Source organism: Ambystoma mexicanum, chromosome 10 (assembly GCF_040938575.1).
Source record: "Ambystoma mexicanum isolate Mex_15411 chromosome 10, UKY_AmexF1_1, whole genome shotgun sequence".
Lineage (NCBI taxonomy): Eukaryota > Metazoa > Chordata > Amphibia > Caudata > Ambystomatidae > Ambystoma > Ambystoma mexicanum.
The window spans coordinates 583,743,170-583,815,258 of record NC_090932.1 but is presented as its reverse complement, the minus strand read 5'-3'; positions in this window follow the sequence as shown (position 1 = coordinate 583,815,258).

The window sequence follows — 72,089 nt, the reverse complement described above, 5'->3', positions numbered from 1 at the left end:
CACCCATGACCACACTTGATTTTGTGCAGCTCAATGATGTTTCTGTGCCTATTCATCCTACTGTTGCCACACCCATGACCACACTTGATTTTGTGCAGCTCAATGATGTTTCTGTGCCTATTCATCCTACTGTTGCCACACCCATGACCACACTTGATTTTGTGCAGCTCAATGATGTTTCTGTGCCTATTCATCCTACTGTTGCCACACCCATGACCACACTTGATTTTGTGCAGCTCAATGATGTTTCTGTGCCTATTCATCCTACTGTTGCCACACCCTCGACCACACCACCTAGTACTTCTGACACTCCATCCTCACCCACCAGCCCACCTATCCCCACGCCTCCCCATGCCTACATGCTAAGCTGCGCCCTGCTTAATGCCCGCTCCATACCAGCTCACGCCCTTGACATCAACGACCTGCTCATAAACAACAAGCTCGACCTCCTCATCCTTACTGAAACCTGGCTGAATGAAAGCTCAGGCCCAGTCTTATCACTTGCCATCCCACCTGGATATTCCATTTTTAGGAAAGACCGCACCTCTCAGAGAGGTGGAGGCGTTGCCCTCATCGCGAGGGACACCCTTACCATCAGAGAAGTTGAAGGCATCCTTGATAGCAATAGTGACTACCTCCCGCTGAAAATCAATGTCTCGCCCAACTGCACCATATCCATGCACATTGTATACAGACCCCCTGGCCCATGTACGGACTTCCATGACACCCTTATCCCTGCATTGTCTCACAACATCAAAAAGACCTCTCAGGTTCTACTCCTTGGTGACCTCAACCTAGGGCTGAATGACCCTAAAGACTCCCCAGCGAAACACCTCAAGAAGGCACTCTCCAACATCAGCTTTGTGCACTCCATTTCTGACACCACGCACATCAAAGGGCGCACCCTTGACTGGATCAGTCATCACAACTGCTCCCTTCTCATCACGGCCAATACCCCTATCCCCTGGTCTGACCATCACTACATCCAATTCAACCTCGGAACCAGAAAAGTGGCTCTCTCTCCGCCATCACCATGCCTCGCCACCTACGCCAGGAGCTCACGCCTCCTCACAGTCGAGAACCTAGCACCCTACCTCCTTAACCCAGCCCTTCAGGCACCTTCATCTAATAACCCTGACACCTTAGCTGACACCTTCAAGGATGTCATCACGTCAGCCGTGGACGCCATTGCTCCCCTGACTCTCAAAAAAGCTAAGAAAGCCAAACATGCTAACTCATGGTTCTCTAAAGAACTCCTTGACCAACGTGCGCAAAAGAGGATTGCACTATCCTCCTGGAAAGCAAACCCCTCTGAAGCCACTAAACAGAAGTTCAAAGCCATTTCCAAATCCTACAAGACTAACATCACACTGGCAAAGGCTGCCTCCTTCAACGCCAGGATCTCCGACGCCAAGTCAGGATCTAAGGAACTATTCACAATCTTCAGGGAACTTGAAAAACCATCTGCCCCCCCCTCCTCAGTTATCAAAGATGACAAGTGGTGCAACAGCATTCAATCTGCCATGCTAGAGAAGCTCAACACCCTCCAAACAAAAATTTGTGGCCACCAAAAAACCCTTTCCCATATCATAGCGAACATCCACGCCAAGCCACCCATCAAGTCCACGTCATCCCCGATGTTCGAATTCAAAGACATCACTGAGCAAGAGGTCATCATCCTCCTCAACTATATTAAACCCTCCAATTGTAAAGGCGATGCCTGCCCAGCCAGCCTCATCAAAGACTCCGCACATACTCTCGCCCCCTTCCTTACAGCCTTTATCAACTCCTCCTTCCAATCAGGCCATGTCCCATCAGGACTCAAGGAAGCGTGGGTACGCCCACTCCTCAAGAAACCCTCACTCGACCCAACCGTCCCGGGGAATTACAGGCCCATCACAACTGTACCATTCCTGCTCAAAATCTTGGCCAAAGCAGCCTACCTGCAGGTCCAAAAGTTCTTAGAGGACAACCGTCTCCTCGGCCTGCGGCAATCTGGGTTCCGCCCCCGACATGGCACTGAAACGGCCCTCCTAGATCTAAAGAACCAAATGGATGACCTCAGAGATGCAGGCAAACCTGCCCTCCTACTGCTCCTGGATCTATCCGCAGCGTTCGATCTGGTTGACCACAACACCTTGTGTCACCACCTAGCCACCCAAGCCAACTTCTCCCCGAAAGCCTGCCAGTGGATCACCTCCTTTCTCCAAGAAAGGGCCATGAAAGTCTTTTCTGAAGCTGCCGCCGCCACCCCTAGCCTCCTCACCTGCGGTGTCCCTCAGGGATCCTGTATCGCCCCAACACTCTATAACCTCTTTACAAGGCCCCTGTTTAGCATCTTGGATTCCCTTGGTATTTCATATACCAACTATGCTGATGATACGCAGGTACTGATCCGACTCACGAGCGACTACCTAGCAGATTCCAACACCCTCACCTCTATCTACACTACCATCCAATCCTGGATGGCGGAGAATTGGCTGTGCCTCAACAGCGAAAAGACCGAACTCCTCCTCATTGGGTCACCCTTCACTCTGGGTAACCTCAGAGATCAGTACGCCTCCTTCTCACTTGATAACATTCCAATCAAGGTCTCGAACCATGTTAAGACACTCGGAGTCTACCTTGACTCCGACCTGTCCATGGATAAACAGGTCAATGCTATCGCTGCATCCTCAGCCTACTACTCCAAAGTCCTCAATGCAGCCAGGCCCTTCTTGGCCCGTCAAAATTGCCTCACGATTGCCAGGGCAATTATCGGGTCAAGACTTGACTACTGTAATGCCCTTCTCATGGGGACATCCAGCAAAAACCTGGCCAAATTGCAGCTAGCCCAGAACAATGCGCTAAGGGCAGCCACCGGTACCTCAAGAAGAAACCATATCTCCGAAATCAGAAGGCAAGCACACTGGCTCCCTGTCAAAGAGAGAATTGTCTTTAAAACTCTTGCTCTCACACACAAATGCCTTCACGAACTTGCCCCTCCTTACCTGACCAACAGAATTACTAGGCACACCGCCACGAGACCTCTCAGGTCCCCTTATGCCAACACAATTGTCACGCCTACTACTGGGAAAGTGCGCGCTGGTGGCTCCAGCTTCCCCACCCTAGCAGCCACGCACTGGAACGCTCTGCCACCTCACCTAAGACTCATTCAATCCCACCTAGCCTTCCGTAAGGCTATCAAAACCAGACTCTTTGTTTAACCTGAACCTGTATCGTCCACTGCATATATGCCTACCAATCTGTAACTAAGAGCCCTCCTGGCACCTGTCTGTAATCCTAAGTTTGCGTATCCTCTGTAACAGCGCCTCGATGCCTTACGGGCTGCAAGCGCGCTTAACAAATGCAAATAAATAAAAAAGAAAAGAAAATATCTCAATGCTTCTAATACCAAACCTGAGACCCGTCCTAAAACATGAGATGTGAGATCCAAATCCTTCCCCTTCCAAACCTGAGACCCTTCCTATAGCTTGAGATGTGATATCAAACTCCTTCCCATTCCAATCCTGAGATAGCTTGAGATGTGATATCCAACTCCTTCCCATTCCAATCCTGAGACCCTTCCGATAGCATGAGATGTGATATCTCAATGCTTCTAATATCAAAACTGAGACCCTCCCTATAGCATGAGATGTGATATCTAAGTCCTTCCCATTCCTATCCTGAGACCCTTCCGATAGCAGAGATGTGATATCTCAATGCTTATACCAAATCTGAGACCCTTCCTATAGCATGAGATGTGATATCTCAATGCTTCTATCAAACCTGAGACCCTTCCTTTAGCATGAGATGTGATATCCAACTCCTTCCCATTCCAATCCTGAGACCCTTCCTATAGCATGAGCTGTAATATCTCAATGCTTCTATCAAACCTGAGACCCTTCCTTTACCATGAGTTGTGATATCCAACTCCTTCCCCTTCCAAACCTGAGACCCTTCCTTTAGCATGAGATGTGATATCCAAATCCTTCCCATTCCAATCCTGAAACCCTTCCTATAGCATGAGATGTGATATCTCAATGTTTCTAATAAAAAATTGAGACCCTTCCTATAGCAAGAGATGTGATATCCAAATCCTTCCCATTCCAATCCTGAGACCCTACCTATAACATGAGATGTGATATCCAACTCCTTCCCATTCCAACCTGAGACCCTTCCTATAGCATGAGAAGGGATATCCAACTCCTTCCCAATCCAATCCTGAGACCCTTCCGATAGCAGAGATGTGATATCTCAATGCTTATACCAAACCTGAGACCCTTACTATGGCATGAGATGTGATATCCAAATCCTTCCCATTCCAATCCTGAGACCCTTCCTATAGCATGAGATGTGATATCTCAATGCTTCTGCCAAACCCGAGACCCTTCCTTTAGCATGAGATGTGATATCCAAATCCTTCACATTCCAATCCTGAGACCCTTCATATAGCATGAGATATGATATCTCAATGCCTCTAATACCAAACCTGAGATCCTTCCTATAACATGAGATGTGATATCCAACTCCTTCCCATTCCAAACCTGAGACCTTTCCGATAGCATGAGATGTGATATCTCAATGCTTCTAAAACCAAACATGAGAACCATCCTATAACATGAGATGTGCTATCCAAATCCTTCCCTTCCCAAACCTGAGACCCTTCCTATAGCTTGAGATGTGATATCAAACTCCTTCCCATTCCAATCCTGAGACCCTTATTATACCATGAGATGTGATATCTCAATGCTTCTAATACCAAACCTGAGACCCGTCCTAAAACATGAGATGTGAGATCCAAATCCTTCCCCTTCCAAACCTGAGACCCTTCATATAGCTTGAGATGTGATATCAAACTCCTTCCCATTCCAATCCTGAGATAGCTTGAGATGTGATATCCAACTCCTTCCCATTCCAATCCTGAGACCTTTCCGATAGCATGAGATGTGATATCTCAATGCTTCTAATATCAAAACTGAGACCCTCCCTATAGCATGAGATGTGATATCCAAGTCCTTCCCATTCCTATCCTGAGACCCTTCCGATAGCAGAGATGTGATATCTCAATGCTTATACCAAACCTGAGACCCTTCCTATAGCATGAGATGTGATATCTCAATGTTTCTATCAAACCTGAGACCCTTCCTTTAGCATGAGATGTGATATCCAACTCCTTCCCATTCCAATCCTGAGACCCTTCCTATAGCATGAGCTGTAATATTTCAATGCTTCTATCAAACCTGAGACCCTTCCTTTAGCATGAGATGTGATATCCAACTCCTTCCCCTTCCAAACCTGAGACCCTTCCTTTAGCATGAGATGTGATATCCAAATCCTTCCCATTCCAATCCTGAAACCCTTCCTATACCATGAGATGTGAAATTTCTGTTTCTAATAAAAAACATGAGACCCTTCCTATAGCAAGAGATATGATATCCAAATCCTTCCCATTCCAATCCCGAGACCCTTCCTATAACATGAGATGTGATATCCAACTCCTTCCCATTCTAACCTGAGACCCTTCCTATACCATGAGAAGGGATATCCAACTCCTTCCCATTCCAATCCTGAGACCCTTCCTATACCATGAGATGTGATATCTCAGTGCTTCTAATACCAAACCTGGGACCCGTCCTATAACATGAGATATGATATCCAAATCCTTCCCATTCGAATCCTGAAACCCTTCCTTTAGCATGAGATGTGATATCTCAATGTGTCTAATAAAAAACCTGAGACCCTTCCTATAGCAAGAGATGTGATATCCAAATCCTTCGCATTCCAATCCTGAGACCCTTCCTATAACATGGATGTGATATCCAACTCCTTCCCATTCCAATTTTGAGACCCTTCCTATACCATGAGAATTGATATCTCAATGCTTCTAATACCAAACCTGAGACCCTTCCTATAGCATGAGATGTGATATCCTACTCCTTCCCATTCCAATCCTGAGACCCTTCCTATAGCACGAGATGTGATATCTCAATGCTTCTAATACCAAACCTGACACCCTTCATATAGCATGAGATGGGATATCCAACTCCTTCCCAATCCAATCCTGAGACCCTTCCGATAGCATGAGATGTCATTTCTCAATGCTTCTACCAAAACTGAGACCCTTCCTATGGCATGAGATGTGATATCAAACTCCTTCCCATTCCAATCCTGAGACCCTTCCTATAGCTTGAGATGTGATATCCAACTCCTTCCCATTCCAATCCTGAGACCCTTCCTATACCATGAGATGTGATATCTCAATGCTTGTAGTACCAAACCTGAGACCCGTCCTACAACATGAGATGTGATATCCAAATCCTTCCCCTTCCAAGCCTGAGACCCTTCCTTTAGCATGAGATGTGATATCCAACTCCTTCCCATTCCAATCCTGAGACCCTTCCGATTGCATGAGATGTGATATCTCAATGCTTCTAATATCAAACCTGAGACCCTCCCTATAGCATGAGATGTGATATCCAAGTCCTTCCCATTCCAATCCTGAGATCCTTCCTATAGCATGAGATGTGATATCTCAATACTTCTAATACCAAACATGATATCCTTCCTATAACATGAGATGTGATATATAAACTCCTTACCATTCCAATCCCGAGACCCTTCCGATAGCAGAGATGTGATATCTCAATGCTTATACCAAACCTGAGACCCTTCCTATGGCATGAGATGTCATATACTACTGCTTCCCATTCCAATCCTGAGACCCTTCCTATAGCATGAGATGTGATATCTCAATGCTTCTACCAAACTTGAGACCCTTCCTATAGCATGAGATGTGATATCCAACTCCTTCCCATTCCAATCCTGAGACCCTTCCTATAGCATGAGATGTGATATCTCAATGCTTCTACCAAACTTGAGACCCTTCCTATAACATGAGATGTGATATCCAACTCCTTTCCATTCCAATACTGAGATCCTTCTTATACCATGAGATGTGATATCTCAATGTTTCTCATACCAAACCTGAGGCCCTTCCTATAGCAAGAGATGTGATATCCAAGTCCTTCCCATTCCAATCCTGAGATCCTTCCTATAGCATGAGATGTGATATCTCAATGCTTCTAATACCAAACATGATATCCTTCCTATAACATGAGATGTGATATATAAACTCCTTACCATTCCAATCCCGAGACCCTTCCGATAGCAGAGATGTAATATCTCAATGCTTATACCAAACCTGAGACCCTTCCTATGGCATGAGATGTCATATACTACTGCTTCCCATTCCAATCCTGAGACCCTTCCTATAGCATGAGATGTGATATCTCAATGCTTCTACCAAACTTGAGACCCTTCCTATAGCATGAGATGTGATATCCAACTCCTTCCCATTCCAATCCTGAGACCCTTCCTATAGCATGAGATGTGATATCTCAATGCTTCTACCAAACTTGAGACCCTTCCTATAACATGAGATGTGATATCCAACTCCTTTCCATTCCAATACTGAGATCCTTCTTATACCATGAGATGTGATATCTCAATGTTTCTCATACCAAACCTGAGGCCCTTCCTATAGCAAGAGATGTGATATACAAATCTTTCCCAATCCAATCCTGAGACCCTTCCTATAGCATGAGATGTAATATCACAATGCTTGTAATACCAAACCTGAGACCATTCCTATAGAATGAGATGTGATATCCAACTCCTTCCCATTCCAATCCTGAGACCCTTCCTATAGCATGAGATGTGATATCTCAATGCTTCTAATACCAAAACTGAGACCTTTCTTAAAGCATGAGATGTGATATCCAACTACTTCCCGTTCCAAACCTGAGACCCTTCCTATAGCATATGTGACATCCAACTCCTTCCCATTCCAAACCTGAGACCCTTCATATAGCAAGAATGTAATATCCAACTCCTTCCCATTCCAATCCTGAGACCATTCCTATAGCATGAGAAGTGATATCTCAATGCTTCTAATAGCAAACCTGAGATCCTTCCTATGACATGAGATGTGATATCCAATTCCTTCCCATTCCAAACCTGAGACCCTTCCTACAGCATGCGATGTGATATCTCAATCCTTCTAATACCACACCTGAGACCCGTCCTATAACATGAGATGAGATATCCAAGTCCTTCCCATCCCAATCCTGAGACCTTTCCTATAGCATGAGATGTGATATCTCAATGCTTCTAAAACCAAACATGAGAACCATCCTATAACATGAGATGTGCTATCCAAATCCTTCACTTCCCAAACCTGAGACCCTTCCTATAGCTTGAGATGTGATATCAAACTCCTTCCCATTCCAATCCTGAGACCCTTATTATACCATGAGATGTGATATCTCAATGCTTCTAATACCAAACCTGAGACCCGTCCTAAAACATGAGATGTGAGATCCAAATCCTTCCCCTTCCAAACCTGAGACCCTTCCTATAGCTTGAGATGTGATATCAAACTCCTTCCCATTCCAATCCTGAGATAGCTTGAGATGTGATATCCAACTCCTTCCCATTCCAATCCTGAGACCCTTCCGATAGCATGAGATGTGATATCTCAATGCTTCTAATATCAAAACTGAGACCCTCCCTATAGCATGAGATGTGATATCTAAGTCCTTCCCATTCCTATCCTGAGACCCTTCCGATAGCAGAGATGTGATATCTCAATGCTTATACCAAACCTGAGACCCTTCCTATAGCATGAGATGTGATATCTCAATGCTTCTATCAAACCTGAGACCCTTCCTTTAGCATGAGATGTGATATCCAACTCCTTCCCATTCCAATCCTGAGACCCTTCCTATAGCATGAGCTGTAATATTTCAATGCTTCTATCAAACCTGAGACCCTTCCTTTAGCATGAGATGTGATATCCTACTCCTTCCCCTTCCAAACCTGAGACCCTTCCTTTAGCATGAGATGTGATATCCAAATCCTTCCCATTCCAATCCTGAAACCCTTCCTATACCATGAGATGTGATATTTCTGTTTCTAATAAAAAACATGAGACCCTTCCTATAGCAAGAGATATGATATCCAAATCCTTCCCATTCCAATCCAGAGACCCTTCCTATAACATGAGATGTGATATCCAACTCCTTCCCATTCCAACCTGAGACCCTTCCTATAGCATGAGAAGGGATATCCAACTCCTTCCCATTCCAATCCTGAGACCCTTCCTATACCATGAGATGTGATATCTCAGTGCTTCTAATACCAAACCTGGGACCCGTCCTATAACATGAGATATGATATCCAAATCCTTCCCATTCGAATCCTGAAATCCTTCCTTTAGCATGAGATGTGATATCTCAATGTGTCTAATAAAAAACCTGAGACCCTTCCTATAGCAAGAGATGTGATATCCAAATCCTTCGCATTCCAATCCTGAGACCCTTCCTATAACATGGATGTGATATCCAACTCCTTCCCATTCCAATTCTGAGACCCTTCCTATACCATGAGAATTGATATCTCAATGCTTCTAATACCAAACCTGAGACCCTTCCTATAGCATGAGATGTGATATCCTACTCCTTCCCATTCCAATCCTGAGACCCTTCCTATAGCACGAGATGTGATATCTCAATGCTTCTAATACCAAACCTGACACCCTTCATATAGCATGAGATGGGATATCCAACTCCTTCCCAATCCAATCCTGAGACCCTTCCGATAGCATGAGATGTCATTTCTCAATGCTTCTACCAAAACTGAGACCCTTCCTATGGCATGAGATGTGATATCAAACTCCTTCCCATTCCAATCCTGAGACCCTTCCTATAGCTTGAGATGTGATATCCAACTCCTTCCCATTCCAATCCTGAGACCCTTCCTATACCATGAGATGTGATATCTCAATGCTTGTAGTACCAAACCTGAGACCCGTCCTACAACATGAGATGTGATATCCAAATCCTTCCCCTTCCAAGCCTGAGACCCTTCCTTTAGCATGAGATGTGATATCCAACTCCTTCCCATTCCAATCCTGAGACCCTTCCGATAGCATGAGATGTGATATCTCAATGCTTCTAATATCAAACCTGAGACCCTCCCTATAGCATGAGATGTGATATCCAAGTCCTTCCCATTCCAATCCTGAGATCCTTCCTATAGCATGAGATGTGATATCTCAATGCTTCTAATACCAAACATGATATCCTTCCTATAACATGAGATGTGATATATAAACTCCTTACCATTCCAATCCCGAGACCCTTCCGATAGCAGAGATGTGATATCTCAATGCTTATACCAAACCTGAGACCCTTCCTATGGCATGAGATGTCATATACTACTGCTTCCCATTCCAATCCTGGGACCCTTCCTATAGCATGAGTTGTGATATCTCAATGCTTCTACCAAACTTGAGACCCTTCCTATAGCATGAGATGTGATATCCAACGCCTTCCCATTCCAATCCTGAGACCCTTCCTATAGCATGAGATGTGATGTCTCAATGCTTCTAATACCAAACCTGATATCCTTCCTATAACATGAGATGTGATATCCAACTCCTTTCCATTCCAATACTGAGATCCTTCCTATACCATGAGATGTGATATCTCAATGTTTCTCATACCAAACCTGAGGCCCTTCCTATAGCAAGAGATGTGATATACAAATCCTTCCCATTCCAAACCTGAGACCCTTCCTATAGCATGAGATGTGATATCCGACTCTTTCCCAATCCAATCCTGAGACCCTTCCTATAGCATGAGATGTAATATCACAATGCTTGTAATACCAAACCTGAGACCATTCCTATAGCATGAGATGTGATATCCAACTCCTTCCCATTCCAATCCTGAGACCCTTCCTATAGCATGAGATGTGATATCTCAATGCTTTTAATACCAAAACTGAGACCCTTCTTAAAGCATGAGATGTGATATCCAACTACTTCCCGTTCCAAACCTGAGACCCTTCCTATAGCATATGTGACATCCAACTCCTTCCCATTCCAAACCTGAGACCCTTCATATAGCAAGAATGTAATATCCAACTCCTTCCCATTCCAATCCTGAGACCATTCCTATAGCATGAGAAGTGATATCTCAATGCTTCTAATAGCAAACCTGAGATCCTTCCTATGACATGAGATGTGATATCCAATTCCTTCCCATTCCAAACCTGAGACCCTTCCTACAGCATGCGATGTGATATCTCAATCCTTCTAATACCACACCTGAGACCCGTCCTATAACATGAGATGAGATATCCAAGTCCTTCCCATCCCAATCCTGAGACCTTTCCTATAGCATGAGATGTGATATCTCAATGCTTCTAATACCAAACCTGAGACCCTTCCTATAACATGAGATGGGATATCCAACTCCTTCCCATTCCAATCCTGAGACCCTTCCGATAGCAGAGATGTGATATCTCAATGCTTATACCAAACCTGAGACCCTTCCTATGGCATGAGATGTAATATACAACTACTACCCATTCCAATCCGGAGACCCTTCCTATAGCATGAGATGTGATATCTCAATGCTTCTACCAAACCTGAGACCCTTCCTATAGCATGAGATGTGATATCCAACTCCTTCCCACTCCAAACCTGAGACCCTTCCTATGGCATGAGATGTGATATCACAATGCTTCTAATACCAGACCTGAGATCCTTCCTATAACATGAGATGTGATATCCAATTCCTTCCCATTCCAAACCTGAGACCCTTCCTGTAGCATGAGATGTGATATCCAACTCCTTCCCATTCCAATACTGAGACCCTTCCGATAGCAGAGATGTGATATCTCAATGCTTGTACCAAACCTGAGACCCTTCCTATGGCATGAGAGGTCATATACTACTCCTTCCCATTCCAATCCTGAGACCCTTCCTATAGCATGAGATGTGATATCTCAATGCTTCTACCAAACCTGAGACCCTTCCTATAGCATGAGATGTGATATCTCAATGCTTCTAATACCAAACTTGATATCCTTCCTATAACACGAGATGTGATATCCAACTCCTTCACATTCCAATCCTGAGATCCTTCCTATACCATGAGATGTGATATTTCAATGTTTCTCATACCAAACCTGAGGCCCTTCCTATAGCAAGAGATTTGATGTACAAATCCTTCCCATTCCAAACCTGAGACCTTTCCTATAGCATCAGATGTGATATCCAACTCCTTCCCAATCCAATCCTGAGACCCTTCCTATAGCATGAGATGTAATATCACAATGCTTGTAATACCAAACCTGAGACCCTTCCTATAGCATGTGTGATATCCAACTCCTTCCCATTCCAATCCTTAGACCCTTCCTATAGCATGAGATGTGATATCTCAATGCTTCTAATACCAAACCTGAGACCCTTCTTAAAGCATGAGATGGGATATCCAACTCCTTCCTATTCCAATCCTGAGACCCTTACGATAGCATGAGATGTGATATCTCAATGCTTTTAATACCAAAACTGAGACCCTTCTTAAAGCATGAGATGTGATATCCAACTACTTCCCGTTCCAAACCTGAGACCCTTCCTATAGCATATGTGACATCCAACTCCTTCCCATTCCAAACCTGAGACCCTTCATATAGCAAGAATGTAATATCCAACTCCTTCCCATTCCAATCCTGAGACCATTCCTATAGCATGAGAAGTGATATCTCAATGCTTCTAATAGCAAACCTGAGATCCTTCCTATGACATGAGATGTGATATCCAATTCCTTCCCATTCCAAACCTGAGACCCTTCCTACAGCATGCGATGTGATATCTCAATCCTTCTAATACCACACCTGAGACCCGTCCTATAACATGAGATGAGATATCCAAGTCCTTCCCATCCCAATCCTGAGACCTTTCCTATAGCATGAGATGTGATATCTCAATGCTTCTAATACCAAACCTGAGACCCTTCCTATAACATGAGATGGGATATCCAACTCCTTCCCATTCCAATCCTGAGACCCTTCCGATAGCAGAGATGTGATATCTCAATGCTTATACCAAACCTGAGACCCTTCCTATGGCATGAGATGTAATATACAACTACTACCCATTCCAATCCGGAGACCCTTCCTATAGCATGAGATGTGATATCTCAATGCTTCTACCAAACCTGAGACCCTTCCTATAGCATGAGATGTGATATCCAACTCCTTCCCACTCCAAACCTGAGACCCTTCCTATGGCATGAGATGTGATATCACAATGCTTCTAATACCAGACCTGAGATCCTTCCTATAACATGAGATGTGATATCCAATTCCTTCCCATTCCAAACCTGAGACCCTTCCTGTAGCATGAGATGTGATATCCAACTCCTTCCCATTCCAATACTGAGACCCTTCCTATAGCATGAGATGTGATATCTCAATGCTTCTAATACCAAACCTGAGAACCTTCCTATAGCATGAGACGTGATATCCAACTCCTTCCCTTTCCAAACCTGAGACCCTTCCGATAGCAGAGATGTGATATCTCAATGCTTGTACCAAACCTGAGACCCTTCCTATGGCATGAGAGGTCATATACTACTCCTTCCCATTCCAATCCTGAGACCCTTCCTATAGCATGAGATGTGATATCTCAATGCTTCTACCAAACCTGAGACCCTTCCTATAGCATGAGATGTGATATCTCAATGCTTCTAATACCAAACTTGATATCCTTCCTATAACACGAGATGTGATATCCAACTCCTTCACATTCCAATCCTGAGATCCTTCCTATACCATGAGATGTGATATTTCAATGTTTCTCATACCAAACCTGAGGCCCTTCCTATAGCAAGAGATTTGATGTACAAATCCTTCCCATTCCAAACCTGAGACCTTTCCTATAGCATCAGATGTGATATCCAACTCCTTCCCAATCCAATCCTGAGACCCTTCCTATAGCATGAGATGTAATATCACAATGCTTGTAATACCAAACCTGAGACCCTTCCTATAGCATGTGTGATATCCAACTCCTTCCCATTCCAATCCTTAGACCCTTCCTATAGCATGAGATGTGATATCTCAATGCTTCTAATACCAAACCTGAGACCCTTCTTAAAGCATGAGATGGGATATCCAACTCCTTCCTATTCCAATCCTGAGACCCTTACGATAGCATGAGATGTGATATCCAACTCCTTCCCATTTCAATCCTGAGACCCTTCCTATAGCATGAGATGTGTTATCTCAATGTTTCTAATACCAAACCTGAGATCCTTCCTATAACATGAGATGTGATATCCAACTCCTTCCCATTCCAAACCGGAGACCCTTCCTTTAGCATGAGATGTGATATCAAACTCCTTCCCATGCCAATCCTGAGACCCTTACTATAGCATGAGATGTGATATCTCAATGCTTCTAATACCAAACCTGAGAGCCTTCATATAACATGATATGTGATATCCAACTCCTTCTCATTCCAAACCTGAGATCCTTCCTATAGCCTGAGATGTGATATCCAACTCCTTCCCATTCCAAACCTGAGACCCTTCCTATAGCATGAGATGTGATATCTCAATGCTTCTGATACCAAACCTGAGACCCTTGTTATAGTATGAGATGTGATATCCAACTCCTTCCCATCCCAAACCAGAGACCCTTCCTATAGTATGAAATGTGATATCTCAAAGCTTCTAATACCAAACCTGAGACCCTTCATATAGCATGAGATGTTATCTCCAACTCCTTCCCATCCCAAAACAGAGACCCTTCCTATAGCATGAGATGTGATATCTCAATGCTTCTAATACCAAACCTGATATCCTTCCTATAACATGAGATGTGATATCCAACTCCTTCCCATTCCAATCCTGAGATCCTTCCTATACCATGAGATGTGATATCTCAATGTTTCTCATACCAAACCTGAGGCCCTTCGTATAGCAAGAGATTTGATGTACAAATCCTTCCCATTCCAAACCTGAGACCTTTCCTATAGCATCAGATGTGATATCCAACTCCTTCCCATTCCAATCCTGAGACCCTTCCTATAGCATGAGATGTGATATCTCAATGCTTCTACCAAACCTGAGACCCTTCCTATAGCATGAGATGTGATATCTCAATGCTTCTAATACCAAACTTGATATCCTTCCTATAACACGAGATGTGATATCCAACTCCTTCACATTCCAATCCTGAGATCGTTCCTATACCATGAGATGTGATATTTCAATGTTTCTCATACCAAACCTGAGGCCCTTCCTATAGCAAGAGATTTGATGTACAAATCCTTCCCATTCCAAACCTGAGACCTTTCCTATAGCATCAGATGTGATATCCAACTCCTTCCCAATCCAATCCTGAGACCCTTCCTATAGCATGAGATGTAATATCACAATGCTTGTAATACCAAACCTGAGACCCTTCCTATAGCATGTGTGATATCCAACTCCTTCCCATTCCAATCCTTAGACCCTTCCTATAGCATGAGATGTGATATCTCAATGCTTCTAATACCAAACCTGAGACCCTTCTTAAAGCATGAGATGGGATATCCAACTCCTTCCTATTCCAATCCTGAGACCCTTACGATAGCATGAGATGTGATATCCAACTCCTTCCCATTTCAATCCTGAGACCCTTCCTATAGCATGAGATGTGTTATCTCAATGTTTCTAATACCAAACCTGAGATCCTTCCTATAACATGAGATGTGATATCCAACTCCTTCCCATTCCAAACCGGAGACCCTTCCTTTAGCATGAGATGTGATATCAAACTCCTTCCCATGCCAATCCTGAGACCCTTACTATAGCATGAGATGTGATATCTCAATGCTTCTAATACCAAACCTGAGAGCCTTCATATAACATGATATGTGATATCCAACTCCTTCTCATTCCAAACCTGAGATCCTTCCTATAGCCTGAGATGTGATATCCAACTCCTTCCCATTCCAAACCTGAGACCCTTCCTATAGCATGAGATGTGATATCTCAATGCTTCTGATACCAAACCTGAGACCCTTGTTATAGCATGAGATGTGATATCCAACTCCTTCCCATCCCAAACCAGAGACCCTTCCTATAGTATGAAATGTGATATCTCAAAGCTTCTAATACCAAACCTGAGACCCTTCATATAGCATGAGATGTTATCTCCAACTCCTTCCCATCCCAAAACAGAGACCCTTCCTATAGCATGAGATGTGATATCTCAATGCTTCTAATACCAAACCTGATATCCTTCCTATAACATGAGATGTGATATCCAACTCCTTCCCATTCCAATCCTGAGATCCTTCCTATACCATGAGATGTGATATCTCAATGTTTCTCATACCAAACCTGAGGCCCTTCCTATAGCAAGAGATGTGATATACAAATCCTCCCCATTCCAAACCTGAGACCCTTCCTATAGCATGAGATGTAATATCGCAATGCTTGTAATACCAAACCTGAGACCCTTCCTATAGCATGAGATGTGATATCCAACTACTTCCCATTCCAATCCTGAGACCCTTCCTAGAGCATGAGATGTGATATCTCAATGCTTCTAATACCAAAACTGAGACCCTTCTTAAAGCATGAGATGTGATATCCACCTCCTTCCCGTTCCAAACCTGAGACCCTTCCTATAGCAAGAATGTAATATCCAACTCCTTCCCATTCCAATCCTGAGACCATTCCTATAGCATGAGATGTGATATCTCAGTGCTTCTAATAGCAAACCTGAGATCCTTCCTATGACATGAGATGGGATATCCAACTCCTTCCCGTTCCAAACCTGAGACCCTTCCTATAGCAAGAATGTAATATCCAACTCCTTCCCATTCCAATCCCGAGACCCTTCCGATAGCAGAGATGTGATATCTCAATGCTTATACCAAACCTGAGACCCTTCCTATGGCATGAGATGTCATATACTACTCCTTCCCATTCCAATCCTGAGACCCTTCCTATAGCATGAGATGTGATATCTTAATGCTTCTACCAAACCTGAGACCCTTCCTATAGCATGAGATGTGATATCCAACTCCTTCCCATTCCAATCCTGAGACCCTTCCTATAGCATGAGATGTGATATCCAACCCCTTTCCATTCCAATACTGAGATCCTTCCTATACCATGAGATGTGATATCTCAATGTTTCTGATACCAAACCTGAGGCCCTTCCTATAGCAAGAGATGTGATATACAAATCATTCCCATTCCAAACCTGAGACCTTTCCTATAGCATGGGATGTGATATCCGACTCCTTCCCAATCCAATCCTGAGACCCTTCCTATAGCATGAGATGTGATATCCAACTCGTTCCCATTCCAATCCTGAGACCCTTCCTATAGCATGAGATGTGATATCTCAATGCTTCTAATACCAAAACTGAGACCCTTCTTAAAGCATGAGATGTGATATCCAACTCCTTCCCGTGTTCCAAACCTGAGACCCTTCCTATAGCATATGTGCTACCCTTCCTATGGCATGAGATGTCATATACAACTACTTCCCATTCCAATCCGGAGACCCTTCCTATAGCATGAGATGTGATATCTCAATGCTTCTACCAAACCTGAGACCCTTCCTATAGCATGAGATGTGATATCCAACTCCTTCCCATTCCAATCCTGAGACCCTTCCTATATCATGAGATGTGATATCTCAATGCTTCTAATACCAAACCTGATATCCTTCCTATAACATGAGATGTGATATCTCAATGTTTCTCATACCAAACCTGAGGCCCTTCCTATAGCAAGAGATGTGATGTACAAACCCTTCCCATTCCAAACCTGAGACCCTTCCTATAGCATGAGATGTGATATCCAACTCCTTCCCAATCCAATCCTGAGACCATACCTATAGCATGAGATATAATATCACAATGCTTGTAATACCAAACCTGAGACCCTTCCTATAGCATAAGATGTGATATCCAACTCCTTCCCATTCCAATCCTTAGACCCTTCCTATAGCATGAGATGTGATATCTCAATGCTTCTAATACCAAACCTGAGACCCTTCTTAAAGCATGAGATGGGATATCCAACTCCTTCCTATTCCAATCCTGAGACCCTTACGATAGCAGAGATGTGATATCTCAATGCTTATACCAAACCTGAGACTCTTCCTATGGCATGAGATGTGATATCCAACTCCTTCCCATTCCAATCCTGAGACCCTTCCTATAGCATGAGATGTGATATCTCAATGCTTCTATCAAACCTGAGACCCTTCCTATTGCATGAGATGTGATATCCAACTCCTTCCCATTCCAATCCTGAAACCCGTCCTAAAACATGAGATGTGAAATCCAAATCCTTCCCCTTCCAAACTTGAGACCCTTCCTATAGCTTGAGATGTGATATCAAACTCCTTCCCATTCCAATCCTGAGATAGCTTGAGATGTGATATCCAACTCCTTCCCATTCCAATCCTGAGACCCTTCCGATAGCATGAGATGTGATATCTTAATGTTTCTCTTACCAAACCTGAGGCCCTTCCTATAGCAAGAGATGTGATGTACAAATCCTTCCCATTCCAAACCTGAGACCCTTCCTATAGCATGAGATGTGATATCCAACTCCTTCCCAATCCAATCCTGAAACCCTTCCTATAGCATGAGATGTAATATCACAATGTTTGTAATACCAAACCTGAGACCCTTCCTATAGCATGAGATGTGATATCCAACTCCTTCCCATTCCAATCCTGAGACCCTTCCTATAGCATGAGATGTGATATCTCAATGCTTCTAATACCAAACCTGAGATCCTTCCGATAGCATGAGATGTGATATCTCAATGCTTCTAATACCAAACCTGAGATCTTCCTATAACATGAGATGTGATATCCAAATCCTTCCACTTCCAAACCTGAAACCCTCCCTTTAGCATGAGATGTGATATCCGACTCCTTCCCATTCCAATCCTGAGACCCTTCTGGTAGCATGAGATGTGATATCTCAATGCTTCTAATACCAAACCTGAGATCCTTCCGATAGCATGAGATCTGATATCTCAATGCTTCTAACACCAAACCTGCGATCCTTCCTATAGCATGAGATGTGATATCCAACTCCTTCCCATTCCAAACCTGAGACCCTTCCTATAGCATGAGATGTGATATCTCAATGCTTCTAATACCAAACCTGAGATCCTTCCTATAACATGAGATGTGATATCTCAATGCTTCTAAAACCAAACATGAGAACTATCCTGTAACATGTGAAATCCAAATCATTCCCTTTCCAAACCTGAGACCCTTCCTATAGCTTGAGATGTGATATCAAACTCCTTCCCATTCCAATCCTGAGATAGCTTGAGATGTGCCATCCAACTCCTTCCCATTCCAATCCTGAGACCCTTCCTATACCATGAGATGTGATATCTCAATGCTTCTAATAACAAACCTGACACCCGTCCTAAAACATATGTGAGATCCAAATCCTTCCCCTTCCAAACCTGAGACCTTTCCTTTAGCATGTGATGTGATATCCAACTCCTTCCCATTCCAATCCTGAGACCTTTCCTATAGCATGATATGTGATATCTCAATGCTTCTAATACCAAACCTGAGATCCTTCCTATAACATGAGATTTGTATCCAACTCCTTCCCATTCCAAACCTGAGACCCTTCCGATAGCATGAGATGTGATATCTCAGTGCTTCTAATATCAAACCTGAGATCCTTCCTATGACATGAGATGGGATATCCAAATCCTTCCCCTTCCAAACCTGAGACCTTTCCTTTAGCATGTGATGTGATATCCAACTCCTTCCCATTCCAATCCTGAGACCTTTCCTATAACATGAGATGTGATATCTTACTGCTTCTAAAACCAAACCTGAGAACCATCCTATAACATATGTGAAATCCAAATCCTTCCCTTTCCAAACCTGAGACCCTTCCGATAGCATGAGATGTGATATCTCAATGCTTCTAAAACCAAACATGAGAACCATCCTACAACATGAGATGTGAAATCCAAATCCTTCCCTTTCCAAACCTGAGACCCTTCCTATAGCTTGAGAAGTGATATCTCAATGCTTCTAATAGCAAACCTGAGATCCTTCCTATGACATGAGATGTGATATCCAATTCCTTCCCATTCCAAACCTGAGACCCTTCCTACAGCATGCGATGTGATATCTCAATCCTTCTAATACCACACCTGAGACCCGTCCTATAACATGAGATGAGATATCCAAGTCCTTCCCATCCCAATCCTGAGACCTTTCCTATAGCATGAGATGTGATATCTCAATGCTTCTAATACCAAACCTGAGACCCTTCCTATAACATGAGATGGGATATCCAACTCCTTCCCATTCCAATCCTGAGACCCTTCCGATAGCAGAGATGTGATATCTCAATGCTTATACCAAACCTGAGACCCTTCCTATGGCATGAGATGTAATATACAACTACTACCCATTCCAATCAGGAGACCCTTCCTATAGCATGAGATGTGATATCTCAATGCTTCTACCAAACCTGAGACCCTTCCTATAGCATGAGATGTGATATCCAACTCCTTCCCACTCCAAACCTGAGACCCTTCCTATGGCATGAGATGTGATATCACAATGCTTCTAATACCAGACCTGAGATCCTTCCTATAACATGAGATGTGATATCCAATTCCTTCCCATTCCAAACCTGAGACCCTTCCTGTAGCATGAGATGTTATATCCAACTCCTTCCCATTCCAATACTGAGACCCTTCCTATAGCATGAGATGTGATATCTCAATGCTTCTAATACCAAACCTGAGAACCTTCCTATAGCATGAGACGTGATATCCAACTCCTTCCCTTTCCAAACCTGAGACCCTTCCGATAGCAGAGATGTGATATCTCAATGCTTGTACCAAACCTGAGACCATTCCTATGGCATGAGAGGCCATATACTACTCCTTCCCATTCCAATCCTGAGACCCTTCCTATAGCATGAGATGTGATATCTCAATGCTTCTACCAAACCTGAGACCCTTCCTATAGCATGAGATGTGATATCTCAATGCTTCTAATACCAAACTTGATATCCTTCCTATAACACGAGATGTGATATCCAACTCCTTCACATTCCAATCCTGAGATCCTTCCTATACCATGAGATGTGATATTTCAATGTTTCTCATACCAAACCTGAGGCCCTTCCTATAGCAAGAGATGTGATGTACAAATCCTTCCCATTCCAAACCTGAGACCCTTCCTATAGCATCAGATGTGATATCCAACTACTTCCCAATCCAATCCTGAGACCCTTCCTATAGCATGAGATGTAATATCACAATGCTTGTAATACCAAACCTGAGACCCTTCCTATAGCATGTGTGATATCCAACTCCTTCCCATTCCAATCCTTAGACCCTTCCTATAGCATGAGATGTGATATCTCAATGCTTCTAATACCAAACCTGAGACCCTTCTTAAAGCATGAGATGGGATATCCAACTCCTTCCTATTCCAATCCTGAGACCCTTACGATAGCATGAGATGTGATATCCAACTCCTTCCCATTTCAATCCTGAGACCCTTCCTATAGCATGAGATGTGTTATCTCAATGTTTCTAACACCAAACCTGAGATCCTTCCTATAACATGAGATGTGATATCCAACTCCTTCCCATTCCAAACCGGAGACCCTTCCTTTAGCATGAGATGTGATATCAAACTCCTTCCCATGCCAATCCTGAGACCCTTACTATAGCATGAGATGTGATATCTCAATGCTTCTAATACCAAACCTGAGAGCCTTCATATAACATGATATGTGATATCCAACTCCTTCTCATTCCAAAACTGAGATCCTTCCTATAGCCTGAGATGTGATATCCAACTCCTTCCCATTCCAAACCTGAGACCCTTCCTATAGCATGAGATGTGATATCTCAATGCTTCTAATACCAAACCTGAGACCCTTGTTATAGCATGAGATGTGATATCCAACTCCTTCCCATCCCAAACCAGAGACCCTTCCTATAGTATGAAATGTGAAATCTCAAAGCTTCTAATACCAGACCTGAGACCCTTCATATAGCATGAGATGTTATCTCCAACTCCTTCCCATCCCAAAACAGAGACACTTCCTATAGCATGAGATGTGATATCTCAATGCTTCTAATACCAAACCTGATATCCTTCCTATAACATGAGATGTGATATCCAACTCCTTCCCATTCCAATCCTGAGATCCTTCCTATACCATGAGATGTGATATCTCAATGTTTCTCATACCAAACCTGAGGCCCTTCCTATAGCAAGAGATGTGATATACAAATCCTCCCCATTCCAAACCTGAGACCCTTCCTATAGCATGAGATGTAATATCGCAATGCTTGTAATACCAAACCTGAGACCCTTCCTATAGCATGAGATGTGATATCCAACTCCTTCCCATTCCAATCCTGAGACCCTTCCTATAGCATGAGATGTGATATCTCAATGCTTCTAATACCAAAACTGAGACCCTTCTTAAAGCATGAGATGTGATATCCAACTCCTTCCCGTTCCAAACCTGAGACCCTTCCTATAGCAAGAATGTAATATCCAACTCCTTCCCATTCCAATCCTGAGACCATTCCTATAGCATGAGATGTGATATCTCAGTGCTTCTAATAGCAAACCTGAGATCCTTCCTATGACATGAGATGGGATATCCAACTCCTTCCCATTCCAAACCTGAGACCCTTCCTATAGCAAGAATGTAATATCCAACTCCTTCAAATTCCAATCCTGAGACCATTCCTATAGCATGAGATGTGATATCTCAGTGCTTCTAATAGCAAACCTGAGATCCTTCCTATGACATGAGATGGGATATCCAATTCCTTCCCATTCCAATCCTGAGACACTTCCGATAGCAGAGATGTGATATCTCAATGCTTATACCAAACCTGAGACCCTTCCTATGGCATGAGATGTCATATACTACTCCTTCCCGTTCCAATCCTGAGACCCTTCCTATAGCATGAGATGTGATATCTCAATGCTTCTATCAAACCTGAGACCCTTCCTATTGCATGAGATGTGATATCCAACTCCTTCCCATTCCAATCCTGAAACCCTTCCTATACCATGAGATGTGATATCTCAATGTTTCTAATACCAAACCTGAGACCCGTCCTAAAACATGAGATGTGAAATCCAAATCCTTCCCCTTCCAAACTTGAGACCCTTCCTATAGCTTGAGATGTGATATCAAACTCCTTCCCATTCCAATCCTGAGATAGCTTGAGATGTGATATCCAACTCCTTCCCATTCCAATCCTGAGACCCTTCCGATAGCATGAGATGTGATATCTTAATGTTTCTCTTACCAAACCTGAGGCCCTTCCTATAGCAAGAGATGTGATGTACAAATCCTTCCCATTCCAAACCTGAGACCCTTCCTATAGCATGAGATGTGATATCCAACTCCTTCCCAATCCAATCCTGAAACCCTTCCTATAGCATGAGATGTAATATCACAATGTTTGTAATACCAAACCTGAGACCCTTCCTATAGCATGAGATGTGATATCCAACTCCTTCCCATTCCAATCCTGAGACCCTTCCTATAGCATGAGATGTGATATCTCAATGCTTCTAATACCAAACCTGAGATCCTACCAATAGCATGAGATGTGATATCTCAATGCTTCTAATACCAAACCTTAGATCTTCCTTAACATGAGATGTGATATCCAAATCCTTCCACTTCCAAACCTGAAACCCTCCCTTTAGCATGAGATGTGATATCCGACTCCTTCCCATTCCAATCCTGAGACCCTTCTGGTAGCATGAGATGTGATATCTCAATGCTTCTAATACCAAACCTGAGATCCTTCCGATAGCATGAGATCTGATATCTCAATGCTTCTAACACCAAACCTGAGATCCTTCCTATAGCATGAGATGTGATATCCAACTCCTTCTCATTCCAAACCTGAGACCCTTCCTATAGCATGAGATGTGATATCCAAATCCGATCGCTACCTTGATTGGTCTGGTTCGTCCAGAGGTTACCCTGTTCCAAGTAATTAGGTTGGCCTTCTGAACTTCTGCGCCACCAGGACAGAGTTCAGAAATCCGTCTTAACAGCAAGAGATGTCATATACAACTCCTTCCGATTCCAATCCTGAGACCCTTCCTATAGCATGAGATGTGATTTCTCAATGCTTCTAATACCAAACCTGAGATCCTTCCTATAGCATGAGATGTGATATCAAACTCCTTCCCATTCCAAACCTGAGACCCTTCTGATAGCATGAGATGTGATATCTCAATGCTTCTAAAACCAAACATGAGAACCATCCTATAACATGAGATGTGAAATCCAAATCATTCCCTTTCCAAACCTGAGACCCTTCCTATAGCTTGAGATGTGATATCAAACTCCTTCCCATTCAATGTGATATCCAACTCCTTCCCATTCCAAACCTGAGACCCTTCCTATAGCATGAGATGTTATATTGTAATGCTTCTAAAACCAAACCTGAGAACCATCCTATAACATGTGAACTCCAAATCCTTCCCTTTCCAAACCTGAGACCCTTCCGATAGCATGAGATGTGATATCTCAATGCTACTAAAACCAAACATGAGAACCATCCTATAACATGAGATGTGAAATCCAAATCCTTCCCTTTCCAAACCTGAGACCCTTCCTATAGCTTGAGATGTGATATCAAACTCCTTCCCATTCCAATCCTGAGATAGCTTGAGATGTGATATCCAACTCCTTCCCATTCCAATCCTGAGACCCTTCCTATACCATGAGATGTGATATCTCAATGCTTCTAATACCAAACCTGAGACCGGTCCTAAAACATGAGATGTGAGATCCAAATACTTCCCCTTCCAAACCTGAGACCCTTCCTATAGCTTGAGATGTGATATCAAACTCCTTCCCATTCCAATCCTGAGATAGCTTGAGATGTTGTATCCAACTCCATCCCATTCCAATCCTGAGACCCTTCCGATAGCATGAGATGTGATAGCTCAATGCTTCTAATATCAAAACTGAGACCCTCCCTATAGTATGAGTATCTAAGTCCTTCCCATTCCTATCCTGAGACCCTTCCGATAGCAGAGATGTGATATCTCAATGCTTATACCAAACCTGATGACCCATCCTATGGCATGATATGTGATATCCAACTCCTTCCCATTGCAATCCTGAGTTCCTTCCTATAGCATGAGATGTGATCTCAATGCTTCTATCAAACCTGAGACCCTTCCTTTAGCATGAGATGTGATATCCAACTCCTTGCCATTCCAATCCTGAGACCCTTCCTATAACATGAGACGTGATATCCAACTCCTTCCCATTCCAATCCTGAGACACCTCCTATAGCATGAGATGTGATATCTCAATGCTTCTAATACCAAACCTGGGACCCGTCCTATAACATGAGATATGATATCCAAATCCTTCCCCTTCCAAACCTGACACCCTTCAATTAGCATGAGATGTGATATCCAAATCCTTCCATTCCAATTCTGAAACCCTTCCTATAGCATGAGATGTGATGGCTCAATGTTTCTAATAAAAAACCTGAGACCCTTCCTATAGCAAGAGATGTGATATCCAAATCCTTCCCATTCCAATCCTGAGACCCTTCCTATAACGAGATGTGATATCCAACTCCTTCCCATTCCAACCTGACCTTCCTTTAGCATGAGAAGGGATATCCAACTCCTTCCCATTCCAATCCTGAAACCCTTCCTATAGCATGAGATGTGATATCTCAATGTTTCTAATAAAAAACCTGAGACCCTTCCTATAGCAAGAGATGTGATATCCAAATCCTTCCCATTTCAATCTTGAGACCCTTCCTATAGCATGAGATGTGATATCCAACTCCTTCCCATTCCAACCTGATACCCTTCCTATAGCATAAGGGATATCCAACTCCTTCCCAATCCAATCCTGAGACCCTTCCGATAGCAGAGATGTGATATCTCAATGCTTATACCAAACCTGAGACCCTACCTTTAGCATGATGTGATATCCAAATCCTTCACATTCCAATCCTGAGACCCTTCCTATAGCATGAGATGTGATATCTCAATGCTTCTATCAAACCTGAGACCCTTCCTATTGCATGAGATGTGATATCCAACTACTTCCCATTCCAATCCTGAAACCCTTCCTATACCATGAGATGTGATATCTCAATGTTTCTAATACCAAACCTGAGACCCGTCCTAAAACATGAGATGTGAAATCCAAATCCTTCCCCTTCCAAACTTGAGACCCTTCCTATAGCTTGAGATGTGATATCAAACTCCTTCCCATTCCAATCCTGAGATAGCTTGAGATGTGATATCCAATTCCTTCCCATTCCAATCCTGAGACCCTTCCGATAGCATGAGATGTGATATCTTAATGTTTCTCTTACCAAACCTGAGGCCCTTCCTATAGCAAGAGATGTGATGTACAAATCCTTCCCATTCCAAACCTGAGACCCTTCCTATAGCATGAGATGTGATATCCAACTCCTTCCCAATCCAATCCTGAAACCCTTCCTATAGCATGAGATGTAATATCACAATGTTTGTAATACCAAACCTGAGACCCTTCCTATAGCATGAGATGTGATATCCAACTCCTTCCCATTCCAATCCTGAGACCCTTCCTATAGCATGAGATGTGATATCTCAATGCTTCTAATACCAAACCTGAGATCCTTCCGATAGCATGAGATGTGATATCTCAATGCTTCTAATACCAAACCTGAGATCTTCCTATAACATGAGATGTGATATCCAAATCCTTCCACTTCCAAACCTGAAACCCTCCCTTTAGCATGAGATGTGATATCCGACTCCTTCCCATTCCAATCCTGAGACCCTTCTGGTAGCATGAGATGTGATATCTCAATGCTTCTAATACCAAACCTGAGATCCTTCCGATAGCATGAGATCTGATATCTCAATGCTTCTAACACCAAACCTGAGATCCTTCCTATAGCATGAGATGTGATATCCAACTCCTTCCCATTCCAAACCTGAGACCCTTCCTATAGCATGAGATGTGATATCTCAATGCTTCTAATACCAAACCTGAGATCCTTCCTATAACATGAGATGTGATATCTCAATGCTTCTAAAGCAAACATGAGAACTATCCTGTAACATGTGAAATCCAAATCATTCCCTTTCCAAACCTGAGACCCTTCCTATAGCTTGAGATGTGATATCAAACTCCTTCCCATTCCAATCCTGAGATAGCTTGAGATGTGCTATCCAACTCCTTCCCATTCCAATCCTGTGACCCTTCCTATACCATGAGATGTGATATCTCAATGCTTCTAATACCAAACCTGACACCCGTCCTAAAACATATGTGAGATCCAAATCCTTCCCCTTCCAAACCTGAGACCTTTCCTTTAGCATGTGATGTGATATCCAACTCCTTCCCATTCCAATCCTGAGACCTTTCCTATAGCATGATATGTGATATCTCAATGCTTCTAATACCAAACCTGAGATCCTTCCTATAACATGAGATTTGTATCCAACTCCTTCCCATTCCAAACCTGAGACCCTTCCTATAGCATGAGATGTGATATCTTACTGCTTCTAAAACCAAACCTGAGAACCATCCTATAACATATGTGAAATCCAAATCCTTCCCTTTCCAAACCTGAGACCCTTCCGATAGCATATGTGATATCTCAATGCTTCTAAAACCAAACATGAGAACCATCCTACAACATGAGATGTGAAATCCAAATCCTTCCCTTTCCAAACCTGAGACCCTTCCTATAGCTTGAGATGTGATATCAAACTCCTTCCCATTCCAATCCTGAGATAGCTTGAGATGTGATATCCAACTCCTTCCCATTCCAATCCTGGGACCCTTCCGATAGCATGAGATGTGATATCTCAATGCTTCTAATATCAAAACTGAGACCCTCCCTATAGCATGAGATGTGATATCTAAGTCCTTCCCATTCCTATCCTGAGACCCTTCCGATAGCAGAGATGTGATTTCTCAATGCTTATACCAAATCTGAGACCCTTCCTATGGCATGAGATGTGATATCCAACTCCTTCCCATTCCAATTCTGAGACCCTTCCTATAGCATGAGATGTGAAATCTCAATGCTTCTATCAAACCTGAGACCCTTCCTTTAGCATGACATGTGATATCCAACTCCTTCCCATTCAAATCCTGAGACCCTTCCTATAGCATGAGTTGTGATATCTCAATGCTTCTAATACCAAACCTGGGACCCGTCCTATAACATGAGATGTGATATCCAAATCCTTCCCCTTCCAAACCTAAGACCCTTCCTTTAGCATGAGATGTGATATCCAAATCCGTTCGCTACCTTGATTGGTCTGGTTCGTCCAGAGGTTACCCTGTTCCAAGTAATTAGGTTGGCCTTCTGAACTTCTGCGCCACCAGGACAGAGTTCAGAAATCCGTCTTAACAGCATGAGATGTCATATACAACTCCTTCCGATTCCAATCCTGAGACCCTTCCTATAGCATGAGATGTGATATCTCAATGCTTCTAATACCAAACCTGAGATCCTTCCTATAGCATGAGATGTGATATCAAACTCCTTCCCATTCCAAACCTGAGACCCTTCTGATAGCATGAGATGTGATATCTCAATGCTTCTAAAACCAAACATGAGAACCATCCTATAACATGAGATGTGAAATCCAAATCATTCCCTTTCCAAACCTGAGACCCTTCCTATAGCTTGAGATGTGATATCCAACTCCTTCCCATTCAATGTGATATCCAACTCCTTCCCATTCCAAACCCGAGACCCTTCCTATAGCATGAGATGTTATATCGTAATGCTTCTAAAACCAAACCTGAGAACCATCCTATAACATGTGAACTCCAAATCCTTCCCTTTCCAAACCTGAGACCCTTCCGATAGCATGAGATGTGATATCTCAATGCTACTAAAACCAAACATGAGAACCATCCTATAACATGAGATGTGAAATCCAAATCCTTCCCTTTCCAAACCTGAGACCCTTCCTATAGCTTGAGATGTGATATCAAACTCCTTCCCATTCCAATCCTGAGATAGCTTGAGATGTGATATCCAACTCCTTCCCATTCCAATCCTGAGACCCTTCCTATACCATGAGATGTGATATCTCAATGCTTCTAATACCAAACCTGAGACCCGTCCTAAAACATGAGATGTGAGATCCAAATACTTCCCCTTCCAAACCTGAGACCCTTCCTATAGCTTGAGATGTGATATCAAACTCCTTCCCATTCCAATCCTGAGATAGCTTGAGATGTTGTATCCAACTCCATCCCATTCCAATCCTGAGACCCTTCCGATAGCATGAGATGTGATAGCTCAATGCTTCTAATATCAAAACTGAGACCCTCCCTATAGTATGAGTATCTAAGTCCTTCCCATTCCTATCCTGAGACCCTTCCGATAGCAGAGATGTGATATCTCAATGCTTATACCAAACCTGATGACCCATCCTATGGCATGATATGTGTTAGGAAAGATTTCGTAATTGTAGGGAATTTTCCTTCCATGTGGCAACCCCTAAACTTTTTTGCTATTGTTTTTAACCTTGTTCTTGACTTTGCCAGAGAAGTACAGCCTTCTGCCGCACTTCTCTGGGCTTTCGCTCCTTTCTTACGGGGAAACTGACATGCCCTTAAGACAGTCAGTACCGGGGAACGCTGTTTCCCGTAGTTTCTTTTATCGTGTTGCGGCTTTAGTGCAACATGACACAAGAGGGCACTGTAAGCTAAGTTACAGCTCTCTTGGGTCTCTAGCCTTCTACAGACCCTAGATACTCTTTTAGGATGGTATTTGATCGGTGCAAGTCATTCAGGGACTCGAATGGTGGCAGCGATCGTTTTGTTTATTTTGAGCTCCTTTTGGCGTTCTGAGCACGTTTTTGCCCTGAACCCAAAATGGTGGCCTGGCTCTCCAAAATGGCCAGACCACGAGGCTCCTTTGTCTTGTCCACTGACCGTCTTGCTCCCTTCACCTTCCCCAAGTCGGGCGACCCGTGGCCTTCCTTATTTGGGCATGTACTTTCCCGCGAAACGTGGTGGCTTTCGCGGGCTTCTACATGTCGATTGTGTGCCTCCAGGGTGTGGGCTGGGATGTCTGGTCTCAATACACATCCTGGGTGCCAGAGAGTCTGGGGTGGTGTGAATGCCTGGGACCACCGTGGTCCGTGATTGGTCCACGTATGGTATGTGTTTTGATGAGCGGATCTCCCATTGGCTCCCCTCCGTTTTGGCGCGAAGGGAACCGTGGATAAGAGGGGGCTGGAAACACCACTACCATGTCGATCTCCTGAGTTCTCACGAACGAAGGAATACAGGAGCCAAGTATCCTGCAACCCAGAGGCTGGACCGAGGAATCGCTGGTGACCCGCTGAAGGAATCCTCCTTTGCACTGCTGTCGTCCTGTGAAACCCTTTCCTCCTTGGATCGAACCAGAAGGCCTGTACTGGTGCTTCGACCTTTGGAATAGCAGGAACAGCTATTCCCGGCGACTTCATCATCTCCTGCCAAGTAAGCCTTCGGAAGTGTCTCTGGGCCATCCAGTTGACTGACCAGCTTACAAGGGAGTCCTGCTCTGCAACTGCCGCCAGGTTGTGTTGTATTTCGAGTCCTTGTCACTCTCCCACGCTTCGTACACTTGGCGTTCCCAAGTCTGAAGGGAGGAGTGTACATTTGGCTTGAATACACACGGCCGCTCCGTTGTCCTGCTGCGGCAACAAAACTGTGCTGGTTTCGTCGATTGGGACGTCTTTTTGCTCTACACGACTACGAGGCGTTCCCTGCTCTTCTGGACCTGCCAGCTGCTGAAACTAGCGTGGAGAAGCCTGGGTCTGCTTGCTTCGGGGACCGGTGAGTAGTTTAGCTAGGATCTGGTCGCCCTCCTGCAGTATCCCATTGCTTTTCCTTGCTGTGTAAAAACAGCACCCTTTTGGCCGTACTCGCGCTCTGCTTCTGCCCGCTGTGGAGGCTGCGCTTGAGTTGCGGAACCTGTTCTTCTTCTGCTGTGCACTAACCCGAACTGCCTGACTTCCTCCGAAGAGCTTCCCCTTGTGCCCGTTGGCACCGGCGTGGCAGGTACTTTGAGCACAAGGCTCCACTCTTCGCAGGGCTCGGACTTCCATCTAGTTAGGTGCCTCTGAAGGCGAACTGAGTCTAAAGCGTTATCGCACTGCCTGTTTTCCTTTCCTTTCAGGTGGACTACATATTTCGTGCTTTAAATGCTTGCGACTGTGTATTTTGTATATATATTGTGTTGATATGGTATGTGTTGGTTTAATATTGTGATATTGTGATTTTCTCGCTACGGTCATTGTTTTAAAGGCCTTAAAATAAATGTGTATCTATTTTTGATATAACAACTGTTTGGAGTAGTTTGTAAGCGCTCTTGCTTTGTGTGCTCATTGCGGGCTTTCAGTCACCCTCACCCCTCTTGAGACCTAGTCTTGACCGCCGCGATCGCTACCTTGATTGGTCTGGCTTGTCCAGAGGTTACCCTGTTCCAAGTAATTAGGTTGGCCTTCTGAACTTCTGCGCCACCAGGACAGAGTTCAGAAATCCGTCTTAACAAATTGGTGTACAGCGGTGGGATACGACTGAAGGTATCCAGTGTTGCGCTCGAACTAAGGCATTTCAGGTTATTCCAAACAGTACACGTAGTGAATTGTTGTAATATAACTTTAAAAAGGCCATAGTCCTATCAAACAGTATGGAAGCAAATACGTTGTTAACTTTAAATGCTTCCAAATCAGAAACGCTGAAAAAGATGTGTGCAGAGAGAGGTGTTTCCTCTCAAGGCACGAAAGTGGAAATGATCCAGAGAATCGTGGCGTGGCAAGAAGCGCAGCTTGACGCTACAACTTCCGAGGACAGTGCAGAAGGTGGTGGGGCTGCTCTCACTGGTAGAACCGACGGTTCTGCCGCTGCACTGATCCATCGCGACCACGAGGACAGGGAGGAAGTAATGTCTAATGTTTCCTCTGCCAGTGTTGATGGGGAGGCTATGCTTGAATTCAAGAAGCAAGAGCTGCGGTTTAGGCAGCAGGAGCTTGAATTCAGCATAGCCAAACTAAAAATCGAACAGGCAGAAAAACAGAAAGACAGGGATCACCAGTTGGAACTGGCCAAGCTTCAGGTTGCAAATGGATCCAAGGGTCCTAGACATGGGTCTGGGGCTTCCTCTCATCCACGGTTTCCAAAAGATCTGCTCAGTGTGTATGAAGAAAGGAATGACATTATGGACTGGCTGAATGCGTTTGAGTATGCATGCGAGGTTCAAGAAGTTGACAATGCTGATAAGATTGCGTGGTTGCTCAGTAGACTGCCCCATTCTGGCTGCAGTGCCATTATGGAAATGTCGAAGGCTGAGCGGGCTGATTTCGCAATGTTAAAGCAAACTCTCATTTTAAAGTTTGGGAAGACTCCGGCCCAATATTTAAAGCGTTTTCGAGAGTATAAGAAAAAGGAAGGTGGTACTTGGGTATCTTATGTCGCTGAATCTTTGAAAAACTTAACTGGCTGGGTCGAAGGTTATAAGGTTTCTACCTTCGAAGGCATGATAAATCTTGTCATGCTGGAACACATTTTTGCTTCTTCTTCCCCGGAGCTTAAGCAGCATTTGGCCGATTCGAAGGAGATAGATCCTAAGAAGCTGGCCATTGCAGCAGACTTATGGGTGTCACATCGAGTGTCCCATAAGGACAAAACTCATCCTGGTAAGCAGGAGGAAGGGAAAAAGTCCAAAGATGTGGAGGGTGGGGAATCTGCTAAATCTTCTTCCCATAAGGGCCACAAAAAGAAAAACAAGGGTAAGACACAAGAGAACTCACAGGGTAGTGGAGGTCAGCCTCCGAAACAGAACTCTGGTTACAATAAGCCTCCCTACGTAAACAGACCCAATGGGGCTTGTTTTTCTTGTGGAGCAACTGACCATGTGAAGGGGGATCCCCGTTGTAAGGTTAGACCTTTGGGGGTCCACTCCGCTAATCTGGCCTTCTCCTCCTACGAGGAAGAAGAGATTACAGGAGCATCCTTCTCCTCAGACTCATTTCCCAGCGGATTAGAGGCTGAGGTAGTTTTAGTGTCCCTGGGTTCCTGGGAGCCTAAAGTCGCAGAGGCTTATGCTAGGATTCCGGATAATACCAAGCACTACTTTAAAGACAGTGTGCTGATCAATGGAGTGGATACTCCAGCTCTTAGGGATAGTGGGTGCAGTCGCACTGTAGTGGATTCTACCTTGGTAGACTCAGAGGAAGCTGCCAGAGCTACTCTGATGCCCACTAAGTTGGCTGACGGCCCCCTCCGTATGTTTCCCGTGATCCCTGTAAATCTTAATTTAAATGGTACAGCAGTCAGGATTCCAGTGAGCATTCAGAGAAACGTCCCGGGAAAGGTCTTGTTGGGCAATGATCTCAGAGCTTTAGGGCTCGTAGGAGACACTGCCGAAAGACCCTACACACGGTCTCAAGCACGGGCAGCATTGGCCAAGTCCAATACGCCGCCCCAGCCGAAGGGGAAACCCAAGGCGAAAGGAGTCTACAAGTCAAGAAGAGGGAAAGAGAATATTCCCCCTAGCTCGCCTACCACTGCGGTGGAGGAAGTTGGTCAATCGCCCGGGCCTGACGAGGAGGTGGCGATGCCTGAAGTATTCGACCCCAACGATCATCCTGAACTAAAAGACTTGTTAGTTGAAGGAGGTCCTGATAGGGACGAATTCAGTAAAGGCCAACGTGAGTGCCCATCTCTGGAAGGCCTAAGGAGACAGGCCTGCTCCCAGCTTGAGGGTGAACCTCCTGGGAAGCATAGGATTTATTGGGAAGGTGGACTCCTGTATAGTGAGCCCACAGAGTCTACAGAAGGAGACCATAGGAGGTTGGTGGTTCCCCTTGCTGTTAGGCCCTTCCTCCTGCAGTTGGCGCATGAAGTTCCCCTTGCTGGTCACCTTGGTATGAAGAGGACCAAGCAAAGGTTATCCATGCACTTCTACTGGCCCAAGATGGGGGTGCAAGTAGAAAGTCACTGCAGGAGTTGTGCCTCCTGCCAGTTGTCTGGTAAGGTTGGCGCGACAATCCAAGCTCCGTTGGTACCGCTGCCAGTTGTGGGGGTACCATTTGAAAGGGTAGGGATCGACGTCGTTGGTCCCCTTGACCCGCAAACATCCTCGGGCAATAGGTTTATCCTGGTGCTGGTCGACCATGCAACCAGGTATCCTGAGGCCATCCCATTGAAAACTGTAACTGCCAAGTCAGTTGCAAAAGCTTTACTCGGCATATTTACTAGGGTTGGCTTCCCTAAAGAAGTTGTGTCAGATCGTGGCAGCAACTTTATGTCGAAGTATATGCAGGCTATGTGGAAAGAATGTGGGGTCACCTACAAGTTCTCTTCTGCATACCACCCCCAGACCAATGGTCTGGTGGAACGTTTCAACAGAACGTTAAAGAGCATGATTGGGGCTCTGGAGGAGCCCCAGAGAAGAAAATGGGATCTTCTTTTACCATGCCTACTGTTTGCCTACCGAGAGGTACCACAGGAGGGTGTTGGCTTCAGCCCCTTCGAACTTCTGTTCGGTCATCCCGTACGGGGACCCTTAGCCATCGTCAAAGAGGGATGGGAGATGCCCACTCCCCCTGTTACTACCAATGTAGTTGATTATGTGCTAGGGCTCAGAAAACGGATGGTACTTCTGATGGGCTTGGCTAGTGATAAATTGAAGGCAGGGCAAGCGCTGGTGAAACATTGGTACGACCAGAAAGCTTCCCTCATCAACTTTACACCTGGTCAGCAAGTCCTGATCATGAATCCAATAAGGGCTCGAGCTTTACAGGACAAATGGTCAGGCCCTTACACAGTGGTGGAGCCCCTGGGTGAGGTGAACTATTTAGTGGACCTTGGAAGGCCTGGACAGGCTCCAAATGTGTTTCACGTGAATAGGCTGAAGGCTTTCGTCCCAAGAGTCGAAATCGCAGCACTGCTACTGGCTTCAGATGTTGAGGAAGAGGAGTCAGAACCTCTCCCCGACCTGTTCCAAAGCGGTCCTTCAGATAGCTCCTTTGAGGGTGTCCGAGTGGCACCTCATCTGACTTCTGATCAGCAGGCTGAGGTGAAAAGTTTGCTTAGGCAGTTTTCCCCCCTGTTTTCACAGTCGCCTGGTTTGACACCTTGGTGCAAACATAACATTGACACAGGAGACAGTGTACCTACCAAAAGTAGGGGATACAGGATGTCAGATAAAGTACGGTCTTATATTAAGACCGAGGTCAACAAGATGTTAGACCTTGGGGTGATTGAACCCTCTAGTAGTCCTTGGTCCAGTCCTGTGGTTTTGGTTCCAAAAGCAGGCACTTCTGAATTGAGATTCTGCGTGGATTACAGGGCTCTGAATGCTGTCACCAAGACAGATGCACACCCCTTGCCTCGAACGGATGAGCTGGTGGATACTTTGGGTGCCTCCAAGTACCTCAGCATGTTTGACCTCACTGCTGGCTATTGGCAAATAGCTTTAGCAGAACATGCCAAGGAGAAGACAGCATTTTCTACTCCAGACGGCCTTTACCAATTCCGGGTAATGCCGTTCGGGTTGAAGAATGCACCTGCCACTTTCCAGAGGCTTGTGAATCATGTGTTGAATGGGTTGGACGAATTCTGTCTTGCATATCTGGACGATATAGCAGTTTTCAGTGCCACCTGGGAAGACCATGTGAAACACCTCAGGATTGTGCTCCAGGCTCTTCAGAAAGCCCACTTGACCATAAAGGCTAGTAAATGCCAGATTGGACAAGGCTCAGTGGTTTACCTTGGACATGAAGTAGGTGGAGGGAGGATACAGCCTCTACCCAGTAAAGTACAAGCAGTACAAGACTGGCCTACCCCCACTACGCAAACCCAAGTGAGAGCCTTTTTAGGACTCACGGGGTATTACCGCAATTTTGTGGCAGACTATGGTACCATAGCTGCTCCTCTGACTGCCCTCACAACTCCGAAGAAACCCAAGAAGGTAACTTGGACTGACGAGTGTGAGAAGGCCTTCAATGGCTTAAAAGACTCCTTGTGCCAGGCCCCTGTGCTCAGGGCCCCTGATTATCAAAGACCTTTTATCGTGCAGACGGATGCCTCTGACACTGGGATAGGAGCTGTACTATCACAAGTAGATGAGAAGGGTAAGGAACACCCTATCGGTTTTATTAGTCGCCAGCTTAAGGACAGAGAGCTCAGATGGTCCACGGTAGAGAAAGAATGTTTCTCTGTTGTGTGGGCCCTAAGGAAGCTGAGGCCCTACCTCTATGGGACCCACTTCACTGTGCAGACTGACCATAAGCCGTTAAAGTGGCTAATGAACATGAAGGGGGAGAATCCAAAGTTGCTTAGGTGGTCCATAAGTCTACAAGGCTTCGACTTCACTATTGAGCATAGGCCAGGTGTCCAACATAGCAATGCTGATGGGTTGTCCAGAATGTTTTACCGACCTGAACAAGAGACTCATCCAGGGGTGGATTAGTTCCCCCTGTCCATAGTCTGGGAGGGGCGAGTGTTAGGAAAGATTTCGTAATTGTAGGGAATTTTCCTTCCATGTGGCAACCCCTAAACTTTTTTGCTATTGTTTTTAACCTTGTTCTTGACTTTGCCAGAGAAGTACAGCCTTCTGCCGCACTTCTCTGGGCTTTCGCTCCTTTCTTACGGGGAAACTGACATGCCCTTAAGACAGTCAGTACAGGGGAACGCTGTTTCCCGTAGTTTCTTTTATCGTGTTGCGGCTTTAGTGCAACATGACACAAGAGGGCACTGTAAGCTAAGTTACAGCTCTCTTGGGTCTCTAGCCTTCTACAGACCCTAGATACTCTTTTAGGATGGTATTTGATCGGTGCAAGTCATTCAGGGACTCGAATGGTGGCAGCGATCGTTTTGTTTATTTTGAGCTCCTTTTGGCGTTCTGAGCACGTTTTTGCCCTGAACCCAAAATGGTGGCCTGGCTCTCCAAAATGGCCAGACCACGAGGCTCCTTTGTCTTGTCCACTGACCGTCTTGCTCCCTTCACCTTCCCCAGGTCGGGCGACCCGGGGCCTTCCTTATTTGGGCATGTACTTTCCCGCGAAACGTGGTTGCTTTCGCGGGCTTCTACATGTCGATTGTGTGCCTCCAGGGTGTGGGCTGGGATGTCTGGTCTCAATACACATCCTGGTTGCCAGAGAGTCTGGGGTGGTGTGAATGCCTGGGACCACCATGGTCCGTGACTGGTCCACGTATGGTATGTGTTTTGATGAGCGGATCTCCCATTGGCTCCCCTCCGTTTTGGCGCGAAGGGAACCGTGGATAAGAGGGGGCTGGAAACACCACTACCATGTCGATCTCCTGAGTTCTCACGAACGAAGGAATACAGGAGCCAAGTATCCTGCAACCCAGAGGCTGGACCGAGGAATCGCTGGTGACCCGCTGAAGGAATCCTCCTTTGCACTGCTGTCGTCCTGTGAAACCCTTTCCTCCTTGGATCGAACCAGAAGGCCTGTACTGGTGCTTCGACCTTTGGAATAGCAGGAACAGCTATTCCCGGCGACTTCATCATCTCCTGCCAAGTAAGCCTTCGGAAGTGTCTCTGGGCCATCCAGTTGACTGACCAGCTTACAAGGGAGTCCTGCTCTGCAACTGCCGCCAGGTTGTGTTGTATTTCGAGTCCTTGTCACTCTCCCACGCTTCGTACACTTGGCGTTCCCAAGTCTGAAGGGAGGAGTGTACATTTGGCTTGAATACACACGGCCGCTCCGTTGTCCTGCTGCGGCAACAAAACTGTGCTGGTTTCGTCGATTGGGACGTCTTTTTGCTCTACACGACTACGAGGCGTTCCCTGCTCTTCTGAACCTGCCAGCTGCTGAAACTAGCGTGGAGAAGCCTGGGTCTGCTTGCTTCGGGGACCGGTGAGTAGTTTAGCTAGGATCTGGTCGCCCTCCTGCAGTATCCCATTGCTTTTCCCTGCTGTGTAAAAACAGCACCCTTTTGGCCGTACTCGCGCTCTGCTTCTGCCCGCTGTGGAGGCTGCGCTTGAGTTGCGGAACCTGTTCTTCTTCTGCTGTGCACTAACCCGAACTGCCTGACTTCCTCCGAAGAGCTTCCCCTTGTGCCCGTTGGCACCGGCGTGGCAGGTACTTTGAGCACAAGGCTCCACTCTTCGCAGGGCTCGGACTTCCATCTAGTTAGGTGCCTCTGAAGGCGAACTGAGTCTAAAGCGTTATCGCACTGCCTGTTTTCCTTTCCTTTCAGGTGGACTACATATTTCGTGCTTTAAATGCTTGCGACTGTGTATTTTGTATATATATTGTGTTGATATGGTATGTGTTGGTTTAATATTGTGATATTGTGATTTTCTCGCTACGGTCATTGTTTTAAAGGCCTTAAAATAAATGTGTATCTATTTTTGATATAACTGTTTGGAGTAGTTTGTAAGCGCTCTTGCTTTGTGTGCTCATTGCGGGCTTTCAGTCACCCTCACCCCTCTTGAGACCTAGTCTTGACCGCCGCGATCGCTACCTTGATTGGTCTGGCTTGTCCAGAGGTTACCCTGTTCCAAGTAATTAGGTTGGCCTTCTGAACTTCTGCGCCACCAGGACAGAGTTCAGAAATCCGTCTTAACAATATGTGATATCCAACTCCTTCCCATTGCAATCATGAGTTCCTTCCTATAGCATGAGATGTGATCTCAATGCTTCTATCAAACCTGAGACCCTTCCTTTAGCATGAGATGTGATATCCAACTCCTTGCCATTCCAATCCTGAGACCCTTCCTATAACATGAGACGTGATATCCAACTCCTTCCCATTCCAATCCTGAGACACCTCCTATAGCATGAGATGTGATATCTCAATGCTTCTAATACCAAACCTGGGACCCGTCCTATAACATGAGATATGATATCCAAATCCTTCCCCTTCCAAACCTGAGACCCTTTATTAGCATGAGATGTGATATCCAAATCCTTCCATTCCAATTCTGAAACCCTTCCTATAGCATGAGATGTGATGGCTCAATGTTTCTAATAAAAAACCTGAGACCCTTCCTATAGCAAGAGATGTGATATCCAAATCCTTCCCATTCCAATCCTGAGACCCTTCCTATAACGAGATGTGATATCTAACTCCTTCCCATTCCAACCAACTCCTTCCCATTCCAATCCTGAAACCCTTCCTATAGCATGAGATGTGATATCTCAATGTTTCTAATAAAAAACCTGAGACCCTTCCTATAGCAAGAGATGTGATATCCAAATCCTTCCCATTTCAATCTTGAGACCCTTCCTATAGCATGAGATGTGATATCTAACTCCTTCCCATTCCAACCTGATACCCTTCCTATAGCATAAGGGATATCCAACTCCTTCCCAATCCAATCCTGAGACCCTTCCGATAGCAGAGATGTGATATCTCAATGCTTATACCAAACCCTGAGACCCTACCTTTAGCATGATGTGATATCCAAATCCTTCACATTCCAATCCTGAGACCCTTCCTATAGCATGAGATGTGATATCTCAATGCTTCTAATACCAAACCTGAGAACCATCCTATAACATGAGATGTGAAATCCCAATACTTCCCTTCCCAAACCTGAGACCCTTCCTATAGCTCGAGATGTGATATCAAACTCCTTCCCATTCCAATCCTGAGATAGCTTGAGATGTGATGTCCAACTCCTTCCCTTTCCAATCCTGAGACCCTTATCATACCATATGTGTTATCTCAAGGCTTCTAATACCAAACCTGAGACCCGTCCTAAAACATGAGATGTGAGATCCAAATCCTTCCCCTTCCAAACCTGAGACCTTTCCTTTAGCATATGTGATATCCTACTCCTTCCCATTCCAATCCTGAGACCCTTCCCATAGCATGAGATGTGATATCTCAATGCTTCTAATATCAAACCTGAGAACCTCCCTATAGCATGAGATGTGATATCCAACTCCTTCCAATTCCAATACTGAGACCCTTCCAATAGCATATGTGATATCTCAGTGCTTCTAATATCAAAACTGAGACCCTCCCTATAGCATGAGATATGATATCCAACTCCTTCCCATTCCAATCGAGACCCTTCCTATAACGAGATGTGATATCTCTTTGCTACTAATACCAAACCTGTGCCCCTTCATGTGATATCCAACTCCTTCCCATTCCAAACTTGTGACCCTTCCTGTAGCATGAAATGTGATTTCTCACCCCTTCCAATGCCAAACCCGAGACCATTCCCACAGCCTGAGATTTGAAATCTCATTTCTTCCAATACCAAACCCGAGACCCTTCCGATAGGATGAGATTTACTATCTCACTCCTTAAAATACCAAACTCGAGTCCCTTCCTAAAGGATGTGATTCTAATACCAAACTTGAGACTCTCCCTACAACAAGAGATGTCATATCCAACTCCTTCCCATTCCAATCCTGAGACTCTTCCTATAGCATGACATGTGATATCGAACTTCCCATTCCAATCCTGAGACTCAGACCTCCCCGTCTAACCTTCTCACCACTCCTAGCTCCCGGATTGATCATGAACTCCTGCTGTCTCTTCGCTCCCTTCTTCTGCTTCCTTTCCTCTCTCCTTCCTCATCTGCCCTAGGTCAGGCTCCTTCTACACCTCCGCAGGGATTACTGATTTGTACCCCTCCCCACTCTCAACTCTCACTCAGTTTCAAACACTCATCTGACATCTGCCATTTCCTGGAAGTACCCGACCTTGATGTTCTTGGTCTAACCGAGACATGGTTGACGGCCAGCGCTATCTCGAGCTTTGACACTTTCCTCCCTGATGACAAGTTCCTCTCCATGCCCAGATCCAACCGTTCTTGAGGGGGAGTATCCTTGATTCCTGTAGTAAATTGCTTTCCTTTGCAGGCCGACTCCTCTCACGAATGCCTTGTCTGCATGCATTCTCTTTCCTGGCGAATCTCTCACCGTGGCTATTTGCCTACCCCCTTCCTCTCTCAGTGGATGGACTTCTCCATCCTAGCCTCCTACCACTCAACTCCGCCTACATGGAGAATTCCACATGAACCTGTATGCTTCCTGACCTGGACTTTTACGAGATCTGCAACTCTTCATGTATCTGGCCCTACACACTGCAGGGAATACTCAGGATTTTCAGATCTCAGACCTCCCCCTCTGTAACCCTCTCAACAATCCTCTCCCGTGGTGATCAAGTTCTCATCTCCAAAGAAGGCTAACTGCCAGCTGTTCCTCCTCAGTGGAGTTCTCCCTTTCTGTCCCTGCTCCCTGCACCGTTTCGCGTTACATGTACTCGCTTCCCACCTCTCTGGTTTAGATGCGTGTTCCCTGCCTTCTCTCCTCTTCCCACAGCCTTCCAATGAGCTCCACAAGATAGTGTTGAGAATGTTTCATAACCCCATTATTCAACATATAGCAGTAACCCGCTAGACGTATTGAAACGTGCTAAAAACTAGCAAAAATAGCTAGAAAATGTACTTCCCTCCCGTTTTTGTAAATGCGAATTCTGGTGGGTTCCCATGTTGTATGTACTGTGTCCGTGCGTTTGTTGTCGAATCCTGGTTTTTAACCACTGTTCTCCCATACAAGGGGGGGTCAACATCTACTGCTGTTCACAGGCTGAATGTATACGGCTGAAATCTTCAAGGCATTATCAGCTTTCCTGACTGTTTTGGAACGTGTATTTGCCATCTGTTAATGCAGTCGCCGTGTTCATCGTCCCTTCTACTTTACAGGCTGCACTCCCCTGGAGATCACATTCTCCTCTCCAGAGCAGGTTAACTACCAGCTGCTCCTCCTCATAGGCGTTCATCCTTTCTGTCCCTGATCCCTGCTCCGTTTCGCGTTGCAAACACTCGCTTCCCTGCTCTCTGGTTTAGACGCTGTTCCTCCTCAGAGGCGTTCTTCTTTCTGTCCCTGCTCCCTGCACAGTTTCGCGTTGCAGTACTCGCTTCCCAGCTCTCTGGTTTAGAAGCGTGTTCCCTCCCTTCTCTCCTCTTCCCGCTGCCTTCAAATCAACAAATGAGCTTCAAAAGATACACATTGCTCAGAATGCTTTATAACACCCATTATTCATCATATAGCTGTAACCCGCTAGACGTATTGAAATGTGCTGTAAACTAGCAAAACCAGCTAGAAAATGTACTTTCCTCGCGTTTTTGTGAATGCGAATTCTGATGGGTTCCCATGTATGTACTGTGTCCGTGCGTTTGTTGTCGAATCCTGAAGTGTTTAACCACTGTTCTCCCATACAAGGGGGGTTCAACATCTACTGCTGTTCACAGGTTCACAGGCTGAATGTATACGGTTGAAATCTTCAAGGCATTATCAGCTTTCCTGACTGTTTTGGAACGTGTATTTGCCATCTATTAATACAGTTGCCTTGTGGTCAAGGGTATCAGGATTGGATTTGGAAGGAGTTGTTGGATATCCCATCTCATGCTATAGGAAAGGTCTCAGGTTGGAATGGGAAAGAGTTGGATATCACATCTCATGTTATAGGAAGGGTCTCAAGATTGGAATGGGAAGGACTTGGATATCACATCTCATGCTGTAGGAAGGCTCTCAGGTTTGGAAAGGGAAGGAGTTGGATATCACATTTCATGTTAGAGGTAGGATCTCAGGTTTGGTATTAGAGGCATTGAGATATCACATCTCATGCTATCAGAAGGGTATCAGGATTGGAATGGAAAGGAGTTGGATATCACATCTCATGCTAAAGGGAGGGTCTCAGGTTTGGATGGGGAAGGATTTGGATATTACATCTCATGTTATAGGAAGGATCTCAGGTTTGGTATTAGAAGCATTGAGATATCACATCTCATGCTATCGGAAGGATCTCAGGTTTGGTATTAGAAGCATTGAGATATCACATCTCATGCTATAGGAAGGGTCTCAGGATTGGAATGGGAAGGACTTGGATATCACATCTCATGCTAAAGGAAGGGTCTCAGTTTTGGTAGAAGCATTGCGATATCACATCTCATGCTATAGGAAGGGTCTCAGGATTGGAATCGGAAGGAGTTGGATATCACATCTCATGCTATAGGAAGGGTCTCAGGTTTGGTATAAGCATTGAGATATCACATCTCTGCTATCGGAAGGGTCTCAGGATTGGATTGGGAAGGAGTTGGATATCACATCTCATGTTATAGGAAGGGTCTCCGGATTGGAATGTGAAGGATTTGGATATCACATCTCATGCTAAAGGAAGGGTCTCAGGTTTGGAATGGGAAGGAGTTGGATATGACATCTATTGTTATAGGGAGGGTCTCAGGATTTGAATGGCAAGGTGTTGGATATCACATCTCATGCCATAGGAAGGGTCTCAGGTTTGGTATAAGCATTGAGATATCACATCTCTGCTATCGGAAGGGTCTCAGGATTGGATTGGGAAGGAGTTGGATATCCCTTCTCATGCTATAGGAAGGGTCTCAGGTTGGAAAGGGAAGGAGTTGGATATCACATCTCATGCTATAGGGAGGGTTTCAGTTTTGATATTAGAAGCATTGAGATATCACATCTCATGCTATCGGAAGTGTCTCAGGATTGGAATGGGAAGGAGCTGGATATTACATCTCATGCTAAAGGAAGGGTCTCAGGTTTGGAACGGGAAGGAGTTGGATATCCGATCTCATGTTATAGGAAGGGTCTCAGGTTTGGTATAAGCATTGAGATATCACATCTCATGCTATAGGAAGGGTCTCAGGATTGGAATGGAAGGAGTTGGATATCACATCTCATGTTATAGGAAGGATCTCAGGTTTGGTATTAGAAGCATTGAGACATCACATCTCATGCTATAGGAAGGGTCTCAGGATTGGCATGGGAAGGAGTTGGATATCACATCTCATGCTATAGGAAGGGTCTCAGGTTTGGTATAAGCATTGAGATATCACATCTCATGCTATAGGAAGGGTCTCAGGATTGGAATGGGAAGGAGTTGTATATGACATCTCATGCCGTAGGAAGGGTCTCAGGTTTGGTATAAGCATTGAGATATCACATCTCTGCTATCAGAAGAGTCTCAGGATTGGAATGGGAAGGAGTTGGATATCCCATCTCATGTTATAGGAAGAGTCTCAGGTTTGGTATTAGAAGCATTGAGATATCACATCTCATGCTATAGGAAGTGTCTCAGGATTGGAATGGGAAGGACTTGGATATCACATCTCATGCTATAGGGAGGTTCTCAAGTTTGATATTAGAAGCATTGAGATATCACATCTCCTGCTATAGGAAGAGTCTCAGGTTTTTGAAGGGAAGGATTTGGATTTCACATCTCATGTTATAGGACGGTTCTCATGTTTGGTTTTTGAAGCATTGAGATATCACATCTCATGCTATCGGAAGGGTCTCAGGTTTGGTATTAGAAGCATTGAGATATCACATCTCATGCTATAGGATTGGTCTCTGGATTGGAATGTGAAGGATTTGGATATCACATCTCATGCTAAAGGAAGGGTCTCAGGTTTGGAATGGGAAGGAGTTGGATATGACATCTCTTGTTATTGGGAGGGTCTCAGGATTTGAATGGCAAGGAGTTGGATATCACATCTCATGCCATAGGAAGGGTCTCAGGTTTGGTATAAGCATTGAGATATCACATCTCTGCTATCGGAAGGGTCTCAGGATTGGATTGGGAAGGAGTTGGATATCACATCTCATGTTATAGGAAGGGTCTCCGGATTGGAATGTGAAGGATTTGGATATCACATCTCATGCTAAAGGAAGGGTCTCAGGTTTGGAACGGGAAGGAGTTGGATATCCGATCTCATGTTATAGGAAGGGTCTCAGGTTTGGTATAAGCATTGAGATATCACATCTCTGCTATCGGAAGTGTCTCAGGATTGGAATGGGAAGGAATTGGATATCCCATCTCATGTTATAGGACGGGTCTCAGGATTGTTATTAGAATCATTGAGATATCATATTGCATGCTGTATGAAGGGTCTAAGGATTGGAATGGGAAAGACTTGGATATCACATCTCATGCTAGAGGAAGGGTCTCAGGTTTGGTATAAGCATTGAGATATCAAATCTCATGCTATAGGAAGGGTCTCAGGATTGGAATGGAAGGAGTTGGATATCACATCTCATGTTATAGGAAGGATCTCAGGTTTGGTATTAGAAGCATTGAGACATCACATCTCATGCTATAGGAAGGGTCTCAGGATTGGAATGGGAAGGAGTTGGATATCACATCTCATGCTATAGGAAGGGTCTCAGGTTTGGTATAAGCATTGAGATATCACATCTCATGCTATAGGAAGGGTCTCAGGATTGGAATGGGAAGGAGTTGTATATGACATCTCATGCCGTAGGAAGGGTCTCAGGTTTGGTATAAGCATTGAGATATCACATCTCTGCTATCAGAAGAGTCTCAGGATTGGAATGGGAAGGAGTTGGATATCCCATCTCATGTTATAGGAAGAGTCTCAGGTTTGGTATTAGAAGCATTGAGATATCACATCTCATGCTATAGGAAGTGTCTCAGGATTGGAATGGGAAGGACTTGGATATCACATCTCATGCTATAGGCAGGGTCTCAAGTTTGATATTAGAAGCATTGAGATATCACATCTCATGCTATAGGAAGAGTCTCAGGTTTGGGAAGGGAACGATTTGGATTTCACATCTCATGTTATAGGATGGTTCTCATGTTTGGTTTTTGAAGCATTGAGATATCACATCTCATGCTATCGGAAGGGTCTCAGGTTTGGTATTAGAAACATTGAGATATCACATCTCATGCTATAGGATTGGTCTCCGGATTGGAATGGGAAGGATTTGGATATCACATCTCATGCTAAAGGAAGGGTCTAAGGTTTGGAATGGGAAGGAGTTGGATATGACATCTCTTGTTATAGGGAGGGTCTCAGGATTTGAATGGCAAGGAGTTGGATATCACATCTCATGCCATAGGAAGGGTCTCAGGTTTGGTATAAGCATTGAGATATCACATCTCTGCTATCGGAAGGGTCTCAGGATTGGAATGGGAAGGACTTAGATATCACATCTCATGCTATAGGGAGGGTCTCAGTTTTGATATTAGAAGCATTGAGATATCACCTCTCATGATATCGGAAGGGTCTCAGGATTGGAATGGGAGGAGCTGGATATCACATCTCATGCTAAAGGAAGGGTCTCAGGTTTGGAAGGGGAAGGATTTGGATATCACATCTCATGTTATAGGATGGGTCTCAGGTTTGGTATTAGAAGCATTGTGATATCACATCTCATGCTATAGGAAGTGTCTCAGGATTGGAATGGGAAGGAGTTGGATATCACATCTCATGCTATAGGAAGGGTTTCAGGTTTGGTAGAAGCATTGAGATATCACATCTCATGCTATAGGAAGAGTCTCAGGTTTGGGAAGGGAAGGATTTGGATTTCACATCTCATGTTATAGGATTGTTCTCATGTTTGGTTTTTGAAGCATTGAGATATCACATCTCATGCTATCGGAAGGGTCTCAGGTTTGGTATTAGAAGCATTGAGATATCACATCTCATGCTATAGGATTGGTCTCCGGATTGGAATGTGAAGGATTTGGATATCACATCTCATGCTAAAGGAAGGGTCTCAGGTTTGGAATGGGAAGGAGTTGGATATGACATCTCTTGTTATAGGGAGGGTCTCAGGATTTGAATGGCAAGGAGTTGGATATCACATCTCATGCCATAGGAAGGGTCTCAGGTTTGGTATAAGCATTGAGATATCACATCTCTGCAAGGGTCTCAGGATTGGATTGGGAAGGAGTTGGATATCACATCTCATGTTATAGGAAGGGTCTCCGGATTGGAATGTGAAGGATTTGGATATCACATCTCATGCTAAAGGAAGGGTCTCAGGTTTGGAATGGGAAGGAGTTGGATATGACATCTCTTGTTATAGGGAGGGTCTCAGGATTTGAATGGCAAGGAGTTGGATATCACATCTCATGCCATAGGAAGGGTCTCAGGTTTGGTATAAGCATTGAGATATCACATCTCTGCTATCGGAAGGGTCTCAGGATTGGATTGGGAAGGAGTTGGATATCCCTTCTCATGCTATAGGAAGGGTCTCAGGTTGGAATGGGAAGGAGTTGGATATCACATCTCATGCTAAAGGAAGGGTCTCAGGTTTGGTAGAAGCATTGAGATATCACATCTCATGCTATCGGAAGTGTCTCAGGATTGGAATGGGAAGGAGCTGGATATTACATCTCATGCTAAAGGAAGGGTCTCAGGTTTGGAACGGGAATGAGTTGGATATCCGATCTCATGTTATAGGAAGGGTCTCAGGTTTGGTATAAGCATTGAGATATCACATCTCTGCTATCGGAAGTGTCTCAGGATTGGAATGGGAAGGAATTGGATATCCCATCTCATGTTATAGGACGGGTCTCAGGATTGTTATTAGAATCATTGAGATATCATATTGCATGCTGTATGAAGGGTCTAAGGATTGGAATGGGAAAGACTTGGATATCACATCTCATGCTATAGGAAGGGTCTCAGGTTTGGTATAAGCATTGAGATATCAAATCTCATGCTATAGGAAGGGTCTCAGGATTGGAATGGAAGGAGTTGGATATCACATCTCATGTTATAGGAAGGATCTCAGGTTTGGTATTAGAAGCATTGAGACATCACATCTCATGCTATAGGAAGGGTCTCAGGATTGGAATGGGAAGGAGTTGGATATCACATCTCATGCTATAGGAAGGGTCTCAGGTTTGGTATAAGCATTGAGATATCACATCTCATGCTATAGGAAGGGTCTCAGGATTGGAATGGGAAGGAGTTGTATATGACATCTCATGCCGTAGGAAGGGTCTCAGGTTTGGAATAAGCATTGAGATATCACATCTCTGCTATCAGAAGAGTCTCAGGATTTGAATGGGAAGGAGTTGGATATCCCATCTCATGTTATAGGAAGAGTCTCAGGTTTGGTATTAGAAGCATTGAGATATCACATCTCATGCTATAGGAAGTGTCTCAGGATTGGAATGGGAAGGACTTGGATATCACATCTCATGCTATAGGGAGGGTCTCAAGTTTGATATTAGAAGCATTGAGATATCACATCTCATGCTATAGGAAGAGTCTCAGGTTTGGGAAGGGAAGGATTTGGATTTCACATCTCATGTTATAGGATGGTTCTCATGTTTGGTTTTTGAAGCATTGAGATATCACATCTCATGCTATCGGAAGGGTCTCAGGTTTGGTATTAGAAGCATTGAGATATCACATCTCATGCTATAGGATTGGTCTCCGGATTGGAATGTGAAGGATTTGGATATCACATCTCATGCTAAAGGAAGGGTCTCAGGTTTGGAATGGGAAGGAGTTGGATATGACATCTCTTGTTATAGGGAGGGTCTCAGGATTTGAATGGCAAGGAGTTGGATATCACATCTCATGCCATAGGAAGGGTCTCAGGTTTGGTATAAGCATTGAGATATCACATCTCTGCTATCGGAGGGGTCTCAGGATTGGATTGGGAAGGAGTTGGATATCCCTTCTCATGCTATAGGAAGGGTCTCAGGTTGGAATGGGAAGGAGTTGGATATCACATCTCATGCTAAAGGAAGGGTCTCAGGTTTGGTAGAAGCATTGAGATATCACATCTCATGCTATAGGAAGGGTCTCAGGATTGGAATGGGAAGGACTTAGATATCACATATCATGCTATAGGGAGGGTTTCAGTTTTGATATTAGAAGCATTGAAATATCACATCTCATGCTATCGGAAGTGTCTCAGGATTGGAATGGGAAGGAGCTGGATATTACATCTCATGCTAAAGGAAGGGTCTCATGTTTGGAACGGGAAGGAGTTGGATATCCGATCTCATGTTGTAGGAAGGGTCTCAGGTTTGGTATAAGCATTGAGATATCACATCTCTGCTATCGGAAGTGTCTCAGGATTGTAATGGGAAGGAATTGGATATCCCATCTCATGTTATAGGATGGGTCTCAGGATTGTTATTAGAATCATTGAGATATCATATTGCATGCTGTAGGAAGGGTCTAAGGATTGGAATGGGAAAGACTTGGATATCACATCTCCATGCTATAGGAAGGGTCTCAGGTTTGGTATAAGCATTGAGATATCAAATCTCATGCTATAGGAAGGGTCTCAGGATTGGAATGGAAGGAGTTGGATATCACATCTCATGTTATAGGAAGGATCTCAGGTTTGGTATTAGAAGCATTGAGACATCACATCTCATGCTATAGGAAGGGTCTCAGGATTGGAATGGGAAGGAGTTGGATATCACATCTCATGCTATAGGAAGGGTCTCAGGTTTGGTATAAGCATTGAGATATCACATCTCATGCTATAGGAAGGGTCTCAGGATTGGAATGGGAAGGAGTTGTATATGACATCTCATGCCGTAGGAAGGGTCTCAGGTTTGGTATAAGCATTGAGATATCACATCTCTGCTATCAGAAGAGTCTCAGGATTGGAATGGGAAGGAGTTGGATATCCCATCTCATGTTATAGGAAGAGTCTCAGGTTTGGTATTAGAAGCATTGAGATATCACATCTCATGCTATAGGAAGTGTCTCAGGATTGGAATGGGAAGGACTTGGATATCACATCTCATACTATAGGGAGGGTCTCAAGTTTGATATTAGAAGCATTGAGATATCACATCTCATGCTATAGGAAGAGTCTCAGGTTTGGGAAGGGAAGGATTTGGAATTCACATCTCATGTTATAGGATGGTTCTCATGTTTGGTTTTTGAAGCATAGAGATATCACATCTCATGCTATCGGAAGGGTCTCAGGTTTGGTATTAGAAGCATTGAGATATCACATCTCATGCTATAGGATTGGTCTCCGGATTGGAATGTGAAGGATTTGGAAATCACATCTCATGCTAAAGGAAGGGTCTCAGGTTTGGAATGGGAAGGAGTTGGATATGACATCTCTTGTTATAGGGAGGGTCTCAGGATTTGAATGGCAAGGAGTTGGATATCACATCTCATGCCATAGGAAGGGTCTCAGGTTTGGTATAAGCATTGAGATATCACATCTCTGCTATCGGAAGGGTCTCAGGATTGGGTTGGGAAGGAGTTGGATATCTCATCTCATGTTATAGGAAGAGTCTCCGGATTGGAATGTGAAGGATTTGGATATCACATCTCATGCTAAAGGAAGGGTCTCAGGTTTGGAATGGGAAGGAGTTGGACATGACATCTCTTGTTATAGGGAGGGTCTCAGGATTTGAATGGCAAGGAGTTGGATATCACATCTCATGCCATAGGAAGGGTCTCAGGTTTGGTATAAGCATTGAGATATCACATCTATGCTATCGGAAGGGTCTCAGGATTGGATTGGGAAGGAGTTGGATATCCCTTCTCATGCTATAGGAAGGGTCTCAGGTTGGAATGGGAAGGAGTTGGATATCACATCTCATGCTAAAGGAAGGGTCTCAGGTTTGGTAGAAGCATTGAGATATCACATCTCATGCTATAGGAAGGGTCTCAGGATTGGAATGGGAAGGACTTTGATATCACATATCATGCTATAGGGAGGGTTTCAGTTTTGATATTAGAAGCATTGAGATATCACATCTCATGCTATCGGAAGTGTCTCAGGATTGGAATGGGAAGGAGCTGGATATTACATCTCATGCTAAAGGAAGGGTCTCAGGTTTGGAACGGGAAGGAGTTGGATATCCGATCTCATGTTATAGGAAGGGTCTCAGGTTTGGTATAAGCATTGAGATATCACATCTCTGCTATCGGAAGTGTCTCAGGATTGGAATGGGAAGGAATTGGATATCCCATCTCATGTTATAGGACGGGTCTCAGGATTGTTATTAGAATCATTGAGATATCATATTGCATGCTGTAGGAAGGGTCTAAGGATTGGAATGGGAAAGACTGGGATATCACATCTCATGCTATAGGAAGGGTCTCAGGTTTGGTATAAGCATTGAGATATCAAATCTCATGCTATAGGAAGGGTCTCAGGATTGGAATGGAAGGAGTTGGATATCACATCTCATGTTATAGGAAGGATCTCAGGTTTGGTATTAGAAGCATTGAGACATCACATCTCATGCTATAGGAAGGGTCTCAGGATTGGAATGGGAAGGAGTTGGATATCACATCTCATGCTATAGGAAGGGTCTCAGGTTTGGTATAAGCATTGAGATATCACATCTCATGCTATAGGAAGGGTCTCAGGATTGGAATGGGAAGGAGTTGTATATGACATCTCATGCCGTAGGAAGGGTCTCAGGTTTGGTATAAGCATTGAGATATCACATCTCATGCTATAGGAAGGGTCTCAGGATTTGAATGGGAAGGACTTAGATATCACATATCATTTTTGTTGGTCTCAGTTTTGATATTAGAAGCATTGAGATATCACATCTCATGCTATCGGAAGTGTCTCAGTATTGGAATGGGAAGGAGCTGGATATCACATCTCATGCTAAAGGAAGGGTCTCAGGTTTGGAACGGGAAGGAGTTGGATATCACATCTCATGTTATAGGAAGGGTCTCAAGTTTGGTATAAGCATTGAGATATCACATCTCTGCTATCGGAAGTGTCTCAGGATTGGAATGGGAAGGAGTTGGATATCCCATCTCATGTTGTAGGACGGGTCTCAGGTTTGTTATTAGAATCATTGAGATATCATATTGCATGCTGTAGGAAGGGTCTAAGGATTGGAATGGGAAGGACTTGGATATCACATCTCATGCTATAGATAGGCTCTCAGGTTTGGAAAGGGAAGGAGTTGGATATCACATTTCATGTTAGAGGAAGGATCTCAGGTTTGGTATTAGAGGCATTGAGATATCACATCTCATGCTATAGGAAGGGTCTCAGGTTGGAATGGGAAGGAGTTGGATATCACATCTCATGTTATAGGAAGGCTCTCAGGTTTGGAAGGGGAAAGAGTTGGATATCACATTTCATGTTAGAGGTAGGATCTCAGGTTTGGTATTAGAGGCATTGAGATATCACATCTCATGCTATCAGAAGGGTCTCAGGATTGGAATGGGAAGGAGTTGGATATCACATCTCATGCTAAAGGGAGGGTCTCAGGTTTGGAAGGGGAAGGATTTGGATATCACATCTCATGTTATAGGAAGGATCTCAGGTTTGGTATTAGAAGCATTGAGATATCACATCTCATGCTATCGGAAGGATCTCAGGTTTGGTATTAGAAACATTGAGATATCACATCTCATGCTATCAGAAGGGTCTCAGGATTGGAATGGGAAGGAGTTGGATATCACATCTCATGCTAAAGGGATGGTCTCAGGTTTGGAAGGGGAAGGATTTGGATATCACATCTCATGTTATCGGAAGGATCTCAGGTTTGGTATTAGAAGTATTGAGATATCACATCTCATGCTATAGGAAGGGTCTCAGGATTGGAATGGGAAGGAGTTGGATATCACATCTTATGCTAAAGGAAGGGTCTCAGGTTTGGTAGAAGCATTGAGATATCACATCTCTGCTATCAGAAGAGTCTCAGGATTGGAATGGGAAGGAGTTGGATATCCCATCTCATGTTATAGGAAGAGTCTCAGGTTTGGTATTAGAAGCATTGAGATATCACATCTCATGCTATAGGAAGTGTCTCAGGATTGGAATGGGAAGGACTTGGATATCACATCTCATGCTATAGGGAGGGTCTGAAGTTTGATATTAGAAGCATTGAGATATCACATCTCATGCTATAGGAAGAGTCTCAGGTTTGGGAAGGGAAGGATTTGGAATTCACATCTCATGTTATAGGATGGTTCTCATGTTTGGTTTTTGAAACATAGAGATATCACATCTCATGCTATCGGAAGGGTCTCAGGTTTGGTATTAGAAGCATTGAGATATCACATCTCATGCTATAGGATTGGTCTCCGGATTGGAATGTGAAGGATTTGGAAATCACATCTCATGCTAAAGGAAGGGTCTCAGGTTTGGAATGGGAAGGAGTTGGATATGACATCTCTTGTTATAGGGAGGGTCTCAGGATTTGAATGGCAAGGAGTTGGATATCACATCTCATGCCATAGGAAGGGTCTCAGGTTTGGTATAAGCATTGAGATATCACATCTCTGCTATCGGAAGGGTCTCAGGATTGGATTGGGAAGGAGTTGGATATCTCATCTCATGTTATAGGAAGAGTCTCCGGATTGGAATGTGAAGGATTTGGATATCACATCTCATGCTAAAGGAAGGGTCTCAGGTTTGGAATGGGAAGGAGTTGGATATGACATCTCTTGTTATAGGGAGGGTCTCAGGATTTGAATGGCAAGGAGTTGGATATCACATCTCATGCCATAGGAAGGGTCTCAGGTTTGGTATAAGCATTGAGATATCACATCTATGCTATCGGAAGGGTCTCAGGATTGGATTGGGAAGGAGTTGGATATCCCTTCTCATGCTATAGGAAGGGTCTCAGGTTGGAATGGGAAGGAGTTGGATATCACATCTCATGCTAAAGGAAGGGTCTCAGGTTTGGTAGAAGCATTGAGATATCACATCTCATGCTATAGGAAGGGTCTCAGGATTGGAATGGGAAGGACTTTGATATCACATATCATGCTATAGGGAGGGTTTCAGTTTTGATATTAGAAGCATTGAGATATCACATCTCATGCTATCGGAAGTGTCTCAGGATTGGAATGGGAAGGAGCTGGATATTACATCTCATGCTAAAGGAAGGGTCTCAGGTTTGGAACGGGAAGGAGTTGGATATCCGATCTCATGTTATAGGAAGGGTCTCAGGTTTGGTATAAGCATTGAGATATCACATCTCTGCTATCGGAAGTGTCTCAGGATTGGAATGGGAAGGAATTGGATATCCCATCTCATGTTATAGGAAGGGTCTCAGGATTGTTATTAGAATCATTGAGATATCATATTGCATGCTGTAGGAAGGGTCTAAGGATTGGAATGGGAAAGACTGGGATATCACATCTCATGCTATAGGAAGGGTCTCAGGTTTGGTATAAGCATTGAGATATCAAATCTCATGCTATAGGAAGGGTCTCAGGATTGGAATGGAAGGAGTTGGATATCACATCTCATGTTATAGGAAGGATCTCAGGTTTGGTATTAGAAGCATTGAGACATCACATCTCATGCTATAGGAAGGGTCTCAGGATTGGAATGGGAAGGAGTTGGATATCACATCTCATGCTATAGGAAGGGTCTCAGGTTTGGTATAAGCATTGAGATATCACATCTCATGCTATAGGAAGGGTCTCAGGATTGGAATGGGAAGGAGTTGTATATGACATCTCATGCCGTAGGAAGGGTCTCAGGTTTGGTATAAGCATTGAGATATCACATCTCATGCTATAGGAAGGGTCTCAGGATTTGAATGGGAAGGACTTAGATATCACATATCATTTTTGTTGGTCTCAGTTTTGATATTAGAAGCATTGAGATATCACATCTCATGCTATCGGAAGTGTCTCAGTATTGGAATGGGAAGGAGCTGGATATCACATCTCATGCTAAAGGAAGGGTCTCAGGTTTGGAACGGGAAGGAGTTGGATATCACATCTCATGTTATAGGAAGGGTCTCAAGTTTGGTATAAGCATTGAGATATCACATCTCTGCTATCGGAAGTGTCTCAGGATTGGAATGGGAAGGAGTTGGATATCCCATCTCATGTTATAGGACGGGTCTCAGGTTTGTTATTAGAATCATTGAGATATCATATTGCATGCTGTAGGAAGGGTCTAAGGATTGGAATGGGAAGGACTTGGATATCACATCTCATGCTGTAGATAGGCTCTCAGGTTTGGAAAGGGAAGGAGTTGGATATCACATTTCATGTTAGAGGGAGGATCTCAGGTTTGGTATTAGAGGCATTGAGATATCACATCTCATGCTATAGGAAGGGTCTCAGGTTGGAATGGGAAGGAGTTGGATATCACATCTCATGTTATAGGAAGGCTCTCAGGTTTGGAAGGGGAAAGAGTTGGATATCACATTTCATGTTAGAGGTAGGATCTCAGGTTTGGTATTAGAGGCATTGAGATATCACATCTCATGCTATCAGAAGGGTCTCAGGATTGGAATGGGAAGGAGTTGGATATCACATCTCATGCTAAAGGGAGGGTCTCAGGTTTGGAAGGGGAAGGATTTGGATATAACATCTCATGTTATAGGAAGGATCTCAGGTTTGGTATTAGAAGCATTGAGATATCACATCTCATGCTATCGGAAGGATCTCAGGTTTGGTATTAGAAACATTGAGATATCACATCTCATGCTATCAGAAGGGTCTCAGGATTGGAATGGGAAGGAGTTGGATATCACATCTCATGCTAAAGGGAGGGTCTCAGGTTTGGAAGGGGAAGGATTTGGATATCACATCTCATGTTATCGGAAGGATCTCAGGTTTGGTATTAGAAGTATTGAGATATCACATCTCATGCTATAGGAAGGGTCTCAGGATTGGAATGGGAAGGAGTTGGATATCACATCTTATGCTAAAGGAAGGGTCTCAGGTTTGGTAGAAGCATTGAGATATCACATCTCTGCTATCAGAAGAGTCTCAGGATTGGAATGGGAAGGAGTTGGATATCCCATCTCATGTTATAGGAAGAGTCTCAGGTTTGGTATTAGAAGCATTGAGATATCACATCTCATGCTATAGGAAGTGTCTCAGGATTGGAATGGGAAGGACTTGGATATCACATCTCATGCTATAGGGAGGGTCTGAAGTTTGATATTAGAAGCATTGAGATATCACATCTCATGCTATAGGAAGAGTCTCAGGTTTGGGAAGGGAAGGATTTGGAATTCACATCTCATGTTATAGGATGGTTCTCATGTTTGGTTTTTGAAGCATAGAGATATCACATCTCATGCTATCGGAAGGGTCTCAGGTTTGGTATTAGAAGCATTGAGATATCACATCTCATGCTATAGGATTGGTCTCCGGATTGGAATGTGAAGGATTTGGAAATCACATCTCATGCTAAAGGAAGGGTCTCAGGTTTGGAATGGGAAGGAGTTGGATATGACATCTCTTGTTATAGGGAGGGTCTCAGGATTTGAATGGCAAGGAGTTGGATATCACATCTCATGCCATAGGAAGGGTCTCAGGTTTGGTATAAGCATTGAGATATCACATCTCTGCTATCGGAAGGGTCTCAGGATTGGATTGGGAAGGAGTTGGATATCTCATCTCATGTTATAGGAAGAGTCTCCGGATTGGAATGTGAAGGATTTGGATATCACATCTCATGCTAAAGGAAGGGTCTCAGGTTTGGAATGGGAAGGAGTTGGATATGACATCTCTTGTTATAGGGAGGGTCTCAGGATTTGAATGGCAAGGAGTTGGATATCACATCTCATGCCATAGGAAGGGTCTCAGGTTTGGTATAAGCATTGAGATATCACATCTATGCTATCGGAAGGGTCTCAGGATTGGATTGGGAAGGAGTTGGATATCCCTTCTCATGCTATAGGAAGGGTCTCAGGTTGGAATGGGAAGGAGTTGGATATCACATCTCATGCTAAAGGAAGGGTCTCAGGTTTGGTAGAAGCATTGAGATATCACATCTCATGCTATAGGAAGGGTCTCAGGATTGGAATGGGAAGGACTTTGATATCACATATCATGCTATAGGGAGGGTTTCAGTTTTGATATTAGAAGCATTGAGATATCACATCTCATGCTATCGGAAGTGTCTCAGGATTGGAATGGGAAGGAGCTGGATATTACATCTCATGCTAAAGGAAGGGTCTCAGGTTTGGAACGGGAAGGAGTTGGATATCCGATCTCATGTTATAGGAAGGGTCTCAGGTTTGGTATAAGCATTGAGATATCACATCTCTGCTATCGGAAGTGTCTCAGGATTGGAATGGGAAGGAATTGGATATCCCATCTCATGTTATAGGAAGGGTCTCAGGATTGTTATTAGAATCATTGAGATATCATATTGCATGCTGTAGGAAGGGTCTAAGGATTGGAATGGGAAAGACTGGGATATCACATCTCATGCTATAGGAAGGGTCTCAGGTTTGGTATAAGCATTGAGATATCAAATCTCATGCTATAGGAAGGGTCTCAGGATTGGAATGGAAGGAGTTGGATATCACATCTCATGTTATAGGAAGGATCTCAGGTTTGGTATTAGAAGCATTGAGACATCACATCTCATGCTATAGGAAGGGTCTCAGGATTGGAATGGGAAGGAGTTGGATATCACATCTCATGCTATAGGAAGGGTCTCAGGTTTGGTATAAGCATTGAGATATCACATCTCATGCTATAGGAAGGGTCTCAGGATTGGAATGGGAAGGAGTTGTATATGACATCTCATGCCGTAGGAAGGGTCTCAGGTTTGGTATAAGCATTGAGATATCACATCTCATGCTATAGGAAGGGTCTCAGGATTTGAATGGGAAGGACTTAGATATCACATATCATTTTTGTTGGTCTCAGTTTTGATATTAGAAGCATTGAGATATCACATCTCATGCTATCGGAAGTGTCTCAGTATTGGAATGGGAAGGAGCTGGATATCACATCTCATGCTAAAGGAAGGGTCTCAGGTTTGGAACGGGAAGGAGTTGGATATCACATCTCATGTTATAGGAAGGGTCTCAAGTTTGGTATAAGCATTGAGATATCACATCTCTGCTATCGGAAGTGTCTCAGGATTGGAATGGGAAGGAGTTGGATATCCCATCTCATGTTATAGGACGGGTCTCAGGTTTGTTATTAGAATCATTGAGATATCATATTGCATGCTGTAGGAAGGGTCTAAGGATTGGAATGGGAAGGACTTGGATATCACATCTCATGCTGTAGATAGGCTCTCAGGTTTGGAAAGGGAAGGAGTTGGATATCACATTTCATGTTAGAGGGAGGATCTCAGGTTTGGTATTAGAGGCATTGAGATATCACATCTCATGCTATAGGAAGGGTCTCAGGTTGGAATGGGAAGGAGTTGGATATCACATCTCATGTTATAGGAAGGCTCTCAGGTTTGGAAGGGGAAAGAGTTGGATATCACATTTCATGTTAGAGGTAGGATCTCAGGTTTGGTATTAGAGGCATTGAGATATCACATCTCATGCTATCAGAAGGGTCTCAGGATTGTAATGGGAAGGAGTTGGATATCACATCTCATGCTAAAGGGAGGGTCTCAGGTTTGGAAGGGGAAGGATTTGGATATAACATCTCATGTTATAGGAAGGATCTCAGGTTTGGTATTAGAAGCATTGAGATATCACATCTCATGCTATCGGAAGGATCTCAGGTTTGGTATTAGAAACATTGAGATATCACATCTCATGCTATCAGAAGGGTCTCAGGATTGGAATGGGAAGGAGTTGGATATCACATCTCATGCTAAAGGGAGGGTCTCAGGTTTGGAAGGGGAAGGATTTGGATATCACATCTCATGTTATCGGAAGGATCTCAGGTTTGGTATTAGAAGTATTGAGATATCACATCTCATGCTATAGGAAGGGTCTCAGGATTGGAATGGGAAGGAGTTGGATATCACATCTTATGCTAAAGGAAGGGTCTCAGGTTTGGTAGAAGCATTGAGATATCACATCTCTGCTATCAGAAGAGTCTCAGGATTGGAATGGGAAGGAGTTGGATATCCCATCTCATGTTATAGGAAGAGTCTCAGGTTTGGTATTAGAAGCATTGAGATATCACATCTCATGCTATAGGAAGTGTCTCAGGATTGGAATGGGAAGGACTTGGATATCACATCTCATGCTATAGGGAGGGTCTGAAGTTTGATATTAGAAGCATTGAGATATCACATCTCATGCTATAGGAAGAGTCTCAGGTTTGGGAAGGGAAGGATTTGGAATTCACATCTCATGTTATAGGATGGTTCTCATGTTTGGTTTTTGAAGCATAGAGATATCACATCTCATGCTATCGGAAGGGTCTCAGGTTTGGTATTAGAAGCATTGAGATATCACATCTCATGCTATAGGATTGGTCTCCGGATTGGAATGTGAAGGATTTGGAAATCACATCTCATGCTAAAGGAAGGGTCTCAGGTTTGGAATGGGAAGGAGTTGGATATGACATCTCTTGTTATAGGGAGGGTCTCAGGATTTGAATGGCAAGGAGTTGGATATCACATCTCATGCCATAGGAAGGGTCTCAGGTTTGGTATAAGCATTGAGATATCACATCTCTGCTATCGGAAGGGTCTCAGGATTGGATTGGGAAGGAGTTGGATATCTCATCTCATGTTATAGGAAGAGTCTCCGGATTGGAATGTGAAGGATTTGGATATCACATCTCATGCTAAAGGAAGGGTCTCAGGTTTGGAATGGGAAGGAGTTGGATATGACATCTCTTGTTATAGGGAGGGTCTCAGGATTTGAATGGCAAGGAGTTGGATATCACATTTCATGCCATAGGAAGGGTCTCAGGTTTGGTATAAGCATTGAGATATCACATCTATGCTATCGGAAGGGTCTCAGGATTGGATTGGGAAGGAGTTGGATATCCCTTCTCATGCTATAGGAAGGGTCTCAGGTTGGAATGGGAAGGAGTTGGATATCACATCTCATGCTAAAGGAAGGGTCTCAGGTTTGGTAGAAGCATTGAGATATCACATCTCATGCTATAGGAAGGGTCTCAGGATTGGAATGGGAAGGACTTTGATTTCACATATCATGCTATAGGGAGGGTTTCAGTTTTGATATTAGAAGCATTGAGATATCACATCTCATGCTATCGGAAGTGTCTCAGGATTGGAATGGGAAGGAGCTGGATATTACATCTCATGCTAAAGGAAGGGTCTCAGGTTTGGAACGGGAAGGAGTTGGATATCCGATCTCATGTTATAGGAAGGGTCTCAGGTTTGGTATAAGCATTGAGATATCACATCTCTGCTATCGGAAGTGTCTCAGGATTGGAATGGGAAGGAATTGGATATCCCATCTCATGTTATAGGAAGGGTCTCAGGATTGTTATTAGAATCATTGAGATATCATATTGCATGCTGTAGGAAGGGTCTAAGGATTGGAATGGGAAAGACTGGGATATCACATCTCATGCTATAGGAAGGGTCTCAGGTTTGGTATAAGCATTGAGATATCAAATCTCATGCTATAGGAAGGGTCTCAGGATTGGAATGGAAGGAGTTGGATATCACATCTCATGTTATAGGAAGGATCTCAGGTTTGGTATTAGAAGCATTGAGACATCAAATCTCATGCTATAGGAAGGGTCTCAGGATTGGAATGGGAAGGAGTTGGATATCACATCTCATGCTATAGGAAGGGTCTCAGGTTTGGTATAAGCATTGAGATATCACATCTCATGCTATAGGAAGGGTCTCAGGATTGGAATGGGAAGGAGTTGTATATGACATCTCATGCCGTAGGAAGGGTCTCAGGTTTGGTATAAGCATTGAGATATCACATCTCATGCTATAGGAAGGGTCTCAGGATTTGAATGGGAAGGACTTAGATATCACATATCATTTTTGTTGGTCTCAGTTTTGATATTAGAAGCATTGAGATATCACATCTCATGCTATAGGAAGTGTCTCAGGATTGGAATGGGAAGGACTTGGATATCACATCTCATGCTATAGGGAGGGTCTCAAGTTTGATATTAGAAGCATTGAGATATCACATCTCATGCTATAGGAAGGGTCTCAGGATTGGAATGGGAAGGAGTTGGATATCACATCTCATGCTATAGGAAGGATCTCAGGTTTGGTATAAGCAGTGAGATATCACATCTCATGCTATAGGAAGGATCTCAGGATTGGAATGGGAAGGAGTTGGATATCACATCTCATGCTATAGGAAGGGTCTCAGGTTTGGTATAAGCAGTGAGATATCACATCTCATGCTATAGGAAGGGTCTCAGGATTGGAATGGGAAGGAGTTGGATATCACATCTCATGTTATAGGAAGGATCTCAGGTTTGGTATAAGCATTGAGATATCACATCTCTGCTATCGGAAGGGTCTCAGGATTGGAATGGTAAGGAGTTGGATATTCCCATCTCATGTTATAGGAAGGGTCTCAGGTTTGGTATTAGAAGCATTGAGATATCACATCTCATGCTATAGGAAGGGTCTCAGGATTGGAATGGGAAGGACCTGGATATCACATCTCATGCTATAGGGAGGGTCTCAGGATTGGAATGGGAAGGACTTAGATATCACATATCATTTTTGTTGGTCTCAGTTTTGATATTAGAAGCATTGAGATATCACATCTCATGCTATCGGAAGTGTCTCAGTATTGGAATGGGAAGGAGCTGGATATCACATCTCATGCTAAAGGAAGGGTCTCAGGTTTGGAACGGGAAGGAGTTGGATATCACATCTCATGCTATAGGAAGGGTCTCAGGTTTGGTATAAGTATTGATATATCAAATCTCATGCTATAGGAAGGGTCTCAGGATTGGAATGGAAGGAGTTGGATATCACATCTCATGTTATAGGAAGGATCTCAGGTTTGGTATTAGAAGCATTGAGACATCACATCTCATGCTATAGGAAGGGTCTCAGGATTGGTATGGGAAGGAGTTGGATATCACATCTCATGCTATAGGAAGGGTCTCAGGTTTGGTATAAGCATTGAGATATCACATCTCATGCTATAGGAAGGGTCTCAGGATTGGAATGGGAAGGAGTTGTATATGACATCTCATGCCGTAGGAAGGGTCTCAGGTTTGGTATAAGCATTGAGATATCACATCTCTGCTATCGGAAGAGTCTCAGGATTGGAATGGGAAGGAGTTGGATATCCCATCTCATGTTATAGGAAGAGTCTCAGGTTTGGTATTAGAAGCATTGAGATATCACATCTCATGCTATAGGAAGTGTCTCAGGATTGGAATGGGAAGGACTTGGATATCACATCTCATGCTATAGGGAGGGTCTCAAGTTTGATATTAGAAGCATTGAGATATCACATCTCATGCTATAGGAAGGGTCTCAGGATTGGAATGGGAATGACTTAGATATCACATATCATTTTTGTTGGTCTCAGTTTTGATATTAGAAGCATTGAGATATCACATCTCATGCTATAGGATTGGTCTCCGGATTGGAATGTGAAGGATTTGGATATTACATCTCATGCTAAAGGAAGGGACTCAGGTTTGGAATGGGAAGGAGTTGGATATGACATCTCTTGTTATAGGGAGGGTCTCAGGATTTGAATGGCAAGGAGTTGGATATCACATCTCATGCCATAGGAAGGGTCTCAGGTTTGGTATAAGCATTGAGATATCACATCTCTGCTATCGGAAGGGTCTCAGGATTGGAATGGGAAGGACTTAGATATCACATCTCATGCTATAGAGAGGGTCTCAGTTTTGATATTAGAAGCATTGAGATACCACATCTCATGCTATCGGAAGGGTCTCAGGATTGGAATGGGAGGAGCTGGATATCACATCTCATGCTAAAGGAAGGGTCTCAGGTTTGGAAGGGGAAGGATTTGGATATCACATCTCATGTTATAGGATGGGTCTCAGGTTTGGTATTAGAAGCATTGTGATATCACATCTCATGCTATAGGAAGTGTCTCAGGATTGGAATGGGAAGGAGTTGGATATCACATCTCATGCTATAGGAAGGGTTTCAGGTTTGGTAGAAGCATTGAGATATCACATCTCATGCTATAGGAAGAGTCTCAGGTTTGGGAAGGGAAGGATTTGGATTTCACATCTCATGTTATAGGATGGTTCTCATGTTTGGTTTTTGAAGCATTGAGATATCACATCTCATGCTATCGGAAGGGTCTCCGGATTGGAATGTGAAGGATTTGGATATCACATCTCATGCTAAAGGAAGGGTCTCAGGTTTGGAATGGGAAGGAGTTGGATATGACATCTCTTGTTATAGGGAGGGTCTCAGGATTTGAATGGCAAGGAGTTGGATATCACATCTCATGCCATAGGAAGGGTCTCAGGTTTGGTAGAAGCATTGAGATATCACATCTCATGCTAAAGGAAGGGTCTCAGGATTGGAATGGAAAGGAGTTGGATATCACATCTCATGCCATAGGAAGGGTCTCAGGTTTGATATAAGCATTGAGATATCACATCTCTACTATCGTAAGGGTCTCATGATTGGAATAGGAAGGAGTTGGATATCCCATCTCATGCTTTAAGAAGGGTCTCAGGTTTGGTATTAGAAGCATTGAGATATCACATCTCATGCTATAGGAAGGGTCTAAGGATTGGAATGGGAAGGAGTTGGATATCACATTTTATGCTATAGGAAGGGTCTCAGGTTTGGTATTACAAGCATTGTGATATTATATCTCATGGTATAGGAAGGGTCTCAGGATTGGATTGGGAAGGAGTTGGATATCACATCTCATGCTATAGGAAGGGTCTCAGGTTTGGAATGGGAAGGGTTTGTACATCACATCTCTTGCTGTAGGAAGGGCCTCAGGTTTGGTATGAGAAACATTGAGATATCACATCTCATGTTATAGGAAGGATATCAGGTTTGGTATTAGAAGCATTGAGATATCACATCTCTGCTATCGAAAGGGTCTCAGGATTGGAATGGGAAGGAGTTGGATATCCCATCTCATGTTATAGGAAGGGTCTCAGATTTGGTATTAGAAGCATTGAGATATCACATCTCATGCTATAGGAAGGGTCTCAGGATTGGAATGGGAAGGGCTTGGATATCCCATCTCATGTTATAGGACGGGTCTCAGGTGTGGTATTAGAAGCATTGAGATATCACATTGCATGCTGTAGGAATGGTCTCAGGTTTGGAATGGGAAGGAATTGGATATCACATCTCATGTCATAGGAAGGATCTCAGGTTTTCTATTAGAAGCATTGAGATATCACATCTCATGCTATAGGAATGGTCTCAGGATTGGAATGGGAAGGAGTTGGATATTACATTCTTGCTATAGGAAGGGTCTCAGGTTTGCAATGGGAAGGAGTTGGATATCACATATGCTATAGGAAGGGTCTCAGGTTTGGAACACGGGAAGGAGTTGGATATCACATCTCATGCTTTAAGAAGGGTCTCAGTTTTGGTATTAGAAGCATTGAGATATCACATCTCATGCTATAGGAAGGGTCTCAGGATTGGAATGGAAAGGAGTTGGATATCACATCTCATGCCATAGGAAGGGTCTCAGGTTTGGTATAAGCATTGATATATCACATCTCTGCTATCGTAAGGGTCTCAGGATTGGAATAGGAAGGAGTTGGATATCCCATCTCATGCTTTAAGAAGGGTCTCAGGTTTGGTATTAGAAGCATTGAGATATCACATCTCATGCTATAGGAAGGGTCTAAGGATTGGAATGGGAAGGAGTTGGATATCACATCTTATGCTATAGGAAGGGTCTCAGGTTTGGTATTACAAGCATTGTGATATTACATCTCATGCTATAGGAAGGGTCTCAGGATTGGATTGGGAAGGAGTTGGATATCACATCTCATGCTATAGGAAGGGTCTCAGGTTTGGAATGGGAAGGATTTGTACATCACATCTCTTGCTATAGGAAGGGCCTCAGGTTTGGAATGGGAAGGAGTTGGATATCACGTCTCAAGCTATCTCAGGATTGGAATGGGAAGGAGCTTGATATCACATCTCAAGCTATAGGAAGGGTCTCAGGTTTGAAAAGGGGAAGGATTTGGATTTCACATCTCATGTTTTAGGACGGGTCTCAGGTTTGGTATTAGAAACATTGAGATATCCCATCTCATGGTATAGGAAGGGTCTCAGGATTGGATTGGGAAGGAGTTGGATATCACATCTCATGCAATAGGAAGGGTCTCAGGTTTGGTAGAAGCATTGAGATATCACATCTCATGCTATAGGAAGGGTCTCAGGATTGGAATGGAAAGGAGTTGGATATCACATCTCATGCCATAGGAAGGGTCTCAGCTTTGGTATAAGCATTGAGATATCACATCTCTGCTATCGTAAGGGTCTCAGGATTGGAATAGGAAGGAGTTGGATATCCCATCTCATGCTTTAAGAAGGGTCTCAGGTTTGGTATTAGAAGCATTGAGATATCACATCTCATGCTATAGGAAGGGTCTAAGGATTGGAATGGGAAGGAGTTGGATATCACATTTTATGCTATAGGAAGGGTCTCAGGTTTGGTATGAGAAACATTGAGATATCACATCTCATGTTATTGGAAGGATATCAATTTTGGTATTAGAAGCATTGAGATATCACATCTCTGCTATCGAAAGGGTCTCAGGATTGGAATGGGAAGGAGTTGGATATCCCATCTCATGTTATAGGAAGGGTCTCAGGTTTGGTATTAGAAGCATTGAGATATCACATCTCATGCTATAGGAAGGGTCTCAGGATTGGAATGGGAAGGGCTTGGATATCCCATCTCATGTTATAGGACGGGTCTCAGGTGTGGTATTAGAAGCATTGAGATATCACATTGCATGCTGTAGGAAGGGTCTCAGGTTTGGAATGGGAAGGAGTTGGATATCACATATGCTAAAGGAAAGGTCTCAGGTTTGGAAGGGGAAGGATTTGGATCTCACATCTCATGTTTTAGGACGGGTCTCAGGTTTGGTATTAGAAGCCTTGAGATATCACATCTCATGGTATGATAAGGGTCTCAGGATTGGAATGGGAAGGGGTTGGACATCACATCTCAAGCTATCTCAGGATTGGAATGGGAAGGAGTTTGATATCACATCTCGAGCTATAGGAAGGGTCTCAGGTTTGGGAAGGGAAGGATTGGGATTTCACATCTCATGTTATAGGATGGTTCTCAGGTTTGGTATTAGAAGCATTGAGATATCACATCTCATGCTATAGGAAGGGTCTCAGGATTGGAATGTGAAGGATTTGGATATCACATCATGCTAAAGGTAGGGTCTCAGGTTTGGTATAAGCATTGAGATATCACATCTCTGCTATCGGAAGGGTCTCAGGATTGGATTGGGAAGGAGTTGGATATCCCTTATGCTATAGGAAGGGTATCAGGTTAGAATGGGAAGGAGTTGGATATCACATCTCATGCTATAGGAAGGGTCTCAAGATTGAAATGGGAAGGATTTGGATATCCCATCTCTTGCTATAGGAAGGGTCTCAGGTTTTTTATTAGAAACATTGAGATATCACATCTCATGCTATAGGAAGGGTTTCAGGATTGGAATGGGAAGGAGTTGGATATCCCTTCTCATGCTAAAGGAAGGTCAGGTTGGAATGGGAAGGAGTTGGATATCACATCTCGTTATAGGAAGGGTCTCAGGATTGGAATGGGAAGGATTTGGATATCACATCTCTTGCTATAGGAAGGGTCTCAGGTTTTTTATTAGAAACATTGAGCCATCACATCTCATGCTATAGGAAGGGTTTCAGAATTGGAATGGAAGGATTTGGATATCACATCTCATGCTAATTGAAGGGTCTCAGGTTTGGAAGGGGAAGGATTTGGATATCATATCTCATGTTATAGGACGGGTCCCAGGTTTGGTATTAGAAGCATTGAGATATCACATCTCATGCTATAGGAGGTGTCTCAGGATTGGAATGGGAAGGAGTTGGATATCACGTCTCATGTTATAGGAAGGGTCTCAGGATTGGAATGGCATGGAGTTGGATATCACATCTCATGCTAAAGGAAGGGTCTCAGGTTTGATAGAAGCATTGAGATCACATCTCATGCTATAGGAAGGAACTCAGGATTGCAATGGGAAGGAGTTGGATATCACATCTCATGCCATAGGATGGGTCATCAGGTTTGGTATAAGCATTGAGATATCACATCTCTGCTATCGGAAGGGTCTCAGGATAGGAATGGGAAGGACTTAGATACTCATACTATAGGGAGGGTCTCAGTTTTGATATTAGAAGCATTGAGCTATCACATCTCATGCTATCGGAAGGGTCTCAGGATTGGAATGGGATGGAGTTGGATATCACATCTCAAGCTATCTCAGGATTGGAATGGGAAGGAGTTTGATATCACATCTCAAGCTATAGGAAGGGTCTCAGGTTTGGAAGGGGAAGTATTTGGATCTCACATCTCATGTTTTAGGACGGGTCTCAGGTTTGGTATTAGAAGCATTGAGATATCACATCTCATGGTATAGGAAGGGTCTCAGGATTGGAATGGGAAGGAGTTGGATATCACATCTCAAGCTATCTCAGGTTTGGAATGGGAAGGAGTTTGATATCACATCTCAAGCTATAGGAAGGGTCTCAGGTTTGGAAAGGGAAGGATTTGGATTTCACATCTCATGTTATAGGATGGTTCTCATGTTTGGTTTTAGTAGCATTGAGATATCACATCTCATGCTATCGGAAGGGTCTCAGGTTTGGAAAGGGAAGGATTTGGAGTTCACATGTTATAGGATGGTTCTCAGGTTTGGTTTTAGAAGCATTACGATATAACATCTCATGCTATAGGAAGGGTCTCAGGTTTGGAATGGGAAGGAGTTGGATATCACATTGAATGGGAAGGAGTTTGATATCACATCTCAAGCTATAGGAAGGGTCTCAGGTTTGGAAAGGGAATGATTTGGATTTCACATCTCATGTTATAGGATGGTTCTCAGGTTTGGTTTTAGAAGCATTGAGATATCACATCTCATGCTATCAGAAGGGTCTCAGGTTTGGAACGGGAAGGAGTTTGATATCACATCTCATGCTATAGGAAGGATCTCAGGTTTGGTATTAGAAGCATTGAGATATCACATCTCATGCTATAGGAAGGGTCTCAGGATTGGAATCGGAAGGAGTTGTATATGACATCTCATGCTGTTAAGACGGATTTCTGAACTCTGTCCTGGTGGCGCAGAAGTTCAGAAGGCCAACCTAATTACTTGGAACAGGGTAACCTCTGGACGAGCCAGACCAATCAAGGTAGCGATCGGATTTGGATATCACATCTCATGCTAAAGGAAGGGTCTTAGGTTTGGAAGGGGAAGGATTTGGATATCACATCTCATGTTATAGGACGGGTCCCAGGTTTGGTATTAGAAGCATTGAGCACTGAGACCCTTCCTATGGCATGAGATGTGATATCCAACTCCATCCCATTCCAATCCTGAGACCCTTCCGATAGCATGAGATGTGAAATCTCAATGCTTCTATCAAACCTGAGACCCTTCCTTTAGCATGACATGTGATATCCAACTCCTTCCCATTCCAATCCTGAGACCCTTCCTATAGCATGAGATGTGATATCTCAATGCTTCTAATACCAAAACTGAGACCCTTCTTTAAGCATGAGATGTGATATCCAACTCCTTGCCGTTCCAAACCTGAGACCCTTCCTATAGCATATGTGATATCCAACTCCTTCCCATTCCAAACCTGAGACCCTTCCCATAGCAAGAATGTAATATCCAACTCCTTCCCATTCCAATCCTGAGACCTTTCCTATAGCATGAGATGTGATATCTCAATGCTTCTAATAGAAAACCTGAGATCCTTCCTGAGACCTGAGATGGGATATCCATGCCATTCCCATTCCAATCCTGAGACCCTTCCTATAGCATGAGATGTGAAATCTCAATGCTTCTAATACCAAACCTGAGACCCTTCCTATAACATGAGATGGGATATCCAACTCCTTCCCATTCCAATCCTGAGACCCTTTCGATAGCAGAGATGTGATATCTCAATGCTTATACCAAACCTGAGACCCTTCCTATGGCATGAGATGTCATATACTACTCCTTTACATTCCAATCCTGAGACCCTTCCTATAGCATGAGATGTGATATCTCAATGCTTCTACCAAACCTGAGACCCTCCCTATAGCATGAGATGTGATATCCAACTCCTTCCCATTCCAATCCTGAGACCCTTCCTATAGCATGAGATGTGATATCTCAATGCTTCTAATACCACACCTGATATCCTTCCTATAACATGAGATGTGATATCCAACTCCTTTCCATTCCAATACTGAGATCCTTCCTATACCATGAGATGTGATATCTCAATGTTTCTCATACCAAACCTGAGGCCCTTTCTATAGCAAGAGATGTGATATACAAATCCTTCCCAAACCTGATACCCTTCCCATAGCATGAGATGTGATATCCGACTCCTTCCCAATCCAACCCTGAGACCCTTCCTATAGCATGAGATGTAATATCACAATGCTTGTAATACCAAACCTGAGACCCTTCCTATAGCATGAGATGTGATATCCAACTCCTTCCCATTCCAATCCTGAGACCCTTCCTATAGCATGAGATGTGATATCTCAATGCTTCTAATACCAAAACTGAGACCCTTCTTTAAGCATGAGATGTGATATCCAACTCCTTGCCGTTCCAAACCTGAGACCCTTCCTATAGCATATGTGATATCCAACTCCTTCCCATTCCAAACCTGAGACCCTTCCTATAGCAAGAATGTAATATCCAACTCCTTCCCATTCCAATCCTGAGACCTTTCCTATAGCATGAGATGTGATATCTCAATGCTTCTAATAGAAAACCTGAGATCCTTCCTGAGACCTGAGATGGGATATCCAAGCCCTTCCCATTCCAATCCTGAGACCCTTCCTATAGCATGAGATGTGAAATCTCAATGCTTCTAATACCAAACCTGAGACCCTTCCTATAACATGAGATGGGATATCCAACTCCTTCCCATTCCAATCCTGAGACCCTTTCGATAGCAGAGATGTGATATCTCAATGCTTATACCAAACCTGAGACCCTTCCTATGGCATGAGATGTCATATATAACTACTTCCCATTCCAATCCGGAGACCCTTCCTATAGCATGAGATGTGATATCCAAATCCTTCCCATTCCAAACCTGAGACCCTTCCTATAGCATGAGATGTGATATCTCAATGCTTCTAATACCAAACCTGAGACCCTTCCTATAGCATGAGATGTGATATCCAACTCCTTCCCTTTCCAAACCTGAAACCCTTCCGATTGCTGAGATGTGATATCTCAATGCTTATACCAAACCTGAGACCCTTCCTATCTCATGAGATGTCATATACTACTCCTTCCCATTCCAATCCTGAGACCCTTCCTATAGCATGAGATGTGATATCTCAATGCTTCTACCAAACCTGAGACCCTTCCTATAACATGAGATGTGATATCCAACTCCTTCCCATTCTAATCCTGAGATCCTTCCTATACCATGAGATGTGATATCTCAATGTTTCTCATACCAAACCTGAGGCCCTTCCTATAGCAAGAGATGTGATGTACAAACCCTTCCCATTCCAAACCTGAGACCCTTCCTATAGCATGAGATGTGATATCCAACTCCTTCCCAATCCAATCCTGAGACCCTTCCTATATGAGATGTAATATCACAATGCTTGTAATACCAAACCTGAGACCCTTCCTAGAGCATAAGATGTGATATCCAACTCCTTCCCATTCCAATCCTTAGACCCTTCCTATAGCATGAGATGTGATATCTCAATGCTTCTAATACCAAACCTGAGACGCTTCTTAAAGCATGAGATGGGATATCCAACTCCTTCCTATAGCAATCCTGAGACCCTTATGATAGCAGAGATGTGATATCTCAATGCTTATACCAAACCTGAGACCCTTCCTATGGCATGAGATGTGATATCCAACTCCTTCCCATTCCAATCCTGGGACCCTTCCTATACCATGAGATGTGATATCTCAATGCTTCTACCAAACCTGAGACCCTTCCTATAGCATGAGATGTGATATCCAACTCCTTCCCATTCAAATCCTGAGACCCTTCCTATACCATGAGATGTGATATCTCAATGTTTCTAATACCAAACCTGAGACCCGTCCTAAAACATGAGATGTGAGATCCAAATCCTTCCCCTTCCAAACCTGAGACCCTTCCTATAGCTTGAGATGTGATATCAAACTCCTTCCCATTCCAATCCTGAGATAGCTTGAGATGTGATATCCAACTCCTTCCCATTCCAATCCTGAGACCCTTCTGATAGCATGAGATGTGATATCTCAATGCTTCTAATATCAAAACTGAGACCCTCCCTATAGCATGAGATGTGATATCTGAGTCCTTCCCATTCCTATCCTGAGACCCTTCCGATAGCAGAGATGTGATATCTCAATGCTTATACCAAACCTGAGACCCTTCCTATAGCATGAGATGTGATATCTCAATGCTTCTATCAAACCTGAGACCCTTCCTTTAGCATGAGATGTGATATCCAACTCCTTCCCATTCCAATCCTGAGACCCTTCCTATAGCATGAGATGTAATATCTCAATGCTTCTATCAAACCTGAGACCCTTCCTTTAGCATGAGATGTGATATCCAACTCCTTCGCCTTCCAAACCTGAGACCCTTCCTTTAGCATGAGATGTGATATCCAAATCCTTCCCATTCCAATCCTGAAACCCTTCCTATACCATGAGATGTGATATCTCTATTTTTCTAATAAAAAACATGAGACCCTTCCTGTAGCAAGAGATATGATATCCAAATCCTTCCCATTCCAATCCTGAGACCCTTCCTATAACATGAGATGTGATATCCAACTCCTTCCCATTCCAACCTGAGACCCTTCCTATAGAATGAGAAGGGATATCCAACTCCTTCCCATTCCAATCCTGAGACCCTTCCTATACCATGAGATGTGATATCTCAATGCTTCTAATACCAAACCTGGGACCCGTCCTATAACATGAGATATGATATCCAAATCCTTCCCATTCCAATCCTGAAACCCTTCCTTTAGCATGAGATGTGATATCTCAATGTTTCTAATAAAAAAACCTGAGACCCTTCCTATAGCAAGAGATGTGATATCCAAATCCTTCCCATTCCAATCCTGAGACCCTTCCTATAACATGAGATGTGATATCCAACTCCTTCCCATTCCAATCCTGAAACCCTTCCTATGGCATGAGATGTGATATCCAACTCCTTCCCAATCCAATCCTGAGACCAATGTGATATCTCAATGCTTATACCTAACCTGAGACCCTTCCTATGGCATGAGATGTGATATCCAACTCCTTCCCATTCCAATCCTGAGACCCTTCCTATAGCATGAGATGTGATATCTCAATGCTTCTAATATCAAACCTGAGATCCTTCCTATAACATGAGATGTGATATCCAAATCCTTCCACTTCCAAACCTGAGACCCTCCCTTTAGCATGAGATGTGATATCCGACTCCTTCCCAATCCAATCCTGAGACCAATGTGATATCTCAATGCTTATACCAAACCTGAGACCCTTCCTATGGCATGAGATGTGATATCCAACTCCTTCCCATTCCAATCCTGAGACCCTTCCTATAGCATGAGATGTGAT